At 34.6% G+C, this 72,089-nt stretch overlaps 4 protein-coding genes and 1 pseudogene across 8 annotated transcripts; 2 read left to right on the top strand and 3 right to left on the bottom strand.

Moving 5' to 3' along the window:
- Positions 1 to 17,629: 17,629 nt before the first annotated feature.
- On the top strand, positions 17,630 to 25,650 carry EMB3006 (embryo defective 3006). 3 transcript variants are annotated; one of them, XM_020354643.3, is made up of 10 exons: positions 17,630 to 17,786; positions 19,787 to 19,896; positions 20,032 to 20,166; positions 20,935 to 21,003; positions 22,363 to 22,392; positions 23,123 to 23,155; positions 23,472 to 23,542; positions 24,068 to 24,149; positions 24,991 to 25,083; positions 25,215 to 25,650. In XM_020354643.3, exons 3-10 carry the CDS (start codon positions 20,035 to 20,037, stop codon positions 25,272 to 25,274), a joined length of 570 nt encoding a protein of 189 aa, XP_020210232.1. In that variant the 5' UTR covers positions 17,630 to 17,786; positions 19,787 to 19,896; positions 20,032 to 20,034; the 3' UTR covers positions 25,275 to 25,650. The 3 variants fall into 3 exon arrangements, with proteins under 3 accessions (XP_020210232.1, XP_082931317.1, XP_082931318.1); XM_083075191.1 differs by having other exon boundaries at positions 25,212 to 25,650; XM_083075192.1 differs by having other exon boundaries at positions 20,019 to 20,166; positions 25,212 to 25,650.
- Positions 25,651 to 27,831: 2,181 nt separating this feature from the next.
- LOC109813555 (uncharacterized) lies at positions 27,832 to 28,504 on the bottom strand (annotated as a pseudogene).
- Positions 28,505 to 41,672: 13,168 nt separating this feature from the next.
- Positions 41,673 to 43,733, bottom strand: LOC109794994 (SKP1-like protein 1A). Its single transcript, XM_020354389.3, has 2 exons — positions 43,342 to 43,733; positions 41,673 to 42,106 (listed from the first exon to the last, which is right to left on the bottom strand). Exons 1-2 carry the CDS (start codon positions 43,630 to 43,632, stop codon positions 41,933 to 41,935), a joined length of 465 nt encoding a protein of 154 aa, XP_020209978.1. The 5' UTR covers positions 43,633 to 43,733; the 3' UTR covers positions 41,673 to 41,932.
- A 15,533-nt stretch (positions 43,734 to 59,266) lies between these two features.
- LOC109794105 (protein MID1-COMPLEMENTING ACTIVITY 1) lies at positions 59,267 to 65,257 on the bottom strand. 3 transcript variants are annotated; one of them, XM_083075190.1, is made up of 9 exons: positions 64,980 to 65,257; positions 64,749 to 64,855; positions 63,964 to 64,413; positions 62,053 to 62,462; positions 61,671 to 61,771; positions 60,768 to 60,839; positions 60,243 to 60,349; positions 59,768 to 59,867; positions 59,267 to 59,564 (listed from the first exon to the last, which is right to left on the bottom strand). In XM_083075190.1, exons 3-9 carry the CDS (start codon positions 64,381 to 64,383, stop codon positions 59,512 to 59,514), a joined length of 1,263 nt encoding a protein of 420 aa, XP_082931316.1. In that variant the 5' UTR covers positions 64,384 to 64,413; positions 64,749 to 64,855; positions 64,980 to 65,257; the 3' UTR covers positions 59,267 to 59,511. The 3 variants fall into 3 exon arrangements, with proteins under 3 accessions (XP_082931316.1, XP_082931315.1, XP_082931314.1); XM_083075189.1 differs by having other exon boundaries at positions 63,964 to 64,400; positions 64,980 to 65,255; XM_083075188.1 differs by having other exon boundaries at positions 64,749 to 65,257.
- Positions 65,258 to 65,845: 588 nt separating this feature from the next.
- LOC145958291 (uncharacterized) lies at positions 65,846 to 70,110 on the top strand. Its single transcript, XM_083075187.1, has 2 exons — positions 65,846 to 66,075; positions 68,292 to 70,110. The coding sequence occupies exon 2, from the start codon at positions 69,131 to 69,133 to the stop codon at positions 69,500 to 69,502; it is 372 nt and encodes a 123-aa protein (XP_082931313.1). The 5' UTR covers positions 65,846 to 66,075; positions 68,292 to 69,130; the 3' UTR covers positions 69,503 to 70,110.
- The last annotated feature ends 1,979 nt before the right edge of the window (positions 70,111 to 72,089 follow it).

The raw sequence follows: 72,089 nt of genomic DNA, 5'->3' as shown, positions 1-72,089 counted from the left end.
ATTTATGTTAGAAAAGAATGGCTCAATCCAAGAGGGGGTGGGGGGTGAATTGGATTTATTGACACTTAAAAAAAATCATAGTTTAAGATCTTAATTTCTAAAAAAATTCTAAAACCAATTTCCAATAAAGTATATTGAACCTCTTAGTATATGGGATAAACTCCTATATGCTTGTTTCACTAATCTTTAATGACTAAGTTTATGACCAAGTTATCATGCAGTGCTTATATTCCAATTCAAACCATTTTAATCATACAAGAATATTATTAATCATAAGCAGCCATTTTGACAGTCAATTAAAGGTCGCTTAATGTAAAAGATAAGGGTGAGAGAAGAATGCAAAGTTATTTATCCCTGTTCAGTCACTCCACATGTGACCTACATCTATTCCTCAATCATAACCTGATCAAAATTTATTCTATTATCTCAGTGAAGAAGTTTTACAAACATACCACACATGCAAACACTTCAACAAACAAGATAGACCCTTTCTTGCACCCAAGAAAGTACTCCTTGTAGAAACCCACTACAAGAACTCTTACCACTTAAGAAACCTACTCAAGTACCTTACCATACATCACAAAAGATTAAAGAACAAATTCACCTGTACTCTAAAAGGATGAATTCTTGTCAAGTCTTTGTTCCTCTTGTCAAGAATGTGGATAATGATGATCTCTTAAATTCATTCACAAAGATGTTAAGTTCTTGGATTTCACAAAGAAAATGCTCCAAGAATATCATCACAAAGATCACAAAATTCATAAAGTTTCACTCAAAATTACTTTCATAGTTTTTGAATGAGAAAACCATTTTTATAAAGTTTTCAGACCCAAATAATCGATTATTTTTAAGGATAATTGATTATTTTGTTCTTCATGATTCTGGAAATCACTCAAGAACAAAATAATCAATTATTTAGCAGGATAATCGATTATTTTAAAGAGTACGTTCTAGGATAATCAATTATTTCACAGATAATCAATTATTTCATAGATAATCTATTATTGCAACAAGGTTTCTCATCCGTTTGAAAAACATAGCAGAAATAACTAATTATAGTTAGTAATAATCAATTATTTTGAGTTAGTTCTCAAAATTCGATTTCACACATCTAGAAACTTTCCAAGTCATTCTCAATCATCATCATACTCACTCTTAGACAATTAGAATTAAGATTTGGCCCATGCACAAAGCATAAACAAACATAAACATGCATAGAATAACATAATTGAATAACTAAGCAACATAGCACATAAACTACTCCTATTACATTTGATATTCATTCATGATCTTCATGTCTTCTCCTTTGTTATTATCAAAACACTTCATAACTTGATTCACATCCATGAATCTCAATAGTTTATATTCAAGAAGCACATAAAAATGTTAAGGAATGACCGAGTTATGTGAGTTAAATGACGAACATCAAATTTTGTGCACGAAATATAACGTGCATACATTGTAAGCTTTTTGAGTAGACATAAATGGTAGAATTAGTGATAGAACTCTTGAAGAAAGATTGATGTTTTCTTCAAGCTCCACCTTCTACGTCCCTTCTTCTCTTAGGTTCTTCACGTCAATGGAGGGTAGAAGAGTTTCAAGCTTAGAAGCTTCAAGAAGCAACCAATAGTGGTTCGGTTTCTCCTTGAAAAATGGAGAAACTTGAGGAACCAAGCACAAAGGAGAAATTCCTTTGTGTAATTCCTAGGAGAAGGAGAATTCTCCACGGTTTGGACTCTTGAATAGAGAGAATTTTCAAAATTCTATGTCTCATAAATGTCAAAAGTGTCTACAATGGAAGGTTTTAGGAATTTATAGAAGTAGGTAGCTTAGGGAGTAAGCTAACCTTAACCATGGTTCAAGAGAACCATGGTTTGGTTGCCTTGACCGACCTCCCTAGTTAGGATGGCTTGTGGAGCAAGCTTCTACCTTAGCTTGCTTGGGAAGCAAGCTAAGTTAAAAGCTTGTAGCACAAGCTTCCTAAAGCTTCAAGAGAAGAGAAACAAATCCAGCCAACAATGGAGCTAGGCGGCCTTGGCTTGATTTTGCTTATTTTTGCTATTTCAGAAATGGTTGATTCGGTTTAGCTAGGTTCATCCAAAAATGGTGAGACCTAGTTAAATCAAATCCTTGAAAAATATAGAGCAAAACAAGTCCAATATGTAAAAAATTTTCTAGGCCCAATTCTGGCCCATTTGCTAATCACACCCTCAAGCATTACTATTTTCCACCCTACTTCTACTACTGAAAAATAGAAAAAGAGTGACCTTCAATACAATATTAATTGGAGCAAAAGTCTCCAAGGAACCTACCCTAAAAACAATATACAAAAGTATATAAAAAGAAAACAGAGTGCCTCAAAAATACAAAGGCTAAAAATGACCTATACAATGAAAACTATGTACAAGATATATACAATAGAACTATGCCTTCTCTTCATGATAGAGTAGTCCAAATGAAGAATACCTTGGGCTTAGAAAGCCCACTGGTCTTCAACTTGTCCAGTCTTTCCTGAATGTTCCTAGACATAGCGCTAGTAATTGGGCCCTTGGCCCATGGTCTACCAATTAGGTTTTGTAATATTCATAAAATTTGTAGCCTTGGATGTTTTTTCAAATGTTGTTGGTATCAATTAAAAAGGAGGTTTAGAATTCAAGTTATGATAAAATTAGTGAGCAAAGGTCAGATTGTCAGATTTAGGCTGAGACCTTGCCATTTTGTATTTATTTAAAATACTAGATGACATATTTACCTCTTGAAGTCAACATAGAAATTTAAGGTAATTGTATTAGCTTTCTAATAAAATTAATATCAATCTGATATCATATTTATAGCTCTAGATAGGACGTTTGGATCACACAATGTATGGAAGGTTAAGTTGTGGAAATGTAGTTTGTAATGAGAAAGATGAATGACTTTACCCTTTAAGTGTTTGATATTATGAATGGTTTGAGATTCTTATATCATTATTTAGGAAGGATGAATTATGGTAGAAAACAATTGTTAATAGGTTATGATGTAAGTTGATTGTTAATGATGCTAGGTGTTCTAATGAGATATCTAAAGACTTCATGTGTGACAATGATAAAGTTGCTAGAAATTCCTAGTGACATTGATCTCAGTGGCTATGGTTAAGATGCTAATATATGATTAAAATACCTCATAATATTTCTTACTTGAGGTGTGTTCTTACCGGAATTTTTCGTAGGGACGATCTTCCAAGTAAGATTGGTGAGCCTCCTTCACGGGTACGCTGGTGCTCCAAGATGGGGGTGGTACCTCCAAAAGAGACTCCGATGCTAAAGTTAGGGTTTGTATGAGTGATAGTCTCGTATAAGTAATGCACGTACCTTGGAGTGAATTAGGTTTGCTTTGGGCTCTGGGCCTCAGATAAGATATGATAGCGGATCTCGTCCGGGGCGAGATCTCCGGTAGTCAGTGATTAGATAATGGATCTCGTATGGGCGAGATCCTCGGGAATCAGTTGTGATTCACCTGAATGCCGAGCTGACGTCGTATGACGCGTGCCCGAGATCATCTTGCACTGTGGTGCCGAGCTTGGAGCTCGGCTTCGCGGTACAGTCAGTACACTAGCCCCCTGAGCTCCGAAGACCGTAGGTCGAGGAGTTAAGACCGGGCTCGCCAGGGGGAAGTGACCCTTCGCGTATGTCCGCCTGTCAAGATGCCACGCGTGCAAAAGTCGTTTCGTATTTCAAAACGCGAGGTCGGCGCGTTAGTGGTCATGACGGTTATGCAATGATGGCTTCCTCTGTCATAATGGGTCTCATTTAATGCGTGGTCAAGCGTGTCCCTTGGGTGACACGTGTCGTGACCGTTTTGAAATTCTAGGGGAAAGTTTTTTCTTTTCTTTCACTCGCACCTCTTGGCCTTTTTCACTTTGCTCTTTTCCATTCTTGTGGCTTCTTGTGCACACCGTTGCTCTCGCTTTCGTCCGTTCTCCGTCTCCATTTCAGTCACCATTTCCGGTAACCCCTTCGTTGTTAGGGTTATTTTCTGAAGAGGAGTACCATGTACTTCCTTTTTACTGTCTTCTTTTCTCTTCTTCCCGATTTTTCTTCGAGTCTTTCTTTTCTTTTTCATGGCTGGGGGGAGTGGTGCCGGTTCTTCTGCGCCTTCTCAGGGTAAGGCGTGTGGTAAGGCGGTGGCTGTCGGGAAGGCTACCGCTGAAAAGAGGGATCCGCCCCGGGGCCCGGAGTCAGGCATTCCTGGTTATGACTGGGTCAAGTATGAGATGGCGGGGGTCCAAAGCGTCTTTCAGACCTTTCTTGATGTTAATAGGATCTCTAGGTCATGTAGGGTTTGTGACCCTTCTATCTCCCATATGATTCGGCTTGAGCCTTGTCGGGCCGATGAGGGCGTGTACATGGGGAAGTCTACTGACCCTCCCCATTTCTATATGTACCTAAGCTTTTTTAGGGATTTAGGTGTCTGCCTTCCCTTCACCCGATTTGAGTGTGATTTTTTGAACTTCATCAACTCGGCTCCTTGCCAGTTGCACCCCAATAGTTGGGGTTTTTTGAGGGCTTTTCAAGTCCTGTGTACAGTGTTGGGGATAGAGGTGTCTCTTCGCGTCTTTCTTCTTTTTTATCAACTGAAGCTAGGCGCTCCGCCTTATGGTATTTTGTCTTTGAATGGGAGTAGGGATGGGGGTTTGTTTACTCTCTACTCCCAATCATATAAAAACTTCAAACACGAGTTCTTCCGGGTTTCCCTTGTGGGTATTGACCCCTTGGAGGATGAGGTGTTCCACTTTGGCGGCTTGCCGAAGTTTCCTTTTTACTGGTGTTCCAAACCGTCTAGGTTTCATGGTTTGGGTAACCTGGAGGTGACGGCTTCAGAGGTAGCCGCCATCGAAAACCTTGCCGCGCTCCCTCGCCCGCTGGATTGCAAGCTCGTTTTGTCGCTTGCGAATTCGCCCTACAGGGAGAGGGGCTTAGAGAGTGAGTATTTCGTGTTTTGGTGGTTTGCTAGGGTTCGTGTAATTTCCTTTTGTTGATGTGTTTCTGTTTTTGTTTGCAGGCATTATGGGGAAAAACTTGTGGCGCGAGCTTAAGCACCGCTACAACGTTGCCGAGCTCGAGGTTCCCGAGCCTCCGGAGGAGGATGTTACCCCCCTGAAAGCTAGTCGGAAAAGAAAGAGGGGGGAAAGAGGCCGGGGGAACCTCGGTCCCTCCAGGTGCCGAGGAGGTGACCTCCAAGGCCGCTGATGCTGATGCGGTGGATCTCACTGAGAGTCCACCGCCCCAGGTGGCCTCTGAGGAGGTAGCTCAGACTGTTGAGCCTACTATGCAGGCCGCCGAGGTGAGTGTCCTTTCTCTTTATGCGCGTCTTTTGCGCTGACTTTGTTTGGTTTATTGAGGCGAAGTGTATCTTTTCGCAGGTCCGGGTGACCGCTGTCGAGGTGGGAGACCAGGCTGCTGAGCGAGTTGCTCGAGTTGCCGAGGTGGTGAGTATCTTGTTTCTGGGGTTTTTCGTTAATACTTTTATTATGCTTTCTGATCGCTTGACCTGGGGTCATTTTTTGCAGGCAGGAAATGCCCCTAAGGCGGCGACGCAGGCTGCCGAGCGGGTCGCCCAAGCTGCTGAGGTAGGTGGCGTTTGTTTGCTTGATTTTGTGGTTCCCCGTATGTCACCTTGTTTATTTTTGACATGGGGTTGATTTTCGCAGGCAAGGTCAGGGGTCCCATTGTGGACTTTCTGGATGCCGAGCAGGGGACGCTGGCTTCCGTCGCTGTTGAGGCCCGTGGAGGAGGCCCTAGTCATGAGGTTCCTTCGTCTGCGGCTGCCACTTCGGCGCCGCCTCTTGGCCTGTCGCAGGAAGCTTCTCGGAGCCGATATCTGACTCACCATTTCGGGAAGGGTCTTTCCAAAGTGCGGCTGGACCACGTGAGTGCCTCCGCCGACATGGATTCGCTGTGGAGGGCGGGGGTGACTGGGGAGAAGTTCTACCCTCAGGGTTCGTTGAGCTCCGAGGACCAGGGGTTGATAGACGGGGCCGGTCCCGAAGAGAGTTTTGATGCGGCCTAGGTCCTTCTACAGAGGGTTATGAGCATATTGGGCCATTGGAAGCCCGAGTGGGGCCAACAGCGGGAGGATTTGGTCAAGCAGCAAGAGGACCTGGCCAAGTTGAGGGGCCGACTTCAACCCTGGAAGGAGGCAAACAAGATTATGAGGGAAGAGAATAAAGCTCTTAGCGCAGCCCTTGATGAGGCGAAGCGGCGCGAGGCTGAGCTCCGCTCTGCGCGTGGCGACCTTGCACGGGTGCATAAGTCTCTTGAGATTGCGTTGCGATCCAATGAGGCTTATGCCTCTCAGGTGGGGGAGCTGCAGGAGCTCGTCGCCTTCTCTCGAGGCCGTGCTCGCTCCTTGGAGGATGAGGTGACCTCTTCTCGTGGCCAAGTGCGGGCTCTGGAGGACGTTGTGACCTCCCTTAAGGGAGAGTTGGCGGCGGCGGCTGAGGAGTGCCTCCGTAGCGAGGTCATTCTTGGTGGCCGTGAGGATGAAATTGCCACCTTGAAGGCGGAGCTCGCGAAGCTGGGGGTGGGGAAGGCGACCACGGACAAGAGGCTCGCGGAGGTCGAACGCTCCGTTGTGGTTGAGCACAAGAGGGGCTTCCAAAAGGTTGCTCGTCAGGCTCGGCTTCTTGCTCCCAGATTCGACTTTTCTTCCATGCATGTGGAGAAAGTCGTCCGCTTTGAGAGGCTAGTCAAGGAGGACGATGCCGACGACAGTTCTAGCGGGGGTGCTTCAGCCTAGGCCGCCTTTGTAATAGCTAGGTTTATTTTTCTTTGGCCTGAATTGATGTACTGAATTTTGAGAACTTTGTTTGTATATATATATATATATTTTGCTCTATCTTGTCCGTATTTGCGTTCAATTTTGGCTGCTCGCGTTGTTTGAGGCACATGTTTGGTGTCTGTTATATGCTTTTGTATATGGTGATACTTCTACCTTGAGTTGGTGAAGTTGAGGTTCGAGGTCGGCCTTAGTTTTTTGTTTAGTAGGACTTTTCGTGGGAGTTCGAACCCGGCCGTAAATGAATGTGTTAAGATTCGTATTCGACCTCGAATTTTGACTAAGTAATTGTTGTGAAAGTTCATAAATGACCCTAGACTGGGGTCAAGGTCAGAGTTTGACCTTAAGTCGGTCGTGTCGGGGTTTGAATTCGACCCCGGTATTGAGAGTGGGGTGTGCTTTGCGAGGGTTCAAAGTCGTCCTCAGGTTAGTGGTTTGGACTCGACCTTAAGTAAATGTGTTGAGGCTCGTATTCGACCTTGGATTTGAGTTAGACGATTTGGTTAGGTTCGGACTCGACCTTTATCGGGAGTGTTGAGGCTCATATTCGCCCTTACACTTTGATTTTGAGCAACTGATTTTATTGTGGTTCAAATTTGACCAATTTTATTAAGGTTCGGGTTTGACCTTGAAAGTGTCGGGGTTCGTATCCGACCTTAGGCTTTGGTGAGGTTTGGGTTTGATCTTAGGTTTGAGCAGAATGATTTAGCTAAGGTTCAAACTCGACTTTTAAGCGGGGACATCAAGGTTCATACTCGACCTCAGTTTCGAATAAAACGAATTTTTTGGCGAGGTTCGTATTCGACTTCGCATCCGGATGCTGTGGTTCGTTTTCGACCTCATATGCTAAGGGAGGTTCGGGCTCGACCTCGAACTTCTGTTAGGGTGAGCATTTCTGTGAAGGTTCGATGACCTTGATTTATTGGCGCCGAGGTTCTGAGCCGACCTCAAACCGGAGTGTAGTGAATTGGATAGGTTGTCCGTATCCACCCTTAAGTTTAGGGTCATGTATGTTTCGTCACGGTTCGAACTCGTCCTTAGGTATACAGCTCGTAGTCGGCTTTTAACGATAGTGTCGAGGTTCGTACTCGACCTTAGATTTAGGGTGGTGCGTGTTTCATCGAGGTTCAAACTCGATCTCGGATATGTGGTTCGGACTCGACCTCCGAATAAGTTATTAAGGTTCGAACTCGACCCTTGACAAGAGCGTTGAGGTTCGTATTCGACCTCGAATTCGAGTGAAGTGATTTGATTAAGGTTCTGAATCAACCTTTAAAGAAAGCGCCGGGGTTCGTACTCAACCTCGGAAATGTCGAGGTTCGGACTCGACCTCCAATTTGAGATATGCTATTTAATTAAGGTTCGAGCTCGACCTTTAGCGAGAGCGTCAAGGTTCGTAATCGACCTCAGGTTTGAGATAGATTATTTAATTAAGGTTCGAACTCGACCTTTAACGGAAGCATCGAGGTTCGTACTCGACCTCGGATTTGCTATTTGATTAAGGTTCTGAATCGACCTTTAAAGAAAGCGTCGGGGTTCGTACTCGACCTCGGAAATGTCGAGGTTCGGAGTCGACCTCAAATTTGAGATATGCTATTTAATTAAGGTTCGAACTCGACCTTTAGCGAGAGCGTCAAGGTTCGTACTCGACCTCAGGTTTGAGATAGATTATTTAATTAAGGTTCGGACTCGACCTTTAACGGAAGCATCGAGGTTCGTACTCGACCTCGGATTTCGGCGTTTGCACAGTTAGAGTTCGTTTTCGTCCTTTAGATAATCAGGAAAATAAGAATATGAGATGAGCGAAAGGAGTAGTTTTATTTATGGTGCTTGTGTGCCTCGTTAAAAACCCTCTCAGTCAAAGGCTGAGGCGGGAAAAGAGTGCACAACTTTGTTCATACTGGAAGAAGAAAAGAGACTTAAAAACTTAAGGAGCTATGGTGGGGGGATTCCCCTTGCTTTGCTTGCTCGACGAGGAAGTCTTCAGGCTCTCGGCGTAGCATTGCCGAGCTGTTTTCTGATTAGCTTTGACGGAGATGACTTTACTGTCCTTGCCCGGGAACTTCATGGTGAGGTGTGGGGTTGACACTACCGCTCCGAGTTGGTTCAAGGTTGGCCTCCCGATGATGATGTTGTAGGAAGTGTTGGCTTCCATGAGGAGGTACCAGACCATGACCCGCCTTGTTTCCGGTGGCGTTCCGAAAGTTGTCAACAAGTCTACGTATCCCCAGGTGTGAACTCGCTCTCCTGCAAAGCCGACTAGGGGCTCTGTGTGAGGTTGGATGAGAGAGTGAGGGACATCTAGTTTGAGGAATGTTGGCCAGTACAGGACGTCAGCCGAGCTTCCCTGGTCGATGAGTGTTTTCTGCACTTTCCAGTTGGCTATCTCCACAATGATGACCATAGAGTCGTTCTGGTTAGGGTAGACACCGGCGTAGTCTTCGTCGGAGAAAGAGATCGGTGGTGAGCTTTGGTGCGGGGTCGAGGTGGTAGAGTGGACGCAGTTGATGCTCTGCAGGTGTCTTCTTCGGGCCGAGCTGTTGGCGCCTCCTCCCGCAAAACCACCTGCAATCGTGTTGATTACTTCCCGTAAGGGAGCCGACTCTATCTCTTGGCTTATCTCGGCTTGTACTACGCCGCTAGCATTTTGTTGGGAACCCGGGTGTGAGTTAGTGCGGGCTCCTGAACCTCGACCTCTACCGCGTCCTCGGCCTCCATAGCCACCTCTGTTACTCTGTTGGCGCTGGACATATTGGCCGAGGTGACCTGCTTGGATGAGCTCTTCAATGCGGTCCCGGAGTGTACGAAATTCCTCCGTGGTGTGACCATGGTTCCTGTGGTACCGACAGTGCTTGGACTTGTCGGCGCTGCTGGGAGTGTGACCCGGTGGTGGAAGGGCGAGCAGGTTATTATTGCTGGCTTCCTCCAGGATGTGTACCCTAGGTGCGTTCAGGGTAGTGTAGAAGTCGTATCTCCCCCCTTTGTTTTCCCTAGTCGACTTCTTGAATTGGCTGTCATTATTGACTTTGATTTTATCCTTATGCCCTTGTTCTGGCTTTGCTGGGGCTTTCCTGCGGACCTGGTCGCGGAAGGCGGAGTGCTCCTCCATCTGGATGTATCCGGCCGCGCGAGCGCGAAGTTCATCCATGTCGTGGGGGGGTCTCGGCAGAGGCTGTCGACAAAGGGGCCAGCTTTGAGGGCCATGAGCATGGAGTGAAGGGCGACCTCGGGGTTTAAGTTTCGGATCCTCACCAAGATGCTAGAGAAGCGCTCCATGAAGGCCCGTAGAGGTTCGTCATCACTCTGCCTGAGGTTGGCCAATGCAATGGAGGTTGTGTGGTGAGGTCGGCTGGTGGCGTACTGCGTCGTGAACCGACGGATTAAGGTACCAAAGTTGTCGATGGACTCGGTAGGTAGCTGGGTAGTGGAGTGCGGCCCCTTTGAGCGAGGTCGGAAAAACCCTACACACGATAGCATCACTGTTAGTGTAGAGGTTTACCTGGGTTGTGTATAGGTCAATGTGCTCATCGGGGTCCATCGTGCCGTCATAGCGGTCGAGATGGAGAGGCTTCCATCCTCGGGGGAGTGGAGTCTCCATGATGTCGTCCATAAAGGGATGTCGGCGGAAGGTTTCGCGGCCTTCCGTGGCATGTGAGGGTGCTCTGCTGGCGTCTAGGCCCGGCTTGTGCGTCGATGCATGAGATCGGTGCGTGGCGGGTTGCGACGTTGGTGCCCTAGTCGTAAACCGGGATTGAGAGGCCGAGTGTGCCTCGTCTTCATGGATGTTGCTCCCGTGAGGGGGGCGATCAGAGGGGCGTCGAGGGAGTTGGGCGCGAATGCGCTCGTTTTCTTCACGCAGCGCTGCGAGGTCTGCTTCATTGGCTGTCCGCATTGCTGCTAGGTCAGCTTCGTGTTTGGCACGCATGTTGCGCAGGTCAGTGTCATGCTGCTGGCGCATCTGTTCGACTTGGTCGATCAGCCTTCTCAAGGTTGCAGCGTCGCTGTCCATGGTGACTGAGTGTTCAGCGTCCTCTGTTGCACGTCTATTGTGGCTTCTGGTGAGTACCATACGGGTGGCCGATAATAGTTGTCTCGATCGGCCCCACGGTGGGCACCAAATGTTCTTACCGGAATTTGTCGTAGGGACGATCTTCCAAGTAAGATTGGTGAGCCTCCTTCACGGGTACGCTGGTGCTCCAAGATGGGGGTGGTACCTGCAAAAGAGACTCTGATGCTAAAGTTAGGGTTTGTATGAGTGATAGTCTCGTATAAGTAATGCACGTACCTTGGAGTGAATTAGGTTTGCTTTGGGCTCTGGGCCTGAGATAAGATATGATAGCGGATCTCGTCCGGGGCGAGATCTCCGGTAATCAGTGATTAGATAATGGATCTCGTATGGGCGAGATCCTCAGGAATCAGTTGTGATTCACCTGAATGTCGAGCTGACGTCGTATGACGCGTGCCCGAGATCATCTTGCACTGTGGTGCTGAGCTTGGAGCTCGGCTTCGCGGTACGGTCAGTACAAGGTGTATTGGATGATGTTGTGCAATTATTGTATTACTTAATAACTGGATATAATGTGCGAGTATGTCATTAATATGACATATTGTGAGTTATGTATGAGTTGATTAATATGCTTTGACATTGATGCATTTGATGTGTATGGATCTTTTGAGGGTCATATGATGAGAATTTTAAGCGAGGCTTAGCCATGATATGATATGATAAGATGTGTGATGTGTTATGGTATAAGACCATGTGAATGTAATACATAGATTCTGTTTGACATGCATCATATGAATAAAATGTTTTTAAAGGATATGATATGGAATACTCCGTTGGGAAGGTCCCTTGTGTAAAAGCTTGGGAACCAACCTTGGGGATAGTGTAACAGCCCAATTTTCACTAGGCCAAGAGCCCAATTAAGGTGGTTTAGTAGCCCGGAACAGGTCGTTCCAAAATTGGAACGGGCCGTTCCAAATTACTAAATAGACCTACTTTTGGGAGCCCGGAACGGGCCGTTCCGGATTTGGAACGGGCCGTTCCAAACTATAAAATTTGTTTATGATTCTTAGTTGGGAACGAGCCGTTCCCAGCTAGAACGGGCCGTTCCGAATTTTAGAAATGGCCTTTGAACCTTATTTGAGAACGGGCCGTTCCGGTTTCGGAACGGGCCGTTCTAAAATATGACCGTTGAGAGTTTTAATGCGAACCCCAGAACGGGCCGTTCTGGTTTGAGAACGGGCCGTTCTAGATGTCAATTTTACACATGACGTGAGATTTCAGAATGGGTCGTTCCGGATTTGAAACGGGCCGTTCCGCGAATCCTGATGCCTGTAAATTGAGTGCTCTAGCACTCCTAAAATCATATTTTTTCAGTTCTGACTTCTTTCAGTTCTGACTTCTTTCTTCTACATTCTCTTATTTCCCTTCTACACTCTCTGAAGATTGAGGGGCACTCAGAGGAGGAGACCAAGAGATCTCTGTTTTGGTTTCAACTACTGTTTATCTAGGTACGGGAGAAAAGGGAATTATTTATATGTAGAGTTACATGAGGGAATTGGGTAGAGGAAGAGTCCCTTAGGATTATGAGTAATTTTTTTAATTATTTCTGTTTGGAGAATTATTGATCTTATGTGATTCTGTATATATTTAGGACCATTAATATATGATTTATTTGTAAAAATGATGCTCTGGGAGAGAGAACGAAATTAAAGAAAAGTGCCTGTAAGTTAGGTTTTGGAAAAATTAGATTATTTCTGTTTGAGGAATTAATGATACCATTAGATTCTGTATGTGTTGAGTATTAGAAATATATATATTTAATTTGTAAGAATGACGATTTGGGAGAGAGAACGAAATTGTAGAAAAGTGTCTATGAGCTAGGTTTTAGAATAATTGGGGGTTTTACCGTTTATGTTAAAATTATATTAAATTGATAATTCTATTTATTATTTTATTAATTTATGAATGTTATTGTTATATTAATTGATAAGAATTGATGATCTAGATGTGTATTGCTTGAGGGGTGTGTAAACCCTTATTTTGTTGGACTTATTTGTTGTGTATATGATATGGAATTGAGATATGAGATGAGATGTTGTGTGGATATGATTATGATTGTGATTGTGGTTCCTCACACTAATGACCAGGGATGAGACGAACCTTGAGTAGTGATGCTTCAAGGATGAGCGTGCCCCTGACATGGTGTGGGATGAGTGAGGCAATTAACACACATCACTTATGTCACTTATGGCAGCCCTGGCATAGGGTTAATTGCAAGAGATTGTGTGGATTGTAATGTGATTGTGGTTCCTCACACTAATGACCAGGGATGAGATGAACCTTGAGTAAGTGATGCTATAAGGACGAGCGTACCCTTGGCATGGTGTGGGATGAGTGAGGTAATTAACCCGTATCACTTGTGTCAGTTGTGGCGTGGCCTTGGCATAGTGTTAATTGTAAGATTTGTGTGGATTGTGATGGATTGATGTAATTGAGATGTGAAGATGATGAATGATTGATAAATTATGATATATATAAATGCTTGTGAATATTTCATTCAATAAGGAGTTATAATGGATTATGTTGTGTTTTTCCTTGTGTGCTTTCCATATAGATGTTTTCTTTTCTCACCGTATAATTTGTGGATGTTTTAGGTGAGGAAGATCCGGCTTTGAGTGGCATCTAGAATGCCAACCATTGAGTTATGGGTGTGCTCTGATATTGTGACATCGGAGCAGAGGATTCTAGGAGAAATTTTTATATGTATTTAGAGTTATACCTTCTTTTTTGAAAACAATTTGTAAACTCTCAAGTTTTACTTTCTAAATTTCATTTTTAATTATTTTGGTTATTTATGAAAGTTTTATGTGAACCCTTTTTACCATTGTTGAATATTTTATTCTTTAGTTAATTATAAGATTTATTTAAATATGTGTTAGGGTAATAAGGGTGTCACAGATAGCTCGGTTTGGAAGTCCCAATTCTACTCTTGTGAGCATGGGATGTATCTTGTGCGACTTAACTATCCCGATCAGACCCTAATAGTATCTCCTTCTAGTGAGAATGCACAAAGGGTATGACTCAGCATGTAATCCTAGACTACTTTACGTGTATTGCTAGCGACAATGCACAAGTGTGATATGTGATGTTTTATTGGCGCCACATGCATAATAACATATAGTCTATGTCCATTGTATATGCATTATAATCTTATTTGTTGTTGGTTACTATGCTATGAATGAGTTAAATATAGTGATGTGTAATTGTGTATGCTATATCACGTTATGTGTATTGTTTGTGTTTGGCTAACTGATTTGCATTCTGGCCCCGTGAGCTAGAGTGAGATGTTTCTCACTCCCTTTTCTTTTGTGTTGTCTTCTTGTGATTTTTGCAGGTAATCATCAATATGGTGATGAGAATGTTGGTCATGAGGTTTAGTCCTCAACATTGAGTTTTGTTTTGATAGAATACGTGACACAGGAGAAGTAGTTAGGACTAGTTAGGATTTGATTTATATTATTTACTCTGAGTAGCTTAATTTTAATTCCTTCATAATTTAATATTTTCACTAAGTTTAGTTTATATTAAAATGTGATTCTCTTTACTTGTGTGAACTTTGAATTTATTTATTACATTGAAGTTATTCAGTTTTATATTATATTATGACATGTAGAGGGTGTCATAGTGTTCAAGTAAAAATTGTGAACTTATCTCTAATTTCTAGATCTTTAAGTTTCTTTTCCATATAGGGTGGGATTGGTTAACTTTTTTTTTTTTAGAAAAAAACACTTATTTTAATTAAAAAAGCACTTATTATAATTTTTTTACTTGTTTGTTTAATTTTTTTTTAAAAAAAGAACAAGTTAAAAAAAGCCAAAAAATAGTTTGTTTTGAGAAGTTTCTCTAAGTAGCTTCTCAAAATAAGTTGGTGCGGAAGCTACGTTGTAAAAACACGAAACTTGTGTTTAATGAGAATTTTGGAGAAAACTGCCCCTCCTTGTAATCCATATATTTTCCTACAAGTTTTGAACATCAGTGTATTTGATGCCACGATAAAATTTATATTCTCGGTGTTTACTAACTTCTAGGTTGGAACTTTTAACAAAAAGGCTTTTACACCTTTGAAAAAGACTCAAACTCTATCATTTGGGTGTTAATTCTACTTAATGAGCGTGTTTTGTTCTTTCACTCAAAACTAAACAGACATTTGGGAGTTAGTTCTACCAAATGAGCCTTGATGTCTGTTTAGTTTGGGCTATTAGCCTTGTAATTGTACACAAAGTAATAAACTTTTGAGAACTTACCTCTAGTTTCTAGATCTTCAAGTTTCTTTCTCATATAATTGTTTCGAGTTAATCACTTATACATTAAAGTAATTAAAATTTTTTATATTAGCAGTTAATCAGAATTGTTAATAGTACAATTTTTATTTTAATTTAATTAAATGAGCAGATGAAAAGGTATTATTAACGTCTTTGATCGACTACTAATGTGAAAAAATTTTATACTAATAGAGTATAGGTGATTAAGTGATTGTTTGATGATGCTGTTGTCGTTCTTCTTGAAGCCGTTTTGTAGCATGTGTGGTATTTTTTTCTTTTTTCTTTTGATGCATTGCTTTTTTGATACCGGTGATATAATTTTTTTCTTTATTATTAACAATTAAATCAGTTGAACTTATTCGTTGGTAACATGGCAGAGGATTCCCATTTTTTATGCACATCACAGATCATGAAATTGAAAACTAGTCTCCAAATATTTAAAGAAGAGACACATATTTATTGGAACTTATTTCGAGTAGTTTTCTATTCAAATATAAATTTTACTTAAAATATAAAATAATTTTTAATTTAAATGATATTTTGAATTTATTTTTATCAAATTTTTAAATAACCAACTATAACAATATAAGAGGCTTTCAATTAATCAAAAATTAAGCAAGCATACTGATAATATCTTTTATAAATAAAATTGGCACCATGAGATAAATTATAATGTTTTATTTTTTATTTCAATCATGTAAACTAATTTAATAAAAATATATGATGTTCAAATCTTTCATTTGTGTTTCTTGACCAATTGTCATGGAGCCCTTTTATTTCTTTGGTTAAAACCCTATTTTAGTTCCTTATAATAATTATTTGTTTCAATTTAGTCCCACTTTTATTTTTGGTCTCAATTTGGTCCCAAATTAATTAATTGGTTTCAATTTGGTCCCTAATAAATTAATTGGTTTCAATGTGGGACTTCCGTCCAAATTTCTTTAACGGTGTTAACTGTTGGCCACGTGGATGCCACGTGGATGTCACGTAGATGCATAGGTAGATGCCACGTGGATATCAAATTCGTTGAAAACACCTAGAACCAGAACGGGCCGTTCTAGGTGCACACTTGGTATGTTAATTTTGCATCTGAAACGGACCGTTCCAGATGCAAAATTAACACACCACGAGTACAAAAGAACTGCCCGTTCTGGTTTCAGAACGTCTGGATTCAGAACGGTCCGTTCTGGATTCAGAACGACCCGTTCCAGAACTATAATAATTTTGGATTTTTTTATGGTAAAAATTTTAAAATTACTTATTTTTATAAAATACAATTATCTTATAAATAGAGTGATAACTTTTCCTTTTCTCTTTCTGTCTGAAGAAATATTTAAGTGTCACTTAAGAATTTTTTGCAAATTATTTAAAATTAGAGGAATAAAATGATAAAAATTAATAGGATAAACATAATATAATTATTAATTTGTTTTCTTTTAATGTCTTCTAAATTTTTACACTCATTTAAAACAAAAATATTTTATATATTATTTTGAATTAATTTAATGAAGTATCATATGATTTTTAATTTTTTAAAAATTTTTATAAATTTGATCTATACATGAAAAGCTTTTTAATTTAACAATTAAATTTTTAAAAATTTGATATACAACATTAATTATTAAGTAAAATAAATCTATCAAGACTTAATCTTGAAGTAAGTAAATTTCTTCTTCATTAAAAATGAAGATAATTTTACCACAAAATAAAAAATAATTAAACAATAAAAAAAATATTAATGTATTTATCATATTAGATATAACAAGATAATTAAAATATAATTAATAATATATATAATTTGGTAGTAAGTTGTTCATTCCAATTTGACTAGCAATGAAATAAAATCTGTTACCATTGTCTTTATTGATACACTGCATTGTCCTTAATGATACACTGTATAACCCAACTGTTTAGCAATTGAAGTTATCAATTTTCATTGACAATATTACCAAATCCAGTGTTTGAAATGTTTTGTACCTTGGGTTTTTTTTCCTTCCACGATTCACAATCGTGAACTATAATCATTGACCGTTTGTGTTTAGCAGTCTGGAATCAGGACGGACCTTTCTGAAACTAGAATGGGCTGTTCTGGTTTCACTTTTAATGTGTTAATTTTGCATCTGGAACGGGCCGTTCCGGATGCAAAATTAACACTAAAAGTGCAACCAGAAAGGCCCATTCTAAAACCAGAACGGGTCGTTCTGGTTCCAGGTGTTTTCAAAAAATTTGGCATTCACGTGGCATTCACATGTACATCTACGTGGCATCCACGTGAATGTCACGTGGCCAACAATTAACTCCGTTTAAATAATTTGGACGGAAGTCCTACATTGCAACTAATTAATTTATGAGAGATCAAATTGAAACTAATTAATTAATTTGAGACTAAATTGAAACCAAAAATAAAAATGAGACTAAATTGAAACAAACAATTATTTAGCCTTTTTTTTTTCAAAACAACAGCACCCGCTTTTTTTTTCAAATGTAAGCTGCATTGATGCTAGAGGCCCAAAAGAATAAAGTTTGAAAGAGGTCCAAAAGATCTCCCACAGTAGCACGGAGCTGCGGAACCCTAAATCTTGAAGGAGTTGCGCCGGCACGCCGCCCAGCCCCAGCCCCAACCGGAGTTGCAGATTAGAAAGGTTAGCCACCATCAAACTAGAAAGTTGATGTGATTTTTTTTTTTATCATATAGACATAGTTCATAGCAATAGGATAGCTTGTAATTCACAGATTCCCCAAGGTTTAGGCTGACTTGAGATCATAGAGAGAGAAAGATCATATTTTGTAATGGGTTGCCATTCCGAACCCGTACATGGTTTGTTTGTTAGCCTAGTTACAGGGCTGGTTGTAAAAACATTTAAACTATCATTTGATAATATCACAATGTGTGGGTACAGGTAGGAGGATTGCAAAACTCAATTGGAGTAGGTCCTGGTGACAAAGTGTTACTTATCTGATGTTTGTCAAGGAATATTGGTTATCTTTGTATGTCTAACGTCAATGGGGGTTTATGAGTCTAATAGTGATTGAATTGAGATGGCTAGCTTTATTTGAGGACCATGTGAAGCATTCCCATCTGATAAATTTAAACAAGTAAATGAGAGAGATGGAGGTCAGGAATTGAGACAAGTTCTTGGTTACGATTCATTTTCCTTTGTTGGTGCTTATTACGTAGTAAAAGAAAAGTTATTTCATTTTGTAACCAATTGGTGCTGTCTTGACTGTATATTTTTTTTATTTCAACATAGTACAATTTTGTGGCATATAGGGGGTTCTGAATAGGATTTTTCTGCTATGGGTAATTGAGCATGCATCAGGATTTGTGTGAAACCCATCATGAGGCACATATCAGAAGCATTGCCTCCCTGGGTGGTAACGTTCAATTAGTTCAACATGAATTAAGACTGATCACTTAAGTGAAATGTGTAGCAGAATAATCATAGATTTTGTAGAATAGGAAGAAGGCAATTACAGGGAATCCAAATTTGTAGCAGTATTTTTATGAATATGTCATTTGTTTCTTCAGTCAACTTGTTAATTCTGAGTTTAAATGCCATAGGAGAGAAAGTACTAAGGGTTGAAGCGAAATCTTGGATTGTGGTTTTTTTTTTTTTTTTTGGATAAAAGAATAAATTCAACTTATATTCTTAAATAACTAATCTTCTAATTTGTATGCAATATTAAGCCTTGAACCCTGATGCCTAATATCTGACTTTGGATCCCGAGTGAGTGAATGCTTTAACAAATTACTGATACTGACAATTTAATTAGTTCTATGGTTCCTCTGCAACATAAGTAACAGTAGGCGTTAGCAAAGCAGTTTTGGTGTTAACACTATCAAGTAACTGATTTGGTGATATCATCTGTTTGGAGGCTGAGAAAATATGATAAAGAAACAGAATAACGTACATTTTAAGAAAAAAATAGCTTTATACCTAACATGCATTTTTATTCATTTATATATTCTATCTCAATCCCTATCAACTAGGTGGCTTTTTTTTTTTTGTTGCTATTGTTTTGTTTATGTTGGTACTACTCAGTTTTTAATGTTTATGAATCTCAGCTAATGTAATTATGTGACTTTAAACATGTTTTGACAACTGATCTGTAATCAAGATTCCAAGATCTGCTAATGTTGTAGCTCACAATGCTAGAAAATGAGTATCATATGCTTGTAATTTTGAGCTTATTTTCATCTACTCAGGGTGTGTTTGGAAAACCTATGAAAATTAAATTATTTCAATAATCGATTATTTTTATAATTAATTATAATCAAAATGAAATTTTGTTTGGGTAAGTTTGCTGAAAAGCAATTTTAAAGTGTTTAATTTCTTTTGGATATGACAAAAAAAATCAATTTCTATGCTGTAAATCAGCTTAAAAGGAAAAAAGCTGTTGAGAAGTAATCGTAAGGTTCAAATTTTCATCTTCATAAAAACAGCTTATTTTTTATGAAAAAAAGTTGTTTAAAAATTTAAGTTGTTGTCTCAAATGCACAATATTTTTTTTGTAACATCTTTTTCTCCAAAAGGAAGCTGAAATGAGAGATTATAATCTCTCCCAAACATGCTCTCAATCTCTTCTTTTCTAGCACTTGTGTGATCTAGCTTTCCAATGTTTACCATGCTGTATCTTTCAGGTTGCTGCATTATTACTTTCATCACATAGTAGGAGAAACATCTATTTGTGAGAAACGAGAATTCAACCCTTCAAAGAAAGGCCGGAAAATTTCAAAGGAACTTGTTGCAGGTAATTGTTGCTCACATCTTTGCTTCACAGTTCACACACTTAAACCGCATATGATTTGCATGTATGAGCTTCACCTCCCATCTTCTGCTTTTATTTCTCTTCTGTCTGATGATTCTTCATAGTCATTGATTCTAGGCAATGGAGAAAAGGCCTGAACATGGTGCCAACACATCACTATTGCCTTCTACTGGATTTGGATCCAGGTTCTCGAATTTGAACAAGTCTTTCAAATATTCTCTCCGATCTTTGCTCACTTCATGCTCAAAGGAGGTACACTTTGTTGTTCTTTCTTCTCTCCCCTCTGACGGCTGTTTTTAATTGTGTCGTGGTAGAAAAGCTGAAAGGGGGGAACAATATAGGCATGTAAAATATATTAACTTTTTAACCCTGTATGTTGTTTCTAATAAAATACTACTACTACTAATAATAATAATAACAATTTGTGAGTACAGAAACTGAATATCCTCAATATTTTAATTTAACTTCTAAGTTAATAGAAACTATTTGGCCTAAGGGGAAATGTAGAAGTACCACATAACCACAGCTCCCTGGGAAAGACCTGGGTAACAAGTATTGTCTGTTTTTTGTTTTATTTTTCATGCATTGGTTCCCTTTAGATTTGTTGATTGTCACGTCACAAGGACTAGTGCCACACCCTCCCTTTGTGTTGCTGGTCTTGTAATTAGTGTTTTGTTGCTATTTCAATAAACTAACATTACCAATTACAATACTAGACCAAAAGAAATGATTGATGATAAGTTGATATTGGGGATTTCTATAATAATACTTGCTGACGCGTACATTAAAGATGAGTTGGTATTGGTAACTCACATCACAATTGTGTGGTATCATCCCTGTAGTTTATAGACAAATAAAATATTACCCAGATTTAGGCCACTAGTTCAGATCAGGTGCTTTTGCACTAAGAATATAGCCAGAACATGTTTACATTGATACCGGCATAAATCTGAAATTATGTTAATATTTTGCATATCAAAATGGCTATATATTGATGCATGTTTCTTTTGATTTGTAAAGGAATTTTTTAAAGCATTTTCAAGTTTCTCTAACAATGAAAAGGAGTTGCTCCATCGTCTATTTCTTCAGGTATGATCTCTCAATATCAATTTGTTCATATTAGAAATATATTTCTGAATGTTACGTCGAGTTTTAGCTTGGTAAGGAACTCGTGACAAAGAGTTTGATCCAGGTCATCATTTTTTATATGCGATTTTCCAAATCAATTGTGTTTTGAAATCAGAGCAGTGATCCCTTGGATTTCATTGATTTCCGCTCGGATGAGATTTTATACTGACAATTTGTCAGTGTTATACATTCAAAACTTTTGGTGCAAGTGCAACCTTGTTGTTAGATATTATATAATATTTCTTGGCCACTTAATACTAGGTAGGTTCAAAGAAGGTATTAGTAAAATGAACAAGGCATTAACTGTGATTACTTAGGAACATCTATTGAGATATGAAATTTAACAAGACATTTGGGGTATCAAGCATATTTCTTTTAACATATCAGGATATATATCATAAACCTACTATCCCAAATCATTGAGTGAAGGCATATAAATGGTTTTTATGTCTAACATGCCCCCTCACACTAGCCTTATGTGACTTAATGCCTAAAAAGTGCAGAGAATGCACACGCACACCTTACCTTGTGTTGAAATTTAACTTTTCTTTTATAGTAATTTTGGATGAAGAATTTTAGAAATTTATGGTTTAGAATTTGAATCGCATTAATTTCAATTACCATCATTCTTTTAATGTTTTATTTGGATAAGTCAATTCAAAATTGTTAAATTTTAAATTCTTAATTTAGATATTGTAATTTGATTTTTACCATAGGTAAAATTGATATTGATTTTAAATATATATATATATATATATTGATATTTTAAGATTAAATTTTATAAAAATAAATATTTGTCAATTTTTAAATATTTAATAGTTTAAAAATTAATATTAGATGATCATCATCATATATAAAAAAATATATGAATATTTGTACTGAAAAAATTGGTAAGAGTAAAACATAAGAGGAGGGGGTTTAAAAATATTAACAATACACGTGTAAAATATTAAAATTTAATATAATTATTTACAATTTTATTAAATTTGAGGGTGCAACTGTCCACCCTAACTTTGGTATAGGTCCGCCCCTGGTTGGGATAGATATCCTTATTTTCAAGTATCTACTTTCCTAATTTAAAAAAAAATGAATATCACTAGAAAATCAAGCTTTATCAACACTGCCTGTAATTGTGTATCATTCCTCTTATTTCATCTGAAAGAACATACAACAAAAGTCTTATTCCACTATGTGAGGCTGGCTAGTCAGTTGAATGCACATAAATTCCTTTATTCTATTTCTAAAAGGCTAAGTGTCAAGAAATGCTTGAAGTTTCATTTATTTGTATCATAATCGCCATTTTTGTATCATTCGTTTCAGGTCATTACTTCATTGCATCAAAACATAGAGGTACGTTTGGGATAAGTGCTGAAGTGAGTAATGTCAGATGTAAAATCCATTCCATCGCAAATATACATACTTGAAGCGATGTCTTAGACAACAATTAAGGATGTTATCTAAATATCATTTTTAATGTTTTTTCCTTTCAGTCATACCTATTTCTCAAGCTAAAAGCCTGATGCTGATGTTTCACTGTTTCATTCATATACCTAGTATCGATATCTGTCTTCTATGGTTTGAGCAGTAAACTAAATTATTTTCTCAAAATTTGTGTTAGTCAGCATATGTTGAATACATGCAACAGAAGTTCATTAGAGTATCTTACCCTAATTCTGCTTTTTATTGGCTTAGGAACTCGGGGGTCTGTTTGGTGGACATTTTATTTTTAGATATAGAGGAGTATGATTTGTCAACAAACTGTTGTTGTCTTCTTCATAAACTAAATCTGAAACTAAGGTTTTTTTTTTGAAAACTGTCATAAATAGTTATCCAATGGTTGTTTAATATTTTTCTTTTATTTCATTTAAAATGGTTGGCTAATGATTAGTTGTAACTGTAATTTTGTTCTTTTTCTTTATCTTCCCTCTCTCACAGACGTTTATAGATTTGTCGGGAAACACCTATTTAATTATTTATCTCCTCTAACTATTTTTGCACACATTTGAAGCATTTTAGCACCGATAACTTTTTATTATGATAAAATATGAATTCTAAATGCTCTTTCAGTTTATTTTTACAGGATGGATTTGAGACAGTATGTCTTCAAACACAGGTATAACTTAAATTATTCTCTCTGTTGTTTTATTCTAACATTTTAAAAAAATAAAAAAGAATTTGAAGAATTTTGTATCTGGTTGCTCAACATTCACATAGTGCAATTTAGTTAGGATTGCAACCATACGTAAGCCTTGCATTCAACTATGCATGGGAATGAGGTGGGGCAGAGAAGGAGGCCTAGCAAAGGGCCATATGTATGCTTGGATACTGTTATTGCCGTACTTTCTATGTAGGACATACAGGCATGCATTTGCTGCAATATTATACCATATTCAAGTTAGTCTGTCGTTTTGAGTTCATCTTTCTTGTAGGCAGGAGCCACTCTTGATGCTGTAGAGGAAATTGTGGAAGAACAAGATATGGATGTCTTGTTTTCAGATAGGTATTCTTGGACTTTGCCAAAAGCATTTTAAGTAGTTTATTATTTTAGGATGTTATCATTATTATAAGAATAAATAATGCATGCGCTGATAGTGTATATTTTTTTACACTATTATCTAATTAACAAACTACCATGTAATGCAAGTTTGTTTCCTTTTTATTATTTTAAAAGTTATACCAAGAATGATTTTTGATTAGATGACGGTATAAAAACATTTTATTGACAATACATGTCTATTCTATTAAACTCTTATTATAAATATGAGGTGGTCATATTGAATAATTCCATTCGTATTAGCCATCAAATTAAAAGCTTAATCCTCAACCTCAGGAGGTTCTTTATAGTTAATCTCATTTTTATCTACATCGATAGAGGTTTGCCTTTAGAGTATACTTGGAGACCTATGCTAATTAATTTAACACGATATTTATTCAATTTGCCTGCTTATCATATATTTATTGGTCATTATGATTACAATATGTTGATTATTTTGAACTCAATATGGAAACATTGATACAAATGCAGGAGTAACATAATGGATGTTGCTGAGAATCTGTCTATGGAAAAGAAGAATGAAATACAACACTTAATGAATATGATTCAAATGGTAGGTACACTACCTGAATTCATCCTCATCAAATTATTATGCAAGTGAACTTGAAAACTACTTTCTTATTCATTGGTTTAAGGGATTGTACGTCTTGAGCCCCCCCTGAAAGGACAAAATACTCTTCATTTTTAGTGACTCTCACTATTTTCATATTATCCCTTCTTTCCAACTGGGGATTTACATTTCATTCTCAAATTGGAGTTGACAAAAAAGTTTCTTGTCCTTGATTGTGTGGACTCCAGGAACAGCTATTCACTTTGTTATGGCCCTAATGCCAAGTTATTCCTTGCAGCGTAACTGTCTTTGTCAACAACTCTACTTACAGTTTAATGATACAGAGCAAACCCGTACTGAAAGGCTTGTGAATGTGAATATAAATCACTTTATTAGACACTAAAACTTGAAATCATATGGAAATACGTTTATAGAGCTGAAAGGTAGTGTCTTGAATTTGAAAAAAAACTGCATAGTAAATTTGGCCGAGCCACAAAAGCCATTACCAGTTGAAAATGATTGAGGATTTCTTAAGGCCTTTAGATAGTGTTTGGATAGGAAGTAATGGAGCTGACGTGAGGTACTTTTATAATTTTTCCCTATTTGGTTAAAAAAATTTGGGAAGAGGGAAGGGAAAGAGATCCAAAATCCATCCTGGCCAGTGGCCACCCCTCCAATATTGAGGGGATCAAGAGGGAAGGAAAAATGGTTTATAATATTTGTATTGTACTGACTAAATATTTGTATTGTCTTGAGATTGTTTTTTTCTCCCTCCTTCCCTCTCCTACTTTGAATTATTGTCTTTTGTCTTGTATGCCATTTCTCTGATCACCATGTTTGTTAGGGAGAGGAACATAATCAAATGTTGCGCACCCGACTACAACAACTCAGGGAAGGCAATCAAGTATTGTCTGGTGCTTCACAAGCTGTTGAGAAGGTGAAAGTTTTCTTAAATTCCTTCTCTTAAATCATTCCATTGGTCGAAAGGTTATAATTAATATTGGTGTCTTGTTATTATTTCGGGGTTTCTTTTTGGCTGACGTATGGCTCTCCGTTCATAATTAGCAGCTCAAAAGCATGAATTTAAATTATGTGGCCTGCAGTGGTGATGGGATCAATAATGTGTAGCATGTCTTGCACATGCTCACCTGCAATGCTTCTGAAGATTCTATTACTTCACGAGTAAATCTACATATTAGCCTTAAAGTTTTAGGGCCATGCATTTTAGTCGCTATGATTTCAAAGATCGCGTATTAGTTCCTGACATCCAAAAAAGTTATTCATTGTAGTCCTTTCTTATTTTATTTTTCATTATCGGTTACTCTAGAAAGAACTAAAGTAAATGTTGCCATTGTATATGATCATTATTAACTTTTGTGGAAAACAAAGTAGCTTTTGTTATGATAACTTATTGCTTAGTACTGCCTATTCTAAGCTCTGTAATTGTGTGACAGTGACTTTTAGTCTTTTAAATGAGCCTTTGGTATTCATGGCAGAGTGCAAATGATGGATTTCTGAATCATCTTTTCAAACACTTTTAGAACTGTGGAACTGATTCATTTTGAGAAAACGTGACTCACGAAAACAATATAACCACAAAAGAATCATTTTTGTCTTGGGAGTGAGCCATTTTTTTTTTCAATGCTAGAACATAATGAAACCCAATATTAACGTAAACAAGCAATAAGTAATTCTTCAACGTGGTCATTGGATGCGTTTATTTATTTATTTATTTACTTAATTTTATTAAATTTGACAATAATTTAAATTATTTTTTCAAAATTATTTTTAACATCTTTTAAAATAACCTATTTTCTTTTCGTTTAATTATTTCTTACTCAATTAATTATTATTTGAAAAGGGAATATTATTAAATTAGATGAGAGATCTGTAGAATATTTTACACAAATAATACTATTTTAAAAAATTTTACTCAAATAGCAACCGTGCGAATTTATTTTTCTAACTAGTACCATTTATTGTTCACGTTCAGAACGGGTCATTCTGAAATCGGAACGGGTCATTTTGGATTAAAAAATAACACATAGAAAATGGATCAGATCGGGTTTGTCTAAAATCAAAATTAACATATAAAAAATAGAACTAAAACGAGCTGTTCTGACCTACAAATAATTTTTTTTTCGATTTTTACTTGTCAAATACCAAAATTCAAAGACTACCATCAAATAATTAAATTTATTGAATATTAACATTATAAATATAACTAAATAAATTTTTTAAAATTCATTACAACAATAAAGATCAATGGTGGCGGAAATTGAATTCATGACCAATATTTGGATATGTCTTCCTAGTGTGATCAGGGATGTGACAATAGGAACAATTTTTTACACGATTATGTTGTTCTCTAATGTCCATCTCTGTTCTAATCCTGCTAGACTTTGACCGACCCTTGAAAGTTCTCTTGAGTTCTGGATTTGGCCACAAAGTTGAAAGAAACGCAACATTCAAGAAAAGTTTGACTCGCTGAAAAATTTACAGTAAGGCTAAATGAAATGTGGTATGATTGCGGCAAGTTCCAGAAAGACATACGAAGGACAGTTTGGAGAGCTCCGACATAAAGATTATTAGCCTACTTACACTGGTCCAACTTTGTGGCCAAATCCAGAACTCAAGCGAACTTTCAAGGGTCGGCCAAAGTCCAGCAGGATTAAAACAGAGATAGACATTAGAGAACAACATAATCAGTTTCATCCACCATTGATCTTTATTGTTGTATTGAATTTTAATAAATTTATTTAGATATATTTATAATGTTAATATTCAATAAATTTAATTATTTGATGTTAGTTTCTGAGTTTTGATATTCGATAAGTGAAAATAGAAAAAAAAAATTATTGATAGGTCAGAACGGCCCATTTTGGTTTCACTTTTTATGTACTAATTTTGATTTTAGAACGGTCCGTTCTGATCCATTTTCCATGTGTTATTTTTTAATCTGGAACGGCCCGTTCTGAAAATGATGTTAGTTGGAGAAATAAATTTGCAAAATTGCTATTTGGGTAAAAAAAATTTAAAATAATATTATTTAAGTAAAAAAAACTCAGATCTGTAAGTAGTATCTATTTATTTAATTAATTTCAAGTATTTATTATTTTTTAAAAAAATTGTTGTTTAAATAGTAAGAGTATTTTAAGGGGAAAAATAATTAATACAACTTACGATTAGAAAATAATCTTTAAAAAAAAAGAAAATGAAAATGAAAAAGTTTTTAAATATAGGAAGATAAAATTTCTTAAAGTATCTCCAATAGGAGCAACTCTTTAGTTGTTTGGTATATGAATTCATGTACCCGATGGTCTTCATTGTATTACATCAGCATTAAGAAACTTTATCCTATTTTTATTTCAACGATGAGTTTCTTCAAACAATTCTAAGGAACTCAATATTTTATAATTTTTTAATATTGAATTTCATTAAAATTAAGATACATTTAAATTAAAATTTTATTTTAATTATTGCATATCAAGTAACAATTTTATTTAATTTAGAAAAAAAATAATATTCTAAATATGTAATATGTTTTTAATTTAAAAACAATGACATTTACATAATATATAAATAAAAATATAACAATTTAAATACATACTAAATTTAAAATAATAATATAAAAATTTAACACAGTAATGTCATTGTTTGACCCTACAGTATAAAAAAAAGCATGTCAAATCCACAAATCTTGTGATGCAACTGCTTCAAGAATGATTGTCGGGTTTGCATGATTACCCCGACAAAATTGACCTTTTCACACAACAGGATAATTTTTCCATTCTCAGTGCATACAATCAATTAAGCCTAACATACTTGGAAAGCCACGCATTTCTCCGATTTGTAGAAGTCGTTCTATGTCTTTGTTATTGGGCTTCCTTATGTACTCATCCTTGAATATTGCACAAATAGCTGATACAAATTGTTGTAAGCATTCCACAACAGTGCTTTCACCAATGCGAATAAGCTAAAATAAGAAGAGCAGTAGTGCACTTTTGTAATGGTGATAGGCCTCTTCTACGTGTTGCATCCACCCTCATTCAGAAGTACTCATCGTGATTGGTTAGGGCTATTACAATTCTCAAGAACACACGCCTTCGCATGCGAAACCTTCTTCAAAACTAAGTCTCTGTATACACTAGATTGTCGAAGAAATATTCATTGAACAATCGATAATGACCTTCCTCCTGATTACAATGTACCACCCTTCTTCTATGTGAACGATGAAGAGTGTTGTTGGCTCCTATTGATTCAAGGATCAACCTTATCACTTCTTCCTCGGTGTTATCTTCAAGTGATTCATCTAAGACTTGATCCAATAGTGCGTCCAAGTCGTCGTTGAAGTCCATTCTATGGATAACTAAAGTGTTTGACTAAGATAACAATATTTTGTAAGCTTAATAGAAGATGTGAGAATGAGAAAGCATTACACAAATATATAGCATGATTCATAACGGCTAGTTTCCAATGGCTAGTTTTACAACGACTAGTTTCCAACAGCTACATTACACAAACAAAACAAGTACACTTAAATAACTAATACAATTTTTAAAATTCATGTTTTTGCTTAAGATAGGCACAATACTTTTCGTGACACCGAAGTTTCTCTTCAGACATGCTAGTTGTGTCCTTCATTATGATTTCATACTCCAAACGCCTCTCTTGGTCTTGCAAACGCCTTTCCTGTGCCTCCTTTAAGTCAAGAAGTTTTGAATGGTTGTCATTTCTAACTTTCAATTGACTTTATATTCTAGTTAGATCAACATTGGTCGAAGCAGTTGCCTATCCTTTTCCTTTTAGCTTCCTCTTTGCTGCTTTTTGTCCTATCGGTCGACACACTGGTGAAATTCCCTCACATTCTTCAACTTCAACGGGTGTCTCCGAGTTTTACGACAATGAGTATGCACCTTACTCCTTTTTGAAGAGCTTTCCATAAATTCTTAATGTCATTTTGGTTCATTCATCAACAACATCCAAGCATGCTCAAATTCAAATTTTTTACCTTTTGAATCTTCTATGAAAATTCTATGTGCGAAAGCCATAACATCCTTCTCTGACCATCCGTTTTTCCTTTGAGTTACTACTTGTTTATAGCAACCAATGAACTTTTGAACTGCAAGGTGAATTTTGCTCCATCATGACTTTAATTGAGTGATACTTTTGGTTGTGAATCAGTTGTGCTCGATATCGTTGTTATATGCTTCTTTTATTCGCTCCCAGTATTGACTTAATGACTGATCAACTCCAATAATTGGATCCTTCGAAACATTCAATCATTATCGAAATAAAATTATATCCTTTGGGACATTGAATGGGACATGAGATTTTTTCTGCGACATATTTTCATTGCTCCCATTGAGTTGAATACTATCCTATTCAAGAGGTGATTGAAGTTCGCTATTAGGAGGGTTTGAGTTGGATGAAGGAGCCGTAAGACCAATGTTTGGGATGGGTGGGGGTAGTGGAAACATAAGGAATTGTGGGTTACAAAAATTTTCACCGATAGGACATGGTGGTGGATACATTGGAAATGATGGTGGATATTGAAAATTTTGGGGATTTTTATAATTATCACCAGTAGAAGGTGGTTGATTTTGCAAAAGATGGTAATAATATTAATAATGATAATTATACTAATTAGGATTGTTGAGATTCATGGATGGTGAATCAAGTTCTGAGAGTTTTGATGATAACAAGGGATATGAACCAAAAGAAGACATGAAGACCATGAATGAATACCAAATGTAATAGGAGTGGTTTTTGTGTTCTTATGTGTTGAGTTGCTTTGTTGGTCAATTTTATGTTCTATGCATGTTTGTGCTTTGTGCATGAGTTAAATTTTAATTCCAAATTGTCTAAGAGTGAGTATGATGATGATAAGTAACTTGGAAAGGTTTTGAATGTGTGAAATCGAATTTTGAAAAACTAACTCAAAATAGTCAATTATTACTAACTATAATCGATTATCTCAGCTTTTTTTTTCAAGAGGTTGAGAAACCTTGCTGTAATAATCGATTACCTATGAAATTATCGATTATTCTAGAAAGTGCTCTCTAGAATAATCGATTATCCTGAAAAATAATCGATTATTTTGTTCTTGAGTGATTTTCAAAACTCATGAAGAACAAAATAATCGATTATCCTTAAAAACAATCGATTATCTAGGTGTGAAAACCTTATAAAAGTGGTTCTATCATTCAGTAACTTAGCCAAGTGATATGTGAGAATTTTGTGATAAACTTTTGATCTTTGTGATCTTCTTGGAGAGTTTTCTTTGTGAAACCAAGAAGTAAAAACATTTTGTGAAATGCTTTGAGAAGAATTATCATCATCACTACATTCTTGGAAAAGAGGAATTAAGATTGGTCAAGAATTCACAGTTTGATTTGTTCAGCTTCCAGGTGAATTCGTTCCTTTAATCTTTTTGTATATTGCATTAAAAGTCTTGAGTAGGTTTCTCAAGTGGTAAGAAATTCTTGTAGGGGGTTTCTACAATAAGTGCTTTCTTGGGTGAAAGAAAGGGTCTATCTTGTGTGTTGAAGTGTGTGCATGTGTGGTATGCTTGTAAAACTTCTTCATTGAGATAATGGAACAAATCTTGATCAGGTTATGATTGAAGACTGGATGTAGGTCACATGTGGAGTGGTTGAACCAGGATAAAACACTTTGTACTCTTCTCTCATCCTTATCTTTTACATTGAACAATCTTTAATTGAATGTTTAGATGGCTGGTCTTGATTAATATGCTTGTATGATTAAATGGTTTAAACTAGAACATAAGCACTACATATTAATTGTTCTTTAAGTTGATTCAATAAAGATTAATCAAGAAATCATATAGGAGTCATTCTCATATACTAAGACGTTCAATATATATACTTTATTGGAAATTAATTTTAGAAAAGTTTTTAAAGAAATCAAGATCCTTAAACTCTGAAAATTTTTAAGTGTCATTGAATCCAATTCACCCCCTCTTGGATTAAGCCATTATTTTCTATCAATTGGTATCAGAGCAAGGTTCTTGAATGTTAATCAAGATTTCAAAAATGGCTAATAACAACCTACCTTATGGTTAGGGTTTTTCCATTCATAGACCTCTTATTTTCAATGGAGAGAATTATGTCTATTGGAAAATTAGAATGAGAATTTTCAATGAAGCAATTGACATTGTGATGAGGTTCTACTTGAAGAAACCTCAAGGAATGCCTTCAAATTCTTCTCGGATCCTTGGAAGAGATGCAAGGACTAGAATCTCCAAGAAGAACAAATGTAGCCAAGCTTTATCCTAGCTAAGTCCGGATAGAAGAAATGGAGCCTAACTCTACAAGGAGAGGATCTCAAGTAGGGTAGAGTTTAGGCTAAGGAGACTTTCGGAGGAGAGAGTTCAAAGTGAAGAATTCTCATTCAATTAATTTCCAAAAGTGATTACAAACTCGGCCAAAGAGAATTTATAGGGAAAAATTAGGTTAAAGGTGTACCTTGGGTTAGCCTAAGGTTAAGTGAAACCATGGTATGGTTTACTTAACCTTGGGCGCCAAAATTTGAATTCAAAAATTCAAATTTTGGTGCCAACCGGTCACCATCCCATGTACACTCATTTGTGATGTAATTTGGCATCCATTTGAGTTGCATTTCGGTCACACCATGTGCATGTGTGCACATGGCCGAAATGCATACCAAATGCTATGCTAATTACATGCAAATGACTAAGCACATGTAACCCTAAATTAACCCTAAATTCAAATGACCATGAAATGAAATTCCTAGTCTAAGTGGCCGAAATACAAGGCCCAAAATGAAATACAAGCCCTAAGGCCCAAACCTACACTACTCCTACTCTACTTGGGCTTGAGCCAAAGCCCAACTGAAAAGTGTGATGGGCTTTTCTTGAGCATGGACCCACTCTTCTTGAATCCTCTTTGCCATAGCCCTAATAGTTGGGCCATTGGCCCATGGGCCTCCTCCATCACATTGCTATATGGGATGTAATTGAAAATGGACCCTATATTCCTATGACTGAGGAGAGTGATGGGAAGAGAGAAAAACATTGGAGTAAGTGAAATGATGATGAGAAAAAGAGAGCTTCATATGATTATAGAGCAAAGAACATTATAACATCTGCATTGTCTATTGATGAGTTTGATTATAATTTCTCAATGCAAATTGTAACGACCCGTTATGGTCCCTACACTTAGTGGAATTGTACTAACACTAGTGAACTAAGATAAATATTAAGCTGGATAACTCATACATACAGATATGTATATAAATAATAATAAAATTGTGTTTCTATGTACAAAATACAAAACTAAATATGTACAGTCATCCAAAATAACATCACCCTAGTGTCGGTCAAGCACAACAACAGCTACCCAAGAGGGTAACTCTGACACTAGGGCCAAAACTCCTCATCTTGCAGCGGTCACCTCAACTCTAAGCTAGCCCTGACCTGCTCCCATACCAAGTATGATCATCGCAGTCCCACCACATGGAAACAGAAGGGTAAGCTAGAGTTCAATAAACAATCATACAAGTATAGAACAAAATCTATACTACATATTCAACTAATCAAGTTCTAAAGGAACTCCCATCTCAATCAATCATCAATTCATCAAACATGAAGTCACGCCACACACTTCATCATAACCATAATCATGCAATAACATGCAACTCATGACAGATATCAATGCATATCAATCATCTAATGCGTCGTAACGCATACACCTAGGAGATCTCTCTAACAGTAGAGCAGTATAAGTGACATCCCAATCTTACCGAAATCACCCCAACCGTTTTCATGCCCAATGCACCCGCTCGGTCACAGCTAAACAGGATATAAATCCTCACTCGGGTTTACTCGGATGATGTCACTTACACAATTGAAAGTCCATATCCACCGTCAGGTATAGCACAACTGGGTACAGGCTTACTACGACCTTGGCATGCATTACCAAGTCACTTGTGGAGTTCGCCCACCGCCTATCCGCAAGGATCCACACACCTTTCCCAGTACTTGGTTAAGGGAATAACCCTCGACCTCATACTCTGCTCCAACACTAGCTAAGGACTTAGAGGAGACTCACCCAACCCAGTGGCCTACCTGAGCACTACCTGAACACCACTCTCGCCCAAATCTAGTGGCCTACTTGAGCACCACTCTCATATATCAATGTCTTATCCAAGCACCACTCTCAAGAGACTCTATGTGAGCTCTTCCAATTTGAAAACATTTTCCCTCTCCTCAAGTCCTAGGCTAGACTCATGCCATAAGGCATCACATGCAATTATGCATCACACATCATACATGGTCTACCCACCATCATGATCAATAATCATACTCATGCCATAAGGCATCATACATCATACATGATCTATCCACCATCATGATCAATAATCATACTCATGCCATCACATGCAATAATGCATCATACATCATACATGGTCTACCCACCATCATGATCAATAATCATACTCATATGAACATATACTCATGCCATATCATATTTAAACATTCATATATATCATTACCAAGCATACATATGAATCACACCTCACCATACATCATATATCATACATACATGATCCAAAACTTCAACTTAACATGCATTAGCATCATTTCATTCATAAACATGTTCACGCCCAGCGCAGCCTAAGCGCACCCAGCCTAATCTCAACCCAAAAGTCCTAAAACTCATCCACGCTCGACACGTTCAACTTACGTCCGAAATCCTTGAGACAGAGACTCCTAAGAGTCTCCATGCCTAACGCACCCACCCTACGCCCAGCGTGCTCCAAACAGAGACCATCAAGAGTCTCTCCACGCCCGGCGCGGCTGGCATCTTCCACATAGAAACCTTCAAAGGTCTCCGTGCCAGTAAAGTCACAAACAGGTTCACTATCTGATATCGCGCCCGATGTGGTTCTTCCCTCGCCCGGCGCGACTAATCTTGCACCCTGCGTGATCAAGAAATGTGTGCCTCTGATGAATGCACGCTTGGCGCCAAAAACTGTGCCCGACACAAATTCAAACAACATCCTCCAAAACTTCGAAAATCTCCTCCAACACCTGAAAATCATCAAATTCAGCCACATGGAAACACAAAAACACAATGCATAGGCTCCATACAATACAAAAACAAACTCAAAATCAACATGCACCCATCCGATGCATCAAAATTACCAAAAACCCCATTTTTTACCAAAACCACGAAAAATGAGTGAATTCTCCGATCCAGCCATGGATCCTCGACTTTCATGCATCAATTGAGTCACTAAACTCACATGCAACTAAAAAACAAACATTCTAGCTTCCCTCACCTGAAAATTGGCTCACAATAGCCAAGAACAGAGAAGAAGTAGAATTTCCTTTCGAAGCTCAACCCGAAACATCAATCCTCCAAAAGTAAGCTTCCTAGCCTGAATTCTAAGAGAAGACAGAAGAGATTAGCGATCTAGAGGAGAAGAATAATTATACAGAGAAATTTGGGAGAGAAAGGATCTCATAGACCCAGAGTCCTTCTCTCTAAAACCTCTCTCTAAGTTCCCTTTTTCTCTTCTCCTCAACTGCAAGCATGTGGCCTATTTATAGAAGTCTGGAGTGGCCAGAACGACCCGTTTTGGATATGGAACGGCCCATTCTGCACTCATTCATCATGTGTAAAAATTCACATCCAGAACGGCTTATTCTCAAATCAGAATGGCCCGTTCTGGGTTGCATTTTAACCCATAACAACCATGTTTGGAACGGCACGTTCTCAAACCAGAATGGCCCGTTCCAAACTAGGGTTTATAGGTCTATTTAGTAGTTTGAATAAGCAGTGAATCTAAATATGAGGAAATTAATCTATGTTTGATGGCTGAATTTGATCACGATAATATTGTAAGTGATTCTGATCTTGAGTCTAATCCTGATTATGATCAACTTCAAGAGGCATTTATTCAAATACACAATGAAGCCTTAAAACTAGATTCATTAAATACAAAAATTAAAAGCAAATTGACTTGGTATGAAAATACTTTGATTAAAGCTGAACAAGAACTTGAAAATTTAAAAATTGAATATGATCATTTGCAAACAATGTTTGTTTTCAATGAAGCTTATTGTGAGACAAGTTTTTCTACCAAAGCTGAATGTGAAAGTTGCAAGTTTTTACAAAGAGAAAATGCTAATTTGAAAAACCAACTTGTAAAATTCACAAATGGAAAAGAAAATATTAACATTATATTAGGAAATCAAAGACGTGCTTTTGATAAAACTAGACTTGGATACAATCAAAGCAAGAGTATGCCATTAAAAGGAAAAGATAATGGTTTTAAAAGAATTCAGCCTATGAGAAGAGTTAAAAACAATTGCATGAAACAAATCACATGCTTTTATTGTTGTAAAAAGGCACATACAATAAGAAGTTGTTATTCCAAAAAATGTGGTGTTCCTAATGGTGAAATGATTTGGATTATAAAAGGCCAAAGGCTGGGAACTAACCATCAAGGACCCTTCACATGGGTACCTAAATCCATTATTTTTTGACTTTATTGTAGGTGTGCTTGAGAGTTAAGAGTTTGTTGTGATATCTTGATAGTGGCTGCTCAAGACACATGACTGGAGATCCTTCAAAGTTTTCAAGTCCAAAACTAAGGCATGAAGGATATGTGACATATGGTGACAACAACAAAGGAAAGATTTTAGGTTGTGATAAATTGACTAATGAGATAAGATTCATTGGAAAAGGAATAAATAATATTTACATGTTAGACTTAGAGCATTCAATCACAATCTCTAACACAAAATGCTTGATCACTAAAGAAGATAATGTTTGGCTTTGGCATAGAAGAGTTGCACACATACACATAAATCATCTAAACAAATTAAGTAGAAAAGAGTTAGTAATTGGACTACCTAAACTCAAGTTCAGCAAGGATAAACTATATGATGCTTGTCAAAAAGGTAAGCAAGTAAAGGCTAGTTTTAAAAGAAAAAAATCAGATTTCAACCTCTAGGCCTTTGTAACTTATTTACATGGATTTATTTGGTCCTTCAAGAACCATGAGTCTAGAAAGAAATTACTATGGGCTGGTTATGGTAGATGAATATTCAAGGTTTACATAGGTAATGTTTCTTGCTACTAAGAGTGAAGCCTTCAATAGTTTAAATTGGAACATAAGCACTGCATATTAATTTTTCTTTAAGTTGATTCAATAAAGATTAATCAAGAAATAATATAGGAGTCATTCTCATATGCTAAGAGGTTCAATATACTTCATTGGAAATTAATTTTAGAAAAAAGTTTAAAGAAATCAAGATCCTTAAACTCTGAAAATTTTTAAGTGTTATTAAATCCAATTCATCCCCTCCTTAGATTGAGCCATTCTTTTCTATCAAGAATCCATAATGCAAAAAATTTGAACACAAATTTTAACTGAAAATGAGAGAAACAAAATTTAAGATTGAGAAGATTTGGACAAAAATTGTGGTCTCCTTTTGGTACTATTTATACTTGAATAAAAATTACTATCTTTTAAAAATAAAAATTGCATAACAGCTAATTCCAACGCCTCTTTTCTTTCTTTCTTTTTCGTGTTTTTCCTCAACGCTGCAACTTTTCTTTCTTTCTTTTTCTTTTTCTTCTACCACCATCACCAACGGCTATAATTTTTTGGGATGCTCATACCATGAAAAATATAATTTATGCATGTATCATATTACATAATATGATCGTCGAGGATGAATGACACACTTATCAAAATCATATTGATTATAATATTATTAGAAATGAAATTTGGGCATTGGACGCATCTTCAGGTGTCCATCCCAATTTCAGATATACATACTTTGAGACGAGAGTAGTGGTTCAAAACAGAAACAAACATCGACAATTTCAAGCGGTTTTGGTCAAACATATTTGGCAACGATTAAGAATAAAAAATAACGAAAATTAATTTAATGTAGAATATTGAAAATTTCATTGTCATGACTTTTTTTCAACATTATTGTTTTCAATTTTTATATTATTATTTTAAATTTAGTATGTATTTCAATTGTTACATTTTTATTTATGTATTATATAAATGTCATTGTTTTTAAATTAAAAATTTACAACATATTTAGAATATTAATTTTTTCTAAATTAAATAAAATTATTACTTGATATCTAATAATTAAAAATAATTTTTTTAATTTAAATATACCTTAATTTTAATGAAATTTAACATTAAAAATTTATAATATATTGAATTTCTTATAATTATTTAAAGAAACTTATCATTGAAATAAAAATAGAATAAAATTACTTAATGTTGATGATATATAGTAGAAATCACCAAAGAACTCTAAAGAGTTGCTCGACATGCTCTTAGAGGAGGATACTATCATTGATCCATTTGCTTGAAGTGCTAAACACGGTATCAGTTAAAATAGGTCGCAGCTAAAATATGTAGCTTGAAGTAGGGCACATGTATTTCCATCTTTTTCTTTAATAAACTAGTTTTACCTTACTTTTTTCACCTCAAATTTGAAAATACCCTATAAACAGAAATGAATTTTTATTGTGTAATACATTAAATAGAAATTTATTTCTTATGCATTTGATTTAGATACGCAATAGAATATTCTTTTCGTTGTGTATTCGAACAAACACACAATGAAAACTTGTTTCCATCGAATCGCGAATTGAGAAGAAAAAAAATAATAATTAATATTAATGAAAATAATGACCATACAAGTTACATTTTAAAAGCAATTGAATTAATTATTATATTAATTACCAATTATTTATATCATAATTAATTTGATAAGTATTAAAAATGGTAATTTGTATCATAGTTAAATTGGTTAATACTGAAAAGGATAAATTATTCATGATTAAATAAATTTTAATTAAAAAAGGTAATTAAAATAAAACAAAATTAAATGCTAGACCTTTCTAATTGAAATTAATTTAATTACAATAAATTTTACTCCTTTTAATAATAATCAATTTAATTATAATACAAGTTATCATTTTTAATAGTAATCAAAATTAATTATGATATAAATTAATAGCTATTAGTATAATAATTAATTCGATTACTATTAAAAATGTTAATTATATTACAATTATTTTGATTGATATTAAACTATTATTTTTATGATTCAACGAGAATATTTTTTTAAATATGTATATCTGTCGAGATAAGTATATATATATAGGGAGCATATCAAGTGAGAGGAATTTATTATGAGAGGGTGAGAGGGTTAAAATATAACCCTTAGATTAATCAAGTGAGAGAAAATTTGGGATTTAATCAAGTGAGAGAAAATTAATCTAAGGGTTATATTTTAACCCTCTCACCCTCTCATAATAAATTCCTCTCACTTGATATGCTCCCATATATATATATATATATATGAGGAGGGTTCAAACGACACCGGTGTAACTTTAACTAAGTGTTACACCGCTCAATAACTTTATATTAAATGTGAATTTTGAAAATCCAACCGTTGGATTGAAAGTTCATATCTCTTAGATCATATATGTCAAATTTTGTTAAAATTGAACAACAACTTGAAGGTAATCAAAGTGTTCATATTTTAGTATATTTTGAAATGTATATATTACGTCAATTTTGTTTTATGAGAATGAAGTATCAAATCATCTTATATATATATATATATATAGGAGGGTTCAAACGACACCGGTGTAACTTTTACTAAGTGTTACACCGCTTAATAACTTTATATTAAATGTGAATTTTGAAAATCTAACCGTTGGATTGAAAGTTCATATCTATTAGATCATATATGTCAAATTTTGTTAAATTTGAACAACAACTTCAAGGTAATCAAAGTGTTCATATTTTAGATTTTATATTAATCTAAGATGATTTGATACTTCATTCTCATAAAACAAAATTGACGTAATATATACATTTCAAAATATACTAAAATATGAACACTTTGATTACCTTGAAGTTGTTGTTCAAATTTAACAAAATTTGATATATATGATCTAAGAGATATGAACTTTCAATCTAACGGTTGTATTTTCAAAATTCATATTTAATATAAAGTTATTGAGCGGTGTAACACTTAGTAAAAGTTACACCGGTGTATATATATATATAGGAGGGTTCAAACGACACCGGTGTAACTTTTACTAAGTTTTACACCGCTTAATAACTTTATATTAAATGTGAATTTTGAAAATCTAACCGTTGGATTGAAAGTTCATATCTCTTAGATTATATATGTCAAATTTTGTTCAAATTGAACAACAACTTGAAGGTAATCAAAGTATTCATATTTTAGTATATTTTGAAATGTATATATTACGTCAATTTTGTTTTATGAGAATGAAGTATCAAATCATCTTAGATTAATATAAAATTTGATATATATAATCTAAGATATATGAATTTTCAATCTAACGGTTGAATTTTCAAAATTCACATTTAATATAAAGTTATTAAGCGGTGTAACACTTAGTAAAAGTTACACCGGTGTCGTTTGAACCCTCCTCATATATATGTATATATATATATATATATATATATATATGTGTGTGTGTGTGTGTTTGTGTGTGTGTGTGTATGTATGTGTATGTGTATGCGCGCATGTACGTACCCGTGCGTGCATCCGTCGTGCGTGAGTGTGCGTGTGTTTGTGTGTGTGATTTGAATACATAACAAAAAAAAATGTTTTTCTTGTCAACATATACAATGCAAATATGTTTTTAAAGGTTCAATTATATTTTTAATTTTCTTATTTTTATTGATCTATAATTTTTATATCTTTATTTTAAAATAGAGAATTTTAGTCTTCATATTTTTAAAATATGAAATTTTAATACTATTATATTTATTCATTATTAAATTTTAACATTTTCTGATGATTTGATATACGTGTCATAAAGGGTTAAAAAATTAAAACAAAAACATATAAAAATATTTTTATTTATATATATTTTAACAAGTAATAAATAATTATTTTATTAATAAAAATTTTATTTGCATATTTTTTATTTTTAAATATTATGTTACTAAATGTCACATCATTAAATATTAATAAATATTAAATTTTAATAATAAGTAAATATCAATTTGACAAGAGAATCAAAAATTTATATTTTTAAAAATTAAAGGATTAAATGTTTCTATTTAAAAATAAAAAAAAATTAAAATTATGAATGAATGAAAATATAGAAATTAAAAATGTAATTTAATTTTTTATTATATATATATATATATATAATTAAAATATAAGCGAGAAATATATTTTTATTGTGTATCAAGCACAATCGAAATGTATTTTTATTGTGTATGGGAGCGGGGTTGGGAGGCGTTATGAGTAATTAGGTAATTTTTTTTTTCTGAAAGTAGGGTGAAATTATTAAAAAGGGGTGGAACAAGATTTAAAAGTAAACATTTTTTTTAGCTCGACCAAAATCTACAATATCTTTTAACCTGAAATGTTTTCCTGAGATCTTGTATCAATTTTTTTCTTTGGTTTGAAAAATTGAAAGTTGAAACAAGTGGAAAAAAGAAACGTCAAACCTTATCTAGTCCTCGAATTTTCTACCTTAATTTGTGGTTAATTATATACATAGATATGGTTAATTTTATTTTCAAAATGGTTAAGAGTAAAATAATAATAATCTATCGAAGTTACAATAATTATATTAAGTTTCTAACACAAATCCATGTGCATTTTACCTCAATATTTTTGTTTTACAAGTGTTTATTAGAATTGACTGTCACATATAGTTAATTACATGTTTCAATATGTTCCACATATGATTAAAAATAAATGAACGTGATTAACTGATTATATACAATTATTGATGTGGTTAATTTATTGAAATGTTTAATGATAGTTAACTTTGTATTATTAGAAATTAACTTTATTTTACAAATAAGTAATATTAACCACATTAATAATTATAGACAATTATATTTACTTATAACTACATATAAATTAAAATTAATTATATTTTTTCATATAACTAATCGTATATTTTATAGAAACTAAAAATAATTATTACTCTATACTAATAAACACAGATTACAATGTTAAAAAAAATAAATAAATAAACAAAATCATACCTTACTCATTTTACTATAACAAATAACATTTAGACTTAGAGAACTTACAAAGAAGAAATAGACATCATTACATTTTGAGTTTTAACTTTTGAAAGAAGAATGCCGAGAAGACTTTTACGCCAATCGATATTAAAAAAAAAGATCTTCAAACATTTTTCAGTATTAAAATGCGCCCCAAATAAACCCTACCAACATTGATAATCAATGAATGGATAACAAAGTTATTTTTCACCTATTTCCATTTACAATTCAACCTCTCACATAAATTGAGACGCGTACAGACCACAAACCAAAAACACCATGACTTCACATGATTTGTTTACTTAATGTCTCTCATTCATGTCAGTGGTGACGAAAGCGAGATTTGAAACAGTTCCAAGTAAAGACAACTATGCACGCAAGAAGGTACGAGTTACGAAAGATCAAACAAAAAGGTACGAGTTACGAAAGAACAAACACGACTATTCAATTAATATAAGAGAGACCAATTACTAGGAACAAGCATTTGACAATGAATTACCCTCATACCAGACTCAAAAGCATGCCCACCATATTCAACTATTACTTACAATTTCACGATTGCCCCTTAAGTTCAACAAGAAACACAAGTCTGATACGCGAACATAAGTCAACACAAACAAAATAGTCAGTAACATAACTAGCAACTATAGATGACTTAAACAACATTGGAATTTGAAAACTCATTCAAACGCCCATTGGTTTTCCCGGCGAACTTCTTCCTCTTCCTCTGGGGTGAAGTCATTCTTGATGTTGAATGTCTTGCGAATTTCCTCAGGTGTCTTCCCCTTAATCATGTCTGCTACAGTCTGGCAAGTAAGGTCCAATAGGCTCTTGATGTTCAAGTAGTTTGCAGCCTGAAAATGAAAATTTCCATAACACATCAAGTAACTAATAGCACAGCCTTAATTCACATAAACACAAGTATATCAGAGATTATAATATACATGAATCGCACACACACAGAACTGAGCACCAAAAAACTTGATATTTAACGGCAAAAAATACATCCAAATGATACACACAACACTACAGGACGCAAATCATCATGAACGTCCTGTAGCATTATTCATTGAACAATGAATATATTTTTTACTGTGTAAATACATAAATTACTTTACTTTAATTTATTTATATTCATAAACACATAAAATTTTTCCTTAATAGGTAACACATTAAGTATATGTTCATTGAACAATGAATTTAACTACACCGTAACCATAATAGGTATAAACAATATATTCATTGAACAATGATGAATCAAGAGCAGAGAGGCAACCGTAGTTTTACACAACACAATTTTCATGAAATTCATAACATAAAAACACATCCCATAATCGATCATGGACAAATGAATTTGCGTAAACAGAAGAGCTTATACACCCATAAAGTTAAAATCAGTATGACACACCTTGATACTTGCTTCAGAATATTGTGTAATCTACCAAACATAAACTTACTAGGAAAAACAGAACTCTGCTCGTAATCAATTTTTCAGTCCATATTACACATCACAATCTTACAAATTTCAAGCCCTGCATGTAACTCACTAACGAGATCATATCATATAAAAGTTTAGTGTATTTTAAATTGAAAAGACCAAAACGGCAATAAGGACCAAAACATCGAGGATTTTGACATCTCTAAAGCCACATTTATTTCCACCCAAAGATTTTAAGGATTCCGCAACACAAACAATTTCAGAAACACCAAAACATTAAAAAATTAAGGACTATGGGGCCATCAAAGATTAAACAAACATCAACGATTCTGGAAACACCTCGACGTTATCAAACTCTCAAAAGTCACATTCACTTAACATCAAAGAGTTCAAAGACTCCACAACCCCAGTTTAAAATCTCGTTCGCACTCCTCTCTCATAATCCGACACCACCGTCTTAACCAAAAACCACCAAAACAAAATCCAAATCCAAATTTCACGCTTAAATAAACAAATAAGCGAATCGAAACCTAAACCCAAGTCAAAACACCACAAAATCCAGAGAAGCAAAACAAACCGAAATCCCCAATCCCAAACCCTAAACAACAAAAGCCCAAAATAGATTCAGAAAAAAAAAAAAAAAAAACTCACCAAAATAAGATCGAAGAGCGTGGCCTGATCGACCTTAACAAAATCAGCATCCCAGGCCTTAAGCTCGTCATCAGTGGGCTTCTCATCGTTATTGGTGGCCTCAACGTGCTTCTTGCAGTACTCGATGACCTTGGCGAGAATCTTGCTGGTAACATTGGGAAGAGGGATTCCACTGTCGGCGCAATCGTCCTCGATCATGTGCTTAATCGTCTGCGACTCCAGCGCCACCGCCTCCTCCACCTCGAAGGCCTCGCCGTCGGAACTCTTGAGCGTGATCTTCTTCGACGCCATGCCCCAAATCGCAAATCCCTAACCCTAACTTTTTCCCTCTATTCGATTGGGTTCGCTTCGTTTTCTGAAGTGAAACGCGACTTGTAATGTGTGTTACAGCTTCGATGGCTCCTCTATTTATAGTGCTACTAGAAGCCTGTACTGTGGGCCCCACCTTTCCGTCTGACCTTCCGTGGCTATCATTCATTGGCTTCCACGATTTTGCTGTACTGTACTTTTTTTATATAATCTTTTAAAGATAAGATATTAAAAATTGGATGAAGAGTTATATATTGATCTCTTTTTATCATTAATAAGATCTCTTATATTTTTTTTAAATATGTGTAACATTATACAATTTAGAATAAGTTATTATTCTTCATTACTGATTAAATTTTTTATGTGTATATAAATATTAATAAGTTTAATAAAAATATAAATTTGTTAAAAATTTCTGATAGAAAATTTTTTACGAAAAATTTTATCAAAAATTTTCGACAAATTTATATTTTTGTCAAAAATTTAATACTATAATACACTTTTTAATGTCTCTTGTTTGAACTCTTCCGATGATCGCTTTTTTTGAAATTTATAAATATTATTTTTAATATTATAAAGAATAAATTTTATTTTTATTTTTTAAAAAAAATTTCTTTAATTTTATCTTTTTAAAATGACTTAAATATGTTTTTAATCCTTATAAAATTAATAAGTTTTGATTATAGTTTCTGTAAAAAAAATTCATTTTTTAAAATTAGAATTTTTATTTTTAATTCTTATTTTTTATGTATTTATTTATGTGTATATAAATATTAATAAGCTTAATAAATTTTTGTTTATGTATTTACACTATAAAAAATAATAAAATTATACAATAAAAAATTATTAGTATAGTAAATTTATTAATTCTTATAAAAAAAATATTTAAAAATCATACTTTACGATGATTATAAAGTTTGACTTTAACTTAAATGCTTTTATATATTTATTGACTTAAAAATCATAATTCAATTTGATATAGAATATTTAAATCATAATTTATTTTCCCAAATCCGTATAAGTGATAATTGAGGTTTAAATTATGTAAAAGATAAAGGAATTTGATTTGGATAAGAGATAAAAAGAAAATAAAGATAATTAAAAGAGATAAAATAGAGAATAGTTTACCGAAAATATCAGAATTTTTTCATACAATCATAATGAGATGAACAAATTAATTTAAATAAGAAAAACGATTGGAAAATATATAAAGGAATAAAAAATGATGAAGAAATTTAAATAAGGAAATCAAAGATAAATAAAATAAATATTTGAAGAAAAAATGAATAAAATTTGCATTAGGAACATAGTTCACTATGTGAGAATTAAAAATTTAAATGAACTTCTATTTGAGTTTTCTTTTTCTCTTCTCAGACTTGCACTACAAGAAAAATCATAAATTTTTTATGGAAATTTTTTTACGAATATGAATCTGTCAGAAAATATAAATTTTCCAATAAAAAATTTTTTACGGATATTTCTGTCGGATTTATATTTTCGTCGAAAAGTTTTGATAGAATTTTCTATCAGAAATTTTTCGTCAGAAATTTCTAACGGAAATATAAATGTCGAAAATTTTTTATAAAAAATTTTTGAAAGAAAATTTTGTCGGAAATTTCTGATGGAAATATAAATTTATCGGAAATTTCTGACAGAAAATTTTTTACGGAAGATTCCATCGAAAATTTCCGACGAATTTTTATTTCTGTCAAAAATTTAAGACCATAACACACTTCCTAATGTCCCTTGTTCGAACTCTTCGGGAATTCGATGATCACTTTTTTTGAAATTTATAAATATTATTTTTAATATTATAAAAGGAATAATTTTTATTTTTATTTTTTAAAAAATATTTTTCTTTACTTTTATCTTTTTAAAATGACTTAAATATGTCTTTAATCTTTATAAAATTAATAAGTTTTGATTTTAGTTTATGTAAAAAAATTGTTTTTCATTTTTTAAAATTGGAATTTTTATTTTTAATTCTTATTTTTTATGTAATCATTTTTAACTACTTTTTATTTTTTTAAAAAAAATATAAATAATTATCTTAGGTATCATCTATAACAATTATGTATTATTATCATATTGATATTTAACACCTCTAAAAAAAATTTAGCTTTTAAAATAAATATTATTTATCTACCTTAAAATAATCAAACTAGTGAATTTATATTTTAGAGGGATGAAAATCAAAGAAAAATATTTTACTCATTTTACAAGTACAAAAAAATCTTTATAAATCTTACAAGGATGAAAAAAAATTACAAAGACCAAAATCAAAATCACTGATCTTATAAGGACTAAAATATATTTAAACCTTCTAAAATTAATATTTTCGATCTTAACAATTATTTTAAATAAATAATATTTATTTTTAAATATTTATAAAATACTTAGAGATGTTAGTATATTGTCTTTAAAATTATAGTAAGAAAGTTCAAGTGTGAATATTTTCATATTTGTGTGTTTCATGAGTTTTCTATTAAATAATTAGTGCATATATTAGTTTATTTAACATAAATAGTAGTTTTAGATTTTAGAAGAAAAAACAAAAAAAATTTATTTTCTAGAAGTAATAAGCTTAAAATTACACACACACACACACACACACACATATATATATATATATATATATATATATATATGAGGAGGGTTCAAACGACACCGGTGTAACTTTTACTAAGTGTTACACCGCTCAATAACTTTATATTAATTGTGAATTTTGTAAATCTAACCGTTAAGTTGAAAGTTCATATCACTTTATATGTGTATATCAAATTTTTTTAAAATTGAACAATTGGAAAGTAATCAAAGTGTTAATATTTTAGTATATTTTGAAATGAATATATTACATCAATTTTGTTTTATAAAAATGAAGTATCAAATCATCTTGGATTAATATAAAATTTTGTGTATATAATCTAATAAATATGAAATTTCAATCTAACGGTTGGATTTACCAAATTCACATTTAATATAAAGTTATTGAGCGGTGTAATACTTAGTAAAAGTCACATTTAATATATATATATATGAGGGGGGTTATAATTACACCAGTATAAATTTTACTAAGTATTACACCTAATCTTATTTTTTATGTATTTATTTATGTGTATATAAATATTAATAAGCTTAATAAATTTTTGTTTATGTATTTATACTATAAAAAATAATATAATTATACAATAAAAAATTATTAGTATAGTAAATTTATTAATTCTTATAAAAAAAATATTTAAAAATCATACTTTACGATGATTATAAAGTATGACTTTAACTTAAATACTTTTATATATTTATTGACTTAAAAATCATAATTCAATTTGATATAGAATATTTAAATCATAATTTTTTTTAGGTTCGTTCCTGGAGTATCCACCGCCGACAGCAGTGACTAATCTCCTCGCTACGTTGGAGGCACCTCAAAGGGTGGGATAGCTGGCCCCAAGATTTAACGCGGCTGCATACACAAGGCAGGATTCGAACCCCTGACCTTGCTTAAGCGTGGATCAACCCCATACCGCTGAACCACACGCTTGGGGTTATTTAAATCATAATTTATTTTCCCAAATCCGTATAAGTGATAATTGAGGTTTAAATTATGTAAAAGATAAAGGAATTTGATTTGGATAAGAGATAAAAAGAAAATAAAGATAATTAAAAGAGATAAAATATAGAATAGTTTACCGAAAATATCAGAATTTTTTCATACAATCATAATGAGATGAACAAATTAATTTAAATAAGAAAAACGATTGGAAAATATATAAAGGAATAAAAAATGATGAAGAAATTTAAATAAGGAAATCAAAGATAAATAAAATAAATATTTGAAGAAAAAATGAATAAAATTTGCATTAGGAACATAGTTCACTATGTGGGAATTAAAAATTTAAATGAAATTTTTTTTTCTCTTCTTAGACTTGCACTAGAAGAAAAATGCAAATTTTTAATGAAAAATTTCCGATGGATATTTCTGTCGGATTTATATTTTCGTCGGAAATTTTTGACGGAATTTTTCATCGAAAATTTTTCGTTGAAAATATAAATCCGTCAGAAATTTCTGACAGAAAATTTTTTACAGAAAATTCTGTCAAAAATTCTCGACGAATTTATATTTCTGTTGGAAATTTTTGAAGAGAATATGAATTCGTCGGAAATTTCCAACGGATTTTTGTTTCCGTCAAAAAATTTAAGACCATAACACACTTCCTAATGTCCCTTGTTTGAATTCTTCAAGAATCCGATGATCGCCTTTTTTGAATTTATAAATATTGTTTTTAATATTATAAAATGAATAAATTTTAATTTTATTTTTTAAAAACTATTTTTCTTTAATTTTATCTTTTTAAAATGACTTAAATATGGTTTTAATCCTTATAAAATTAATAAGTTTTGATTTTAGTTTCTGTAAAAAAAATTGTTTTTCATTTTTTAAAATTGAAATTTTTATTTTTAATTCTTATTTTTTATGTAATCATTTTTAACTACTTTTTATTTTATTTTTTAAAAAGATAAATAATTATCCTAGGTGTCATCTACAACAATTATGTATTATTATCATATTGATATTTAACACCTCTAAAAAAAATTTAGTTTTTTAAAATAAATATTATTTATCTACCTTAAAATAATCAAACTAGTGAATTTATATTTTAGAGGGATGAAAATCAAAGAAAAATATTTTACTCATTTTACAAGTACGAAACAATCTTTATAAATCTTACAAAGATAAAAATTAAAGAAAAAAATTTACAAAGACCAAAATCAAAATCACTCATCTTATAGGGACTAAAATATATTTAAACCTTCTAAAATTAATATTTTAGATCTTAACAATTATTTTAAATAAATAATATTTATTTTTAAATATTTATAAAATACTTAGAGATGTTAGTATATTGTCTTTAAAATTATAGTAAGAAAGTTCATGTGTGAATATTTTCATATTTATGTGTTTCATGAGTTTTCTATTAAATAATTAGTGCATATATTAGTTTATTTAACATAAATAGTAGTTTTATATTTTAGAAGAAAAAACATAAGTTTTTTTATTTTCTAGAAGTAATAAGCTTAAAATTACATATATATATATATATATATATAGGGGATTATAATTATACCGGTATAACTTTTACTAAGTATTACACTGTTCAATAACTTTATATTAAATGTGAATTTTGTAAATCCAACCGTTAAATTGAAAGTTCATATCACTTTATACGTGTATATCAAATTTTGTTAAAATTGAACAACAACTGAAAGGTAATCAAAGTGTTCATATTTTAGTGTATTTTGAAATGAATATATTACATCAATTTTGTTTTACAAAAAAGAAGTATCAAATCATCTTGGATTAATATAAAATTATGTACATATAATCTAAGAGATATGATCTTTCAATCTAACGGTTGGATTTACAAAATTCACATTTAATATAAAGTTATTGAGCGATATAATACTTAGTAAAAGTCACATTTAATATATATATATATATATATATATATATATATATAATGTGACTTTTACTAAATATTACACCGCTCAATAATTTTATATTAAATGTGAATTTTGTAAATCCAACCGTTAAATTAAAAATTCTTTACTCTTAAATCATATATATAAAATGTTATATTAATCAAAGATGATTTCTTATAAAACAAAATTAAATCTGTCAGAAAATTTATATTTTTGATGAAAATTTTTTTGTAGGAAAATCTATATTATTGATGGAATATTTCTGACAAATTTATATATGTCGAAAATGTAAGAGCTGGTTTTAAATTTGATATGAAAATATTATGATATAATTAGATAAGATTTTTTTAAGTTAGTATTTTATTAATGGTTGATAATTAGAAAAAAAAAACAAGGATAAATACATTTTTTGAATTTTATATGTTTGATTTAAGATAATTTACAAAATAACTCTTGGTAAAGTTATTCCGCTCAATAACTCATAGTGTGTGTTCAATTTCATCGATCCAATTAATTGTTAAATTAAAAGTTATTAAATTTTACTAATAATTAATATAAAAAAATTAATTAGCTTTTGAATAAATTATTTGCTAATTAACAATATAATTGAAACATTAATTATTTTAAATTATTTAACTAAAATCTTATTGACAATTTACTATATGATCTTAATATTTTTGTATAACTAATATTTGGTTTTAAATTTGATATGAGAATATTATGATATAATTAGATAAGATTTTAAGTTAGTATTTTATTACTGGTTGATAATTAGAAAATAAAACAAGGATAAATACATTTTTTGAATTTTATATGTTTGATTTAAGGTAAATAAATATATTAAATTAATTAATAATTTATTTAAAATGTTAAAATTTAATTTATAAGTATGTAATAATTAAATATTTATAATTTTATAAATTATATTATCATTATAAATTATAAAATTAAATAATTTAAATTATAATTTTAAATAGAAATAAGTAGATGTTAATTATAAAAGTAAGTACATATAAATAAAGAATAATTGAATATATTATTATTATTATTATTATTATTATTATTCATAATATAAAATTATTATATATTATTATTATAGTACAAGTATGAGTAGGGATGGCAAAAATACCCGCACTCGCTGGTATCTGTGGATAAAATCCGCTACGGATAATAAATGGATAGATTAACTGGGTACCCGCGGATAATGAGGACGGATAATTTTTTACCCGTTTATAAATGGGGCGGGGGTAGGTATGATGATATCCATACCCGCGGGTACCCATTTGATATTATTTATTAAATATCTTAATTATCCTTGTACCACATAACCCTAAAATTACACTCTCTCATCTTATAGAATTATGTTGGATGTAATTTGATTAATTTTCTAGCTTTGATTAAACTAATAAGATTTATGTATTTTAAGTTGTTTACTTTCATTTGGAATTATGAGATTGAATTATTGTAGCTTTGTGATGAGACTTTAACTTACTTATGAGATTGATGTATTTTAAGTCATTGATTATCTTGTATTTTTATTATTATTTCAACAAAATTAACGTTAAAAAAAGTTCAAAATTAACATTGAATTGTTATTTTTAATATTTCAATGACATTAAAATATAAACATAAAATTATTTGTAATATAATTTTTTAAATTTTTTTAATAATTTTATAAATATCTATGGATATCCGAGGATATCCGTGGGTATTCAAGAAATTCATGGATACCCGCGCAGATATGGGGTGGGTATGGGGCCAATTTTCATTCAGCGGGGCGGGGATGGGTTTACTATTACCCGCCCCCATGGGGCCCCATTGCCATCCCTAAGTATGAGATTGTATATTTGAGGATGACTTAAATGAATTAATTTGTACAAGTTATATTGACAACATACATATACATTTCGGTAACTTACTCATCAGAACTTCACAGTTAAGCGTGCTTGACCTGGAGTAGTATAGGGATGAGTGACCTTCTAGGAAGTTTCCCAGAAATTGCGTAAGTTGTAACAACCCGATTTTCACGGATTGTGTGAAGGCCCAAAGCCCAAAAAGAGTTATGTAGTAGCCCAGAACGGGTCGTTCCCAAATTGGAACGAGACGTTCCAAACTACTAAAACGAGGGTGATTTAGTAGCCCAGAACAGGCCGTTCCAAAATACAAAAATTGTCTACAAATTTTAGATGGGAACGAGGCGTTCCAAACCACCAAAAAAGCCTATAACCCTAGTTGGGAACAGGCCATTCCAAATATAGTCTTTATGGGTTAAATGCAACCCCAGAACGGGCCATTCTGGTTTGAGAACGGCCCGTTCTGGTTGTGAACTTTGCACATAATGTAAGAGTCCAGAACGGACCGTTCCAGATTTGAAACGAGCCGTTCTAGCCACTTCTGATGCTTATAAATAGAGCGCTCTGACACTCCCAAAAAGCACACATTTCAGTTCTGACTTCTTTTCCTTCTACATTCTCTGAAGACCGAGGGGAACCCAGAGGAAGAGACCAATCAGATCCTGCTCTAGTTTCAGCTACAGCTTATCGAGGTACGAGGGAAAATGGGAGATTTATATGTAGAGCTACATGAGGGAATTGGGTAGAGAAAGAGTCCCTTAGAATTATGGGAGATTTATATGTAAAGTTACATGAGGGAATTGGGTAGAGAAAAAGTCCCTTAGAATTATGGGAAATTTTATAATTGTTTCTGTTTGAGGAATTGATGATCCCATTAAATTCTGTATGTATTGAGGATTAGAAATATATATTTAATTTGTGAAAATGATGATCTGGAAGAGAGAACGAAATTGTAGAAAAGTGCCTGTGAGTTAGGTTTTGGAAAAATTGGAGGTTTTACTATTTGATTTAATATTGTATTAAATTGGTGGATTTATTGGGTTTTATATTACTTTACAAATATTATTATATTATTGTTATAGATGTGTATTCATGGTGAATTGCTTGATGGGTATGTGAATCATTATATTGTGTAGACTTATCTGTATGCAATATGGAATTTGAGTTATGAAATGAGATGTGTGGAATGTGAATGAGATGTGATTGTGGATCCTCGTACTGATGACCAAGGGTGAGCACGGCCCTAGGCTGCTAAAAAGGGTAGCATGACCTTGGCATAGTGTTATGTTAGGGGTGAGCACGACCCTAGGCTGCTAAAAGAGTAGCGTGACCTTGGCACAGTGTTATGTCAGGAGTGAGCACGACCCTAGGCTATAAAAGGGTAGCGTGACCTTGACATAGTAATATTTGTGATGATTGTGATTGTGATGCGATTGTGGTTCCTCACTCATATGACCAGGGATGAGACGACCCTAGGTAAGTGATGATGCTACAGGGATGGCGTACCCCTGGCATAGTGTGGGATGAGTGAGGCAATTAATACGTGTCACTTATGTCTAGAGTGGCACGACCTTGAGGTGGTGTGACCATTGACATAGTGTTAATTGCAAGATTTGTGATAGATTGGTATGATTGTGAAATTGTGATGTGAATATGATGCATATGATTGATAGAATTAGAATATATGGATATGCTTGTAAAGACTTCATTAATTGATGAGTTATGATAAGATTATGTTGTGTTTTTCCTTGTGTTATTTACATATAGATGTTTTCTTTTCTCACCGTATAATTTGTGAATGTTTTAGGTGAGGAAGATTCGGCTTTGAGTGACATCTAGAATGTCAACTATTGAATTGTGGGTGTGCTCTGGTATTGTGACATCGGGGCAGAGAATTTCTAGGATATGAAATTTTTATATGAATTTGGAGTTGTAGTTATTATTTTTAAAAACAAGTTGTAAACTCTTATATTTTATTTTCCAAATTTTATTCATGTTGGACATTGAAGATCATTTGTGAAGGTTTTCATGTGAACCCTTTTACCAATACGTTGAAAAAAAATTATTTCCTTAATTTAATTACGTTATTACGATATATGTGTTGGGATAGTAAGGGTGTCACACAAGTATGGATAAAACACGCTAAAAAGTGAAATGTCGTGAAATAGAACCCTTGAGAGGCCAAATATGAAGGCTGTTACATTAATAAATTTATTAAAATTAAAAAAAAAATTATAATTTTTGACAGAATTTTTCGACAGAATTTTTCTTCAGAAATTTCTTACGGATTAAATTATTTTCGACAGATTTTTTTTCCAACGCCATTTTTTTCGATGGATTTAAATCCGTCGGAAAAAAAATCCGTCCGAAATTTACCCTTTTCTGTCAGAAATTAGCATTTTTCTTGTAGTGTTGAGAGTTGTTGAGAGCTATGTGATTGAACCGTGAAGGAGGAAAAGCAAGTTGTGATGGTGGTGAGGTGTTACCTTAGAAGCTCAGGGTTGCTTCTTCTCCCCCTCCCTCTTTCCTTCATTTAAGTAGCTAAAGCTCTTCTCCGTTCTCTTCTTCTTCCTCAGAGAGCTTGAAATTGAGGTGAGGGAAGCTAAACTTGTTTTCTATGAAATTGTTGCAAGAAAACGTTTGATTCATAGAAATTCTGACTAGATGGTTGAATCTTGAAGGAAAAATGAGTGTGTTGAGTTGGGCATTCTTGATGCATGTTAACGTGAATTGATGATTTTGGTAAAGTTATTATTGCGTGTTGTTTTGTGGCTAGAAATGAATTGATTTTGATGCATATGTGTTTTTTATACTATTGCATGTTAGGATTGTTTGGGTTTTAGGTGTGGAGAGCCAAAATCACAAAAAACAAAAGTGGTCTCTATCATGAAACCACTAAGCGGTTTAGAAACTGTTGATCACCTTTTTGCATCTTGGAAATAGGTGAGTCTCTAGAAGAAAACCATTGAGCAGCTTGAAAATCATTGTGTGTTTTTTGTGTATTGGAAATAAGTGAGTCTCTATTAGGAAAATTGCTGAGCAATTTAGGAATCATTGAGCACTTTTGCATATGGAAAATAAGGGGTGTCTCTAAAAGAAAATCGCTGAGTAGTTTAGAAATCGTTGAGCGTTTTTTGGATACCAAAATTAAGTGTGTTTTTAGAAAGAATCTGCTAAGCGATTTTGGAACGAATGAACGGTTAGGTGCTTTTCAAATTAGACTTTGTTGTCTTAATAAAAGTTGTAGCCTTGGATGTTAGTTTTTCAATGTCTTTAGAATCAGCTAAAAAAGAGGTATAAAACTCCAATTATGACCATTTTAGTGAGCAAAGGTCAAGCTTCAACATTTAGCCAACTGTTCCAATTTTTATAATTTTCAATATGATAGATGATGAATTAAAACCTGAGTTCTTCATAAAATTTGTAGGAAATCTTTATGTCTTTCATAAGAGTAAAAGATGAGCATGATAGGAGTAGTAGAACTCCCTATGAACTATTTTATGTGAAGGTTGTCATTTCATAATAAATGATTTGGTTAAGTTGTATTAGTTATTGAAAGATAATTAAGTTGTAAGTTGTTCTAGTTGCTTAAGTTGATTTATGACGTTGTTTTCTTAAGATGTTAATGTTGTAAAGATGTATGTTGTTTAAGTTGACATGATATAAAATTGAAAGTTGAGTCGAGTAATATGTTGTGAAATTGCGTAGCTATGTTAGAATTTTATAAATAATGTTGATGTGTTGTTGAGATGCATGTTAATCATATTGTTGTAAATGAGTTATGGTGATGGTGATATGAGTTGAAAAGTTGTGCTGATTGAGTTGTTGTGTTGAAAATTATAGTGAGCTACTGTCTTGTTGAACTGTGTTGACCACTTAGGACTAGAAAAGATATTTTCAAAAGTTGCATATCCCATTGTGTAGATAATGTGTTGTGGTGCTCCAAAAGCCCAATTTGTTGAAAAAATCCTTTTTGGGATGTTAACCCTTAAAGTGGATACTGTGTTGTCTCTCCTCTAGGACTATGTTGGTATCGTGTGTGGGCAAGGTCGAGACACACATGTATGAAATGATCATAGTTTAGGGGTCAAGTCAAACTATATTGATTACAAGTGACAAATTGAGTAAAATACGAAGTCAGAAACTTAGTTCTTAATCGAGTATTGGAAGGTTGTCATATTTGGAGGATAGTTGGTGGGTTAATCCCACTGGAGGCTTAGTTAAGTTAGTTATTATCGTGGTAGGCTCGTATCCAGTTATAATATCCTGACATCAATACTATACTTCCTTATTTAAGTGGCAACATTCAAAAAATGGAGTTGTTGTGTTGTGGATTTATATCCAATTTGTTGTTGATCTAACAAACCCGAAAAGATCATCCTGTGTTGTAGGAGATCTCCTAGTTGAAATGCGTGATGACGCATATAGTTGTTGTGTTGAGCATATGATGTGTTGAGTTGATTATGTTGTCCATATATTGTGTTGAATTATGATAAAATGTGATTGTGTCGAATCAAAGTTGCATTATGTTGATCTGTGTTGTATACTATGATGCTTTATTGTTGTGTTATCAAAGATGAGATGATAATGTGATGTTCCTATGTTGTATATAAATATAAATAAATAAATATATATATATATATGTGTGTGTGTGTGTGTGTGTGTGTTGTTTCTTTTTCCTAGCTTACCCTTACGTGTTTCCATGTAGTTTGGACTATGATGATCATACGTGGTATGAGAGTTGTGACACCCATTCTAGCCCAATACATGTATAAAATGATATAAAGAAATGTTACTCCAATATGGGTAAAATAGTTCACATCTCCAAAAGAAAATACATTTCCAATATCCAATCAATTTAAAATAAAATTTAGAAAGCAAATAAGTTCGTAAATAGTTTCAAAGGAAATGTAAAAACTCTAATTACAATAAAAATTAAAGTCTTAGAAGACCCTTGCCCCAATGTCACACTATCAGAGCACTCCCATGACTTAATTATTGGCGCCTTGAATGTCACTCATGTCCACATCTTCCTCGCCTAAAAACAACCACAAACGTACGGTGAGAAAAAAAGATATTTATATAGAAAATATATCACGAAATTCCATGAAACAATCTCAAAGCAATATAATCCATAAACACAACATTCATCATTCAAACATGTTCAACATCATTTCACTACAAGAAATGTTATATATAGTGACATATAAAAAGTGTCACTATAGGTACAATATATGTAGATATATATCTATTTGACATATAGTTACATACAATTTTAGTGTTAATTTTGAATGAGATTTAACAACATATTTTGTGTGTTACTGTAGTCTATACCCACACTTTTTAACAATATACCAACATATATTTTATTTATTGAATGGGTAAAAGTAGTTTTTAGTAATATGTATTATGTCACTATAAGGTGTGTGTTACTATATGACAATTTTCTTGTAATATTTCTCAAATCCACATATTCCATCATCTTATCACAATCCACAAATTTTATCATCTCATCACAATCCACATATGTACATATAAAAAGATTGCACATATACACCATTTCACACATCCAACACCATATCATGTACACACCCCTTTTATCGCATCACACACTCAACATCATGTACGCACACGATTGTGCCAATGCATTCCACTAGCGACACTGATATCATGCATACGACTATACCGACGCATCACACATCTAGTAATGTATCACACATACGACCATGCCCACAACAACACATAAATAGCACCGTATCACGTGCATGCCTTTATAGCCTGATGTCACGCATAGGACTGTGCTCAATCATCACATCACAGTTCACAATTCAACTCCACATCACATGCATAACTAACATTTCCACAATAATTCATTCACATATCTTGCACAACCTCCTCATACGCAGTTAATTTACATTCCATCCAGCACACACCATTTATACCTCTTCGTACAATAGTCATTACTGGATTCACAATCATCACCAAAATCCATCAATATAATACCATATTTCACAATCTCACATCAAACTCAGTCAATCATATCATAAGTATTATAAAGCATCACTAAGAAATTATAAATTATCACAAACATGCCAAAAAAGGGGTCCCAAAACGTAAGAAATGCAAACTAAAATAGAATACCCGCATTGGGCACTGTAAAATCCTGACAGTTTGACCTCTACTCACTATTTTGACCATAACTTGAGTTATACACATCCTTTTGGATTGATTCCAAAGCCATTAGAAATATAACACACAAAGATACAACTTTTGTAAAGAACATGAAGCCTAAAAATGTCATTAAGGTCACCTTGCATGGCTAACAACACAAAACTTAATATTCCGCACACTATAATGGAGATTGAACTTATAACTTGCATAACTCAATCAATTCTTAACATTCTTACATGATTCTAGAGTCTAAATTATAGTCTCAAGTGTCTAATTTCTAACCCAATAAATGAAAATTGATTTGGTTTATCACACAGAAAGATATTACAAAAATACTAAGGTACATCCATAAGTAAAATCTCTCAATTACTCATTCATTCATATAATTAAAGGTGCTTATTAATCTACAAGAACCCTAACTTACAAAATACATCCCAATAAATCCAATAATCCTCTAGATCATCAATTTTATCAAATAATATAACAACCACCTTTATAAATCAATATAAAACTCGATTGAATCATCAAAACCAAAATTTTTCAAAACCTAACTCACAGACACTTTTTTATAATTTTGTTCTCTCTCCCAGATCATCATCTTCACTAATTGTTCGCATATTCTTAATCCTCAATACACGTAGAATTAAATGGAATCATCGATTCTTCAAACAAAAACAATTGTAAATTTACTAATAGTCCTACAAAATTCCTCTACCCATTCCCTCATGTGACATTGCATACAAATAAACTCTTTCCCCCGTACTTGATTGTGTTAAACAGAATAATCCAGAAGCAATTTGAGATTATTTTTTAGCACTCTTCCTTTGAGCTCTCTTGTTTCTCCTCTCTTTCTTTCTTAACCCTTCAAAACGCAAATGAGGTAGATAAGGTTAACTTTGTTTGACCCCTTTCTTAAAAATAATCCACTGAGCTAGATCAACCTAACCCATTTTCCTTCTCTTCCCAATCCGCTTCTTTATTCCCCAAAATAATTAAATAAAATAAATATATATATAATATAAAACAATTTTTCTCTATTATAATAATAATAATATATTTTTTTATCCAAAATATAATAATATAATTTCAATATCAAAATCAAAATATCTTATAAAATCAACCTTTTAGATTTTATAATAAAATATATAATTAATCGACTCCTAAATTATCCCTTATAACATACAAATAATTATTTAAAATATTAATAAAAATACTAATTTAATACGTGCAAAATAATTATTTAAAACGTAAAATAATATTCTCTTATAATAATAAAATAATATTGACCAAATATTATATAATAATAATAATAATAGTATTTTGAAAAATGGAGTATTACAAGAATAGGACAAGGACAAGGCGAGAGTGTCACAGTAGAGGTCACACAGTAGTGTTAGAGCTAGATGTTTTGTTGACTATCTATTGGTGGTGAATTTTTGTATAGATAGTTATAGTTGTTTGATTGACAACTTAGTTTTATATATATATATATATATATATATATATATACAAGATTACTGTATGCAATATTGTATTTATTCCAATATATGATATTAAGTTAATTGTTGAGTTGTTTAGCATAGAAGTCATAATAGATCGTTATAATGAGAGGTTAAAGAAGATAGAATTTTTCAATCAAATAATTATTAACTTATTTTAATTTATATAGGGAGGATGTTTCATTGATTTATCACATTTTATACTGGTCAGATTACTTTTTTATCTTTATAAAGTTTTTAATGAAAATAATATTTTATAATAATCGATCCATATTTTTTATTGACCAAAAAAATCATGAATTTTCTAACTAAACCATGTGAGTCATCAATCCTTATTGCATTTAATCTATTATTGAATAAATAATCAATAACGAAAGCTAGTATTAAGGAAGATTAATTTATTATCATTTGAAAATTTTTTGGCTAATAACAAGTAGATTGAAGTGGAAAAGTGGGTGGGATCAGTTAAGCATAGTCTTATGAACCAGTGAAAGTGAAAATATCATTCAACGGTGATGATAAAAATGTCAAAAATTAACTCTAACTTTATTAACACAAGTCACTTTTGAATAACATAAATTAGTTCTTAATTATCGGTAGATAATGTATAAATATGGACAAAAAAAAAACTATATTAAATCAGTTAAAAAGATTATAATGCCCTGTAGGGTACTTTTTCTTTTGAGAACTTAAAACAGAAAACTACTTTACATTTGGGTAATTGATGCCAGGTGGTGTGAGAATCTCAGAATCAAAATACATAGGCCCTGGCTTCCTGTACAGTTCTAATGCCAATTGCCTCTAATTTATATGGTTATAATACCCTACACAATCAAATTTCAGTATCATTTTGTCACTTATGATTCCATGTACTGTGAGGGTGGAGGTCTTGTGTTGGTCTTCTCAGGACCTGCAAAATGGTTTAACAAAAATACAATTTACATGCAGTTTGAGCACCAATCAATCAACATGTAGTGCTATATAAAGGCAACAGAAAATGCCATAGTAAAATTGAAATCTATAACACCAAGCTGGATCCAATTCAATGATTTTGCTGAGTAAAGGAAAGGATTTCAATGCCTTAAATGTTGAGAAATCTGAATGAAATCATACCAGTCCCACTAGCCTCACGGATCTCCACTTCTCTCCATTCTTGCACAAGGGCACAACAGCAACACATCAAATGAGAAAGAAAATCATCAATAAAGCCCCCCTGCCATAGAATGTCAATAGCTAATGAAACATAAAACATACCAGAAAATGAAAAAAACCAAAAAAAAAAAAAAGTCTCCATATAACACTAAATTCCAAAGATAACTCAAACCTTAACATTTATATATTTGTAAGTCGCCTTGAAAATTGGACAATCAGGATCCATTTAAACCATATCAGAGTCGGTATAAATTTCCACAAGCCAAGAAACAGCAAGTAAAAATACTGAATAGTTGAATACATGAGAGTCTAGATATATTAGCCAATAGCCCCCAGACACGTTTACTAAAATAGTGTTTTAAGTATATCCTCTGAACAATAAGAATAAATCTTTCATCATAGAATAAAAAATTATGCGAAAAGAAGGAAGAATTACCCTGATGTTGAACATCTTCCGAAGCTTCCTCCTTATGCAGCAAGTATAGCAACAGCAAGTTAAAATTATTGAATATGCCATCAATTCATTACATACTTCCGCAGAAGCTGAAAAACCACAAATTTGAAATTTAGCAACACGGCCTCAATATAAGAAAGTGACAAAAATCAATTAGGCCAGCGCTGTAGCTATTATGATATCTTAAGAATGGTGAGACTTCGTTACTGTTAAAATCAAAGATACATTACCCTCTTCAGTCTTAATTATATAAGAAAGTGTAGACAGGGCTTGCTTCAGTTAATTTGATGAAGTCAAGATTTTCTATTTTATCACTTAAGGTTCAGGCGAAGTCATAGCAACCAAAAAGACATTCTTCAAAGGTGAAAATTATAAACTGAATGTGCATAATGTTATGATCTTATTATCCACTTAAGTAAAATTCTAGCCTTGTTAGCGACAGAGTGAAACAGAATTCAGATAGAGATTCATCACTTTGATGCTAACAACACGTTATAGCTCACTTACATATTGGCCTGTTAGTTGCAACAGTAGAAATATTTGACAGTGTCCCACAAGGATAGAAGCATGTCTTTATACCTGCAAATCAAATTGTCCACTTAAGAAGAAAAGCACAACATGATTGGAGGGCTCTGTTGAGATTCCCGCCCCCCCGTTCTCTTCATTTCCAGTGATGCTAAAAGCTGAACCTCCTTTATTGTATTGATTAAAATTTAGAACCTTGAGAGACCACACCACAAAAACTAGCTTTTGTAGTTGGAGAGCCCAAAGCCTTCTCATACTTCCAATTGGAACTTGAGTCCATAGCATACAATTGGATTCTAATAGTTTTTTGACTTCTCTCTCAATAACTTGTTTGAAAGAAAAGGGGCTTATTAAACTACACCTATACAAATATTATGATTTCACACATAAGGAAAATGAGAAAGGAAGTGCAGATGCAACAATTACCACTACTAACTTCTAGCCTCATTCAATCTTCACAGTGAAATAGTTGTCCACCAACACAAATATTTCACGCACATCATGTATACCACCTCTATCCTATTTCCCAAACATCAAATTCTCATGCACCTCAAGAGGCTCGCTGAGTATAAGATTATGTATGAAGACAAAGGATAATAGGTGGGGAATATACCGAAAAATCAAAACCAATCTATATACCGGTACAAATTATCAGATATGTGACTTAGGGGTTTTGTTGCGCCATTCATGATAAAGGGCTGTATAACACTACAGTACTACTAAGTACTAACTCAAGCAAAAAGTAAAAGGATGTCATTTTGGTTAATAAGGCTACAGATACAGTGAACCAGAATGTACTTGTCATAACTATCTGGGTAGAGAAAGAAATTATTCTATTGTAGCTGACCAAACTAAAGAAAATCAAATTAAGGTGGATGAACATACAAAGATAAGGTTCAGAACAACAAGCAAGCAAATCAGTATGCCAATCTTCCTGATGATATGAACCTCCAGTTGATAGCAGATCCTTTTCTGAAACTGATGATCTGTTTGAGCCCAGGCAAATGAAGCATCAGATTCAATTCAATATAAGTTAGTAATTATAAGGGTAAAAATACTTTTTTATATATAAAAAAAGCCATTATTGACAGGATGAAAACACAACAAAAGGGTGGAGGGGAGGAAGCAGGACAGCAGGATACTTAACGTTGTGTAAGTTGGTCAGAGTAATAACTAAAGAAAAACGTTGAGTCATCGTAGGGATCATATGTGTAATGCTAAAATTTCATTTAACTACTTTAATGTTGGTCAAAAGTGATAAAATTACCTTGATCTGGAAAGAGTATCATTCATTTTGTGAACTTTTTCATCAGAAGAATGAGTTTTGTCACCATTGACATCAGAATAACTGTAGCCACTGTACTCTACTGTCTTATGACTTTTTTCAGGATGATAATGAGCTGCAACTTCTGTGAAATCTAATAAATGTTGAATGAATTCATACTGATGTATATCCATATTTGCTTGTGAATGTTGCAGCTCTACTTGAAGCTTTTCATTTTCTTTTTTAAGGGCTTCAGTGAAAGAAAAGTTGGGGTAAGAATAGGAAAGAGTTTTCTTCAGCACCACAGCATCACCTTTGTCAGGCTCAGGTTTCAAAATAACAGTCTGCACCTTTTGCTCCTCATCATCCAATGAATACTCACATTGATCCTTTTCAATAATTTCAAGTCTCTCCTGAATATTCCAAAAAGCAACAGTTGTTAACACTTAGCAGTATTCTAACAAAATTATGAACCCAAATGTCTCCGTGCAAGTTACTATAAAATGTAGATCAGCCTTTGGAAATGTTCAGAAATTCGCAAATACAAAGCATGAAGGGATGGAGTTCTACATTACATTAAAATGCTGCCTTATAGCATGTAGTGAAAATAATAAGCATCAAGGGATATAGTTGTGATTTTTGAATATATGTGGAAGGATCAGACATAATTCATCTCTACATATGAATCTCAATAAATTGAGTTCAGTAAGAGTGGTTGTTCAAATCCCGTTGAGACAAGTACTCTAAATGGATGATGGATCCTTACGAATTCATATTTCTTATATTCTAGCACACTGCCCTTTTTTGAGTTGGCTTGCTGTACAGATTCAGCACATGCCACTTACTTGCATAGGACACTAAATTTAACAAGCCAGGATTATACACTTGCTATGCAGTACATCAATATTCCAACTTGACTGCTGTAACCAATCAAAGAACAAACTATCCGGGCCATCAGCAAACAAGTGGAATAGGAAGGATAACAAGTTTAGGTCATTTATTTATTCCAGTAACACGAATCTTCCACCAAGTGCTAGGGATTACTCCCTGTACCACAGTCAACCTCAGCATAAGCCCATGCAACCTCACCAGTATTGTCAGGCTCCATCATCCCTAGCAGCTTGAAGACGTTATCCCACTGGATTTAACTATGCTGTTATGCAGGTTCATTTACCCAACCTCAATCTGGTTCAAGGCAAAAAGCAATGACAGGACTTGTCAAGATTAATTAATTCCCCTGCTTAATTAACTAGGAGAACTAACCCCTAATTATGCATCAACAGGGAGAGTTTCTAGTTATTTTTCAGGTTCAGTCAACGGGACAAATCCCCTTCTGACTCCTATCTGTTTGGCTACAATCTTAGCCCCTATTAAACCTTCCAGTAATGAGCTTCTCCCTCTAAACTCACGTGTGGCCGCCCGAAGACATCTTCAGTTCAGCCTTTGGACTCTCTGACTGGGCCTAGGCTGGTTCAAGCACCTACCTATCTATGTGCTAGTTGAGCCGCTGGGAGCCTTTTATGAACACTTCCCATTTCATTAGATTGCTAAAGAAGATGGCAATAACCTTCAACAAATGTTGTAAATGAGCCAAAAGTGGAGTTAGTTCTTTCTTTATCGATTTTGGCAGATGACCTGCCTGAATTATATCCCTAGACAATATTTAAATTTCCCCTCATAAATCAAATTAATGGCAACCTAGCAAAGATGACTTTGTGCAAACAATTTGAAGTAGACATAACCTTAGATGATTGATCAATAGCAACTAAGATGTTCAAAGAACAATTCCAATGAGTATTGAGTGATACAACAACCTTTAAACTGTGGCCAAACAATATTCATAACACCATTCACAACTAGGCCTAAATGATAGTCTGCTAAGACAATCAAGCACAGCAAAGGAATAGAAGATACCCTCACTCGAGCGTTGTCGACTAGCGAAATGAGAGGAACAAGGCGCAAGTAACTGTCAATTTCACTCTGAGCCTTCCTGAATTGATAAACAATGTTCCATCCCATGGCCAGCAAATAAAGATAGCTGCGGTCCTGACAACTATGGACCAAAATATAAGACCTTCTAAGGGCATCTTCTAGCTGCTCCAGAGGCTCCCGTGTTTCGGGGTACTTCTTAAGGTCCGAGATCTTGAGCTGCTCCAACAAGTTCCCAATCAACTTCAGATGCTGAGCAAACTGCCTGCAATTCTTCTTGTGCATCCGTGCTGTAGTTGCAGCTTTCACAATCATCCCAATTAACCTCACCGCATCTATACCGGTTAGTTGAGCCACATTTGCAAGCTCCCCAAAATATTCCCATGATGAAGATGCCATGTTCATGCTCTCTCCAAATCAACCTAAAATATCCATCTACATCACCTCACATCACAGTTCCAATTCCAAACATTAAAAAAAAAATAACTTGTAATGATTTTTTTTTATGGTGCACGTCACATAACATATTTTTGGACAAAACTTAGATATAGTTGCATAGATACAATTGATGTTGTTTTCCAATATGAGATAAACTTTCACCTGATTAATATACTTTTACATTTAATGCAGACATCAATAAATGATAATTGTCGAGCTGAAACTCCAATTCTGATTTAAAAAAAGAAAAAAAAAATAGCAACAGTACTACCTAAGTTTCGTCCTAAAATTAAAACCAATTCAGACTTAAACACCAGATTTCATTTCATTACCTTTGATTATGCAAACAACATTGGCATCTCAAGCCTTTGACATCTTCCCCTGCATGGCGTTCTCCCTTATGGGAAACAGCATTGTCCTTCAAGGCTCTGGCACTGCACTGCAACACGTGGCAAATGCAATTCAAGGCTTCATGGTCACAACGCGTAACGGAACGGATCACTTTGCAAGTTTAAACAAGCGAAGCAAAACAATCGTTAAGAAAAAGAAGAAGAAAAACTGACACGCTACACAAGAACAACGTTGAAGCAATGGCAAGCATTGGTTTGCGTGAAGAAGGTTTTGTTGCTGTGGCTTGGAATCGAGAGTAAGCGATTGTATTGTGTGTGGTGCGCAGCTCCATCGAAACGCAGTTACCCGACAGCGACAGTGGAAGTGTAAAAGGTCTTACGTTTGAGTTTGTTTGGAAGTTAATTCGGGGAGAAAACTTAGAAACTAATCCAAACACAGTCTTACGAATAGCGTAGCAACAGCTGCTGGTAGTTGAAACCGACATGGAGCCAATTATGCGTTAATGAGTAACTGCTTCAGCTTTCTTCCTGCTCTGATGTAACTCAAAAATAACTAGTGCCACGCCACCTACCTGTCTTTTACCCTTGCTTTTTTTTTCCCCTCCTTATACTTCTTTAATTTCATAATAAATATTATATTAAAAAATTAAAATAAATATTATATTTGTTTTTAATATAATATTTTTTATTTATACTTTATAAAATTAATAATATTTTTCATCAATTTTTATTTTATGTAAAAGAATGTTATTAAGGACTTTTCATCGATACAAATATTTTTAGAGATTTTTTTAAATTTTTCATCTTATTAAATTTTTATTTATATAATTATTTATAAATTAAAATTTTAAAATAATTATTAATAAATAAAAATATTATATTATAATATAAATTATTTGTTTTAAATTTTAAATTTTAAATATAATGACCTATGAGATAAAGAGTAATATATTTCTTAAAATAAAAATTTTGATGTAGTTTTTATTGTCAAAATATTGTGTGACCCGGTTCTTTTGTAAAAATCGAATGTTAAAAACGATTCTAGAGTATAAGTCCACTCGACCCATTGTAAGACCCGCTGTCCTTTTCTCTCTTCCACTCTCTTCTCCCTCACTTCACATTACTTTCTCCTTACTTCTCCTTGCCTCATCCATTGATTTCCTTTACTTCTTGCTGTCTCAAGGTGTTGATTCTCAGAGGTTGAACTTGCTGAGATGTGGGCGTTTCTCTCCTTCTCTTCCCCCGTTCAAGCCCTTCTCCACTTCTCTTCTCCGTTTCCCTTGCCGGAAGCTCGGATTCTCGCACCGAGGTAAGGGAAGCTAGTAATTTTCTTTCTTTTGTCGCTGTTTTTGGTTGTGGATGAGTTTTAGAAACTCATTAGATGCTTATGGATGGTTGATTCGTGGCTGTGTTGAATGAGAACCTGTTTTTGGGGGTTTCGGGGTTTTTGAGAAAATTTGGGGAAATCCGTGATTTGTTGTTGCATGTTGAAAAAGGTAGTATTTTTGGGTTCTAGGATGGAAATGTGATGCTTTGGACCGATTGCATGTGCCTGGGAAGTTGATTTTGCAGGTTTTTGGGTGAAATTTTCGAACTGGGGAGAGTTGCTGTTCGAATTCGCGCTGAGCGCGACTTGAAATGGGGACTCACTGGGTGAATCGCGCTGAGTGCGGGGAGAACCGCGCTGGGCGCAATAGACCTCTGTAGGTCTCTGGTTGAGACGCGCTGAGCGCGCATTCGAAGTTCCGAAATTGACTTCATAGTCTTCATGAAAGTTGTAGCCTTGGATGTTAGCTTTCCAATGGCGCTGGAATCACCCAAAAAGGAGTTTTAGAACTCCAGTTATGGCTGTTTTAGTGAAGAGGGGTCGAGCTGTCAGCTTTGGTTATAGCTGTTGCGGTTTTCATCATTTTTAACAAGGTAGATGAAGGAATTTGGACTTGGTGTCTTAATGAGAGTTGTAGGAAATTTGATTATCTTTCATATGAGATAAGGATGAGCATGGTAGGAGTAGTATAACTCCTGATGCGCTGTTTGCTGTGATGGTTGTCATTTCACATTTAGTGATTTGGTTAAGTTTAAAGTTGTTTTAGGTGCTTAGGTGTATTGGTGTTGTTTGGGTGAGTAAGTTGTCAAGATAGATGAGTTGTAAACAAGATGGTTGGGTCGTATTATGTGTTGAACATGTTGTGCATTGTGAAGTTGTTGATCATGTTGTTTTAAGCTGTTAATGATGAATGTAATTGAGCTGAATGATGATATTGATGTACTGCGCTGAGCGCGACCCTTGTCGCGCTGGGCGTCAGACTCCTTGGGAGTCTCTGCCTCGAGGGCGCTGGGCGAAATTTTGGTTTACGCTGGGCGCGAGACCAAGGGAGTCTCTGCCTGGCCTGCGCTGGGCGCAATTGGGTATTGCGCCAGGCGCGAGAGAGCTTTGGACTCTCTGGCTGAGTCTCGCTGGGCGCAGGCACGCTTGCGCCGGGCGCGCTGGCCCCTGAAGCCCTCTGGTTGTGCCACGCCAGGCGCGACCATGAGCGCGCCGGGCGCGTATAAGGATGTGAAGTTATATGCTGAATTTGTTGATAATATTGTTTCATGCTGAACTAAGCCGAAATCGATGAATATGATGTGATGACTAGCTGAAATTGCTGTTTGATGATGTTGAGCTGTGTTAGGTGTATGTTGCTGTAAGATGCTTAGATGTCCTGTAAGACGCTGAGTTGTGCTATGTGATGCTAATGCTAAACTTTATTGTTTGAGTCGAGCTGAATTAATATATGCTGATAGTTGTTGAATTATGCTGTAATTGCCGAGCTGTGATGTAATTGATAAATATGTTGTGCTGACTAGATGTAAATGCTAAAATATGATGTTAAGCTGTAATAGATGTATATCGTTGTGCTGAGCTGAGCTGTTATTGATGATTTTAAATGCTGATTTATAATATGGCTGTGCTCTAGAATGATGAGTCGAGTTGTGAGTAGTAAGTTGTGTTGAATACTACTTAGCTGTGCTGTATGCTAATTTGTTGAGCTGTTTTGTTGTGCTGTTAGTTGTTGAGCTGTATGCTGTGTTAGCCACTATTGTGGTGCTGTTATAGCCGCTATGTCGGTGCTGTTAGCCACTATTGTGGTGCTGTTATAGCCGCTATGTCGATGCTGTTAGCCACTATTGTGGTGCTGTTATAGCCGCTAAGTCGATGCTGTGCTCCGTGCTGATAGGAGCTGTTGTAAGCCGTAAGGCTAAGCTGTTGTAGGAGATCTCCGAGCTGATATGCGTGACGACGCATTGTGTGTTTACCACTATCTATCGATGTGTACTGTTGTTATTATTGAATGATGTGAGATGTGTGTTGTTATGTATATATATATATAACTGATGTTGTTAAGCTAATTGATGTTCTAATAGTTGTAGCTGTTTACTATTCTTAAATTTATATATATGTATGTTGTTTCTTTTCACTAGCTTACCCTTGTTGTTTCCATGTGGTTTGGACTGCGATGATCATACTATGTATGGGAGCAGAGCAGGGATAGGTTGGTGGCTTGTGGCAGGTCGGTAACTGACAGATAGAGCTTATTTCTTATGGATGTTTTGGTGTTTTAGCTACTTGGTGTAGCAGCTCTGGATGTATTGTTGTACATTTTGAATCTAGTCAGACTTGGATATGTATATATGTATATTCTAGACACTATATGTATACACTTGTTCTTTTCTGTCCGGTTTCAGGTGTACGGTGTAGTGTGTAGTGACCAGCCGGGTCGTTACACTTTAGTGGTATCAGAGCAGTTCAAGTCTAGTGGACACTCTTTGGGGGTGGTTCCTTTAGGCTTTTGTTGTGCTGAGCTCTGTGTTGTGTTGTCTTGCTGTGCTGTCTTGCTGTGTTTTTTTTTTGTGCGCTGATTGTTGTGTTATGTTGTTGTGCTGTTGACGATTGTTTGGTCTAGTTATTGTGTACTGAAGATGTTGTTACTTCTGTAGACAATGACTATAACCAATGAGCTGATAGCCCGTGCCATAGAGATGGTGGCTATGGCTATGCAGCAACAAAATTTTTATTTTGCTAGGATGGACACTGATAGAGCTGCAGCTGGTGCAGCAAGGCCCTTGGGGTCGTAGGAGAGCCGGGATCTAGCTGAGTTCTGGAAATGCCGTCCTCCTCAGTTCAAGGGAGATGCAGACCCAGAGGTAGCTGACCACTGGATCTGTGAGATGGAGAAGATTTTCACTGTGCAGGGATGTTCTCAAGAGAGGAGGCTGGCATATGCTGTCTACATGCTGGTTGGGGAGGCTGAGCATTGGTGGAGGGGTACAAGGTGAACTTGATCTGTTTACCTTGGGTGGATATTGACATAATCTTAGGGATGGATTGGTTTTCTGCTAATCGCATCCTTATAGATTGTGTCAATAGGCGGTGGATCTTTCCTCAGATGGAGGAGGAGCTGTTGATTTCAGCTGGTCAAGCTGAATCATTGTTGAGGGATGAAGCGGAGTGTTGTCTTCTGCTTGCTGCCATGAGTGTGGAGACCGAGAGGGTCATTGCTGAGATTGATGTGGTGAGGGATTTTGATGAGGTGTTCCTTGATGAGGTGCCTGGGTTGCCTCCTGTTAGGGAGAGAGAGTTTAGCATGGACTTGGTTCCAGGTGTGGGGTCAGTGTCGGTGGCTCCCTATAGGATGGCTCCTGCTAAGCTGGTTGAGCTGAAAGGTCAGTTTGAGGACTTGTTGGAGAAATAGTTGGTGCGGCCGAGTGTTTTGCCATGGGGTGCTCCCGTGCTGTTGGTGAAGAAGAAAGATGAAGGTAGTCGACTTTATGTGGATTACCGGTAGTTGAACACGTTAACCATTAAGAACAAATATCCACTTCCCCGGATAAATGACTTAATGGATTAGCTAAAGGGAGCATCGATTTTCTCGAAGATTGACTTGAAGTCAGATTCTCACCAAATCAGGGTGAAAGAGGGTGACATACCGAAGACTGCTTTCGGGACTACGTATGGTCACTATGAGTATGTTGTGATGCTGTTTGGTGTGACCAACGCCTTAGCCGTGTTCATGGATTGCATGAACAAGATCTTCCGGCCGTTCTTGGATAAGTTTGTTGTGATGTTTATTGACGACATCCTTATTTATTCAAGGACCCCGGAAGAGCAAGGAGAGCACTTGAGGGTGGTGCTGGAGATTTTGAAGGCGAAGCAGCTGTACGCTAAGCTTTCAAAATGTGAGTTTTGGTTGGATGCGGTGAAGTTCTTGGGACATGTGATCTCAGTTGAGGGGATTATTGTTGATCTGGCTAAGGTGGAGTCGGTGTTGCAGTGGGAACGTCCAAGAAACTATCACGGATATAAGGAGTTTTGTGGGTTTAGCGGGTTACTATCGAAGGTTTATTGAGGGATTCTCCCAGATAGTAGCGCCTCTAACCCAGCTGTCAAGGAAGGAGCAACCGTTCATTTGGACTGATGCCTGTGAGCGGAGTTTTGATGAGCTGAAGAGGAGGTTGACTACTTCTCCTGTGCTGGAGTGGCCCGGTTCTGGTAAACCCTTTGATGTGCATTGTGATGCTTCTCACCAGTGTCTGGGGTGCGTGCTGATGCAAAACAGGAAAGTAGTGGCATATGCTTCAAGGCAATTGAAGAATCATGAGAGGAATTATCCCACTCATGACTTGGAGTTAGCAGCTGTAGTGTTTGCCTTGAAGATATGGAAACATTATCTTTATGGTGCTCGGTTCAGCGTCTTCAGTGATCACAAGAGTCTAAAGTACTTGTTTGATCAGAAAAAGCTGAACATGAGGTAGAGGCGGTGGATGGAGATTCTGAAGGATTATGACTTTCAGTTGATGTATCATCCTGGTAAGGCCAATGTTGTGGCGGATGCGCTGAGTAGGAAATCCATCCACATGTCTGGTATGATGGTGAAAGAGCTGGAGCTGGTGGAGAAGTTTAGAGATTTGAATCTCTGTGCGGAGTTAGCTTAGGATCACATTAGTTGTGGGATGATTGCCATAACTAGTGAGTTCTTGAGGCAGGTTAGACCGAAACAGTTGCAAGATGTCGAGCTGGTGAAGATTCTTAGGTTGCTGAGTACCGAGAAGGCTGTTGGTTTTGAGCTGGGCGGAGATGGAATCTTGAGGTGCAAGGGCAGAATTTGCCTACCTCATGATGCTAAGCTGAAGAAAGCTGTGTTGGAGGATTTGCTGAGGGCTGATGTGTTAGACCACTTGGGAAGCTGGGGAGGAGGTCATATCGCTAGTTGAGTTCATGTATACAATAATAACTTTCATGCTAGTATTGAGATGACGCCTTTTGAAGCCATGTATGGCAGGAGATGTAGAACTCCTCTGTGCTGGTATCGAGATGGTGAGTCAGTGGTTGTGGGACCGGAGCTGATCTTATAGATTACTGAGAAGGTGAAACTGATTTAGAAGATGATGGAGACTGCTCAAAGTAGGCAGAGATCATATGCTGGTAAAAGGCGTAAGCCTTTGGAGTTGCTGAAGGGTGACATGTAATTCATGTGTTCCTGCTGAGGAAGTACGTTCATGACCCGAGTCATGTGGTGGAGCTGGACGATGTGCAAGGGAAGGAGAATCTGACCTTGAGAAGTTGTCAGTAGCTGTGGTTGATCATAAGTTGAAAAATGCTGAGGGGCAAGTCCATTGCCCTAGTGAAGGTCCCGTGGGATGCAACTACCGGTGAGGCTACTTGGGAGATGGAACAGCAGTGCCGTGAGCGATACCCGTTTCTTTTCCCAAGTAAGTCTGTTTTCGGGGACGAAAACTCTTGTTGTTGGGGAGATTGTGAGACCCGCTGTCCTTTTCTCTCTTCCACTCTCTTCTCCCTCACTTCACATTACTTTCTCCTTACTTCTCCTTGCCTCATCCATTGATTTCCTTTACTTCTTGCTGTCTCAAGGTGTTAATTCTCAGAGGTTGAACTTGCTGAGGTGTGGGCGTTTCTCTCCTTCTCTTCCCCCGTTCAAGCCCTTCTCCACTTCTCTTCTCCGTTTCCCTTGCCGGAAGCTCGGATTCTCGCACCGAGGTAAGGGAAGCTAGTAATTTTCTTTCTTTTGTCGCTGTTTTTGGTTGTGGATGAGTTCTAGAAACTCATTAGATGCTTATGGATGGTTGATTCGTGGCTGTGTTGAATGAGAACCTGTTTTTGGGGGTTTCGGGGTTTTTGAGAAAATTTGGGGAAATCCGTGATTTGTTGTTGCATGTTGAAAAAGGTAGTATTTTTGGGTTCTAGGATGGAAATGTGATGCTTTGGACCGATTGCATGTGCCTGGGAAGTTGATTTTGCAGGTTTTTGGGTGAAATTTTCGA

The sequence above is a fragment of the Cajanus cajan genome, chromosome 5 (assembly GCF_000230855.2).
Source record: "Cajanus cajan strain Asha chromosome 5, NIPB_CcT2T_4, whole genome shotgun sequence".
NCBI classification, from domain to species: Eukaryota; Viridiplantae; Streptophyta; class Magnoliopsida; order Fabales; family Fabaceae; genus Cajanus; species Cajanus cajan.
This window is presented reverse-complemented; position numbering and strand designations above follow the sequence as displayed.

Excerpts from the sequence above, each read along its gene's own strand:
- EMB3006 (XM_083075191.1), top strand. The coding sequence starts at position 20,035 with ATGGAGAAAAGGCCTGAACATGGTGCCAACACATCACTATTGCCTTCT. Across the intron at positions 20,167-20,934 it reads TCACTTCATGCTCAAAGGAG|GAATTTTTTAAAGCATTTTC; the intron begins GTACACTTTGTT and ends TGATTTGTAAAG. Across the intron at positions 22,393-23,122 it reads CATTGCATCAAAACATAGAG|GATGGATTTGAGACAGTATG; the intron begins GTACGTTTGGGA and ends TTATTTTTACAG.
- LOC109794994 (XM_020354389.3), bottom strand. The coding sequence starts at position 43,632 with ATGGCGTCGAAGAAGATCACGCTCAAGAGTTCCGACGGCGAGGCCTTC. Across the intron at positions 42,107-43,341 it reads CGCTCTTCGATCTTATTTTG|GCTGCAAACTACTTGAACAT; the intron begins GTGAGTTTTTTT and ends TTTCATTTTCAG.
- LOC109794105 (XM_083075188.1), bottom strand. The coding sequence starts at position 64,383 with ATGAACATGGCATCTTCATCATGGGAATATTTTGGGGAGCTTGCAAAT. Across the intron at positions 62,463-63,963 it reads TCGACAACGCTCGAGTGAGG|GAGAGACTTGAAATTATTGA; the intron begins GTATCTTCTATT and ends TGGAATATTCAG. Across the intron at positions 61,772-62,052 it reads GATACTCTTTCCAGATCAAG|ATCATCAGTTTCAGAAAAGG; the intron begins GTAATTTTATCA and ends GGGCTCAAACAG.
- LOC145958291 (XM_083075187.1), top strand. The coding sequence starts at position 69,131 with ATGGATTGGTTTTCTGCTAATCGCATCCTTATAGATTGTGTCAATAGG.